The 72,089-nt window shown below is 44.3% G+C and overlaps 2 protein-coding genes across 3 annotated transcripts; both read right to left on the minus strand.

The window, feature by feature from the left end:
* Positions 1-3,715: 3,715 nt before the first annotated feature.
* On the minus strand, positions 3,716-8,362 carry LOC106575930 (fibulin-1). The gene is given in 14 exon segments (XM_014152679.3): positions 3,716-4,219; positions 4,222-4,409; positions 4,766-4,889; positions 5,378-5,509; positions 5,795-5,820; positions 5,822-5,909; positions 6,185-6,310; positions 6,512-6,578; positions 6,580-6,629; positions 6,852-6,953; positions 6,956-6,991; positions 7,144-7,281; positions 7,396-7,533; positions 8,347-8,362. Coding segments are annotated over 14 exon segments (1,422 nt in total). The 3' UTR covers positions 3,716-4,028.
* Positions 8,363-24,851: 16,489 nt separating this feature from the next.
* Positions 24,852-36,772, minus strand: LOC106575954 (transcription intermediary factor 1-alpha). 2 transcript variants are annotated; one of them, XM_014152725.3, is made up of 17 exons: positions 35,698-36,772; positions 35,392-35,510; positions 33,806-33,953; positions 33,493-33,625; positions 31,629-31,745; positions 31,383-31,497; positions 31,091-31,237; positions 30,802-30,916; positions 30,240-30,679; positions 29,888-30,016; positions 29,631-29,754; positions 29,453-29,501; positions 29,206-29,335; positions 28,616-29,115; positions 28,206-28,413; positions 27,856-28,011; positions 24,852-27,426 (listed from the first exon to the last, which is right to left on the minus strand). In XM_014152725.3, the coding sequence occupies exons 1-17, from the start codon at positions 35,993-35,995 to the stop codon at positions 26,812-26,814; spliced, it is 3,543 nt and encodes a 1,180-aa protein (XP_014008200.2). In that variant the 5' UTR covers positions 35,996-36,772; the 3' UTR covers positions 24,852-26,811. The 2 variants fall into 2 exon arrangements, with proteins under 2 accessions (XP_014008200.2, XP_014008201.2); XM_014152726.3 differs by having other exon boundaries at positions 35,707-36,770.
* Between the last annotated feature and the right edge of the window lie 35,317 nt (positions 36,773-72,089).

Raw genomic sequence — 72,089 nt, forward strand, 5'->3', positions numbered from 1 at the left:
GGATATTAAACATTTAGGTACATACAACTGTCTTATATCAGTTGAAAGCTTAAATTCTTGTTAATCTAACTGCACTGTCCGATTTACAGTAGGGTTTACAGCGAAGGCATGCCATGCGATTGTTTGAGGACGGCGCCCCACATCAAAATATTTTTCCACCGGCACAGGTTTCATAAATTCACAAATAGTGATTAAATATTCACTTACTTTTTGAAAATCTTTCTCTGATTTGTCATCTAAAGGGTCCCAGCTATAACATGTAGTGTTGTTTTGTTATATAAAATCCTTCTTTATATCCCAAAACATCTGTTTAGTTGGCACCATCGATTTGAGTAATCCACTCGTTCAAAATGCCAAGATAGGAATCCGAAAATCTACCCCTAAACTTTGTTTCAACAAGTCAAAATACATTTCTATTTAATCCTCAGATACCCTAAAATGTAATTAAACTATAATATTTCATATGGAAAGATGTGTTCATAGGAAAACGATATTAGCAGGTGCGTGTCCTCTTCACCGCGCGCATACACGAATTTCCAAGTCTGTGTCCCTGTAGTAAAACTCATTATTCTTACTCGTTTCGGAAGAAACAAGCCTGAAACCTTGAAAATTGAGTGCTGACACCCAGTGGAAGCCATCGGAATTACATACTGGGAGCTAGATTTAATTATTTCCCTATACTTTCCAATGTAAGAGCATGGGCTCTCAAAAAAAAGAATTCCGTTTGGTTTTTCTTTGGATTTTCTCCTACCATATCTATTGTGTTATAGTCTCCTACATTATTTTTACTTTTTTACAAACTTCAAAGTGTCTTCTTTCCAATGGTACCAATTATATGCATATCCTGGCTTCAGGGCCTGAGGAACAGGCAGTTTACTTTGGGCACGTCAGTCAGGCGGAAATTGAGAAAAAAGGACACTAGCCTGAAGAAGTTTTAAGAGGAGAGGCCAAACAAGTCATTGGACCCATCAAGGGTCTCCTGAGGTGAAGAAAATAAGCCTCTTCATGGAAGTCAAGCCTCCAAAGGGGAAGGGGGCTTGAAATTAGGCTCTAGCACTACTGGCAGGTGGGTCCATGTGTCTTCAGGTCTGTGGACCAAAGCCACAAAATGATTGTGAGGGCATTGGAATCCAAGATGGTGGTAACAGTGAGAGACAGAATAAAAATATCCAGAAAAACGCATGTCAAAAATGTTATAAATTGATTTGCATTTTAATGAGGGAAATAAGTATTTGACCCCCTCTCAATCAGAAAGATTTCTGGCTCCCAGGAGTCTTTTATACAGGTAACGAGCTGAGATTAGGAGCACACTCTTAAAGGGAGTGCTTCTAACCGCAGCTTGTTACCTGTAAAAAAGACTCCTGTCCACAGAAGCAATCAATCAATCAGATTCCAAACTCTCCGCCATGGCCAAGACCAAAGAGCTCTCCAAGGATGTCAAGGACAAGATAGTAGACCTACGCAAGGCTGGACTGGGCTATAAGACCATCGCCAAGCAGCTTGGTGAGAAGGTGACAACATTTGGTGCGATTATTCGCAAATGGAAGAAACACAAAAGAACTGTCAATATCCCTCGGCCTGGGGCTCCATGCAAGATCTCACCTCGTGGGGTTGCAATGATCATGAGAACGGTGAGGAATCAGCCCAGAACTACACGGGAGGGTCTTGTCAATGATCTCAAGGCAGCTGGGACCATAGTCACCAAGAAAACAATTGGTAACACACTACGCCGTGAAGGACTGAAATCCTGCAGCGCCCGCAAGGTCCCCCTGCTCAAGAATACATATACATGCCTGTCTGAAGTTTGCCAATGAACATCTGAATGATTCAGAGGACAACTGGTGAAAGTGTTGTGGTCAGATGAGACCAAAATAGACCTCTTTGGCATCAACTCAACTCGCCGTGTTTGGAGGAGGACGAATGCTGCCTATGACCCCAAGAACACCATCTCCACCGTCAAACATGGAGGTGGAAACATTATGCTTTGGGGGTGTTTTTCTGCTAAGGGGACAGGACAACTTCACCGCATCAAAGGGACGATGGACTGGGCCATGTACCGTCAAATCTTGGGTGAGAACCTCCTTCCCTCAGCCAGGGCATTGAAAATGGGTCATGGATGGGTATTCCAGCATGACAATGACCCAAAACACACAGCCATGGCAACAAAGGAGTGGCTCAAGAAGAAGCACATTAAGGTCCTGGAGTGGCCTAGTCAGTCTCCAGACCTTAATCTCATAGAAAATCTGTGGAGGGAGCTGAAGGTTCGAGTTGCCAAACGTCAGCCTCGAAACCTTAATGACTTGGAGAAGATCTGCAAAGAGGAGTGGGACAAAATCCCTCCTGAGATGTGTGCAAACCTGGTGGCCAACTACAAGAAACGTCTGACTTCTGTGATTGCCAACAAGGGTTTTGCCACCAAGTACTAAGTCATGTTTTGCAGAGGGGTCAAATACTTATTTCCCTCATTAAAATACAAATGATTTTATAACATTTTTGACATGCATTTTTCTGGATTTTTTTGTTGCTATTCTGTCTCTCACTGTTCAAATAAACCTACCATTAAAATTATAGACTGATCATTTCTTTGTATGTGGGCAAACGTACAAATTCACCTCATCCTTATACTGTATTTATTTATTTATTCTGCTCCTTTTGCACCCCAGTATCTCTACTTGCACATCCATCTTTTGCACATCTACCATTCCAGTGTTTAATTGCCATATTGTAATTACTTTGCCACCATGGCCTATTTATTGCCTTAATTTCCTTATTTTACCTAAGTTGAATTCACTGTATATAGACTTTTTTTTTTTTTTCTACCGTATTATTGACTGTATGTTTTGTTCATTCTATGTGTAACTCTGTGTTGTATGTGTCTAACTGCTATGCTTTATCTTGGCCAGGTCGCAGTTGCAAATGAGAACTTGTTCACAACTAGCCTACCTGGTTAAATAAAGATAAAATAAAATAAAAATTGCCACAGAGGGTAACTGAGGTAACTATAGCCGCCCTTCAGCAATTCAGACACAAAATGTAAACTAAGGTGACTGGATGGGAAGGTAATGAGACAGAATAGAAGTGAGCCACAGCTGGTTGTTAATACATCAAAAGCAAGAGAGACCGGAATTGGAATCCCAAATTTCTTAAATATTCCATAGACTCTCAATAGGAAATATCCATCCATACATTTCAAAACAGCTTCTGTATTCAACGGATGCCAAACCACAAATCCATGGGGAGTAGTAGTCCACAATCCAGACTAAACTATAAAAGAAAACCTGATCACTGGAAAGTAAAAGTTGCCTGGCTCAAGTCGATCACAGCTCCTTGTGTTTTCGTATAATTTACCAGCAGTACTCATTGATAACCACCCAACACTAACACTAAGAGCATCATCCATCTTCTTGGCTGTAACGCCAGGAGACCACTAATTGAGCTCCCGCCAGGGACCGGGTAACCATAAATAAGTGGCATGTTTTATTTTTCATTGCTCCACTAAAGTGTGACATCCTTGATCCTCTGTTAAGGCAGTTTGGCAGAGGTAGGTATGGCATCGGGAAATATGAATTCCCCAACCGTCATTAATAATCACCACAGGACAGGATAGAATACTATGAATGGATATTGCTGCAGCAGCTATTGTTAGTGAAAGCAATACGTATTGTATTAGTATCTGGTTAGGGGGTAGAAGGGAAATTAGAAAGAGAAACAAAAATCACTGTGTGACAAATTCATTTTAATTGCAAAAAAATTCAATAAAAAGCAACAAAAGCTCAAAATCCAAAGCAAAGCTGCCATGCAAATCATGAGGTAGATTGGTGAGATTAGATTCTTATACTGCCTATGATCCCCACCTAGTGAACATTACACATCACAACACACATTGCCACAACACTTGAATATCACCATGTAACTTCCCCAGAACACAGAAGGTTCAGGAATGCTCCTAAATAAATAAGATGATTCTTCATCATGATGGTCAAATATGAGATCAGCCATATTATGACAGCAGGGCTAGATAATGGTATTTAGAATGGAAGTCTTGGTGGGATGGGCTGCTCGTAGGTGATAAACACCGCAATCTTAGCCATATAAAAATGAACAGTCCCGTAACGTATGAGCCTCATCTCCACTGTGAGCAAGAAATCCTGGGGTTCTGTCACGATGCTTTGCAGTGAGATCCCTCTGCTGTGGGCCAGTCTCTGGGCACTAAAAAGCCACCTTGGTCTCTGGTGACGATGTCTAGCTGGATGTCGTCCCCTGAGACTGAGTTGGAGGGCCCCATGCGGAAGACATCAGCCAGCACGGAGATGTTGGTGGGGAAAGTGATGTTGTCGAAAGAGATTTTTAAGGGGAGGGATAAACACGAGGGGTCCCGTACGTACTCGCAGGCTATGCGTTCGCAATGGCTGGAAGGAGAAGGAAAAATCAGAAGGGGTTCGAGGCACAAGGGACAAAGAGTCAGAAATTGTGAAATTAAAAAGAAGAGTTGTGTGACTGTCACAAGGTACAAAGTGACAATTCTGGTCAGACAAAATTGTCACCAAAGATTGCCCCCATCCGCTGCAGCCCATATGCAAACCTGCAGTGTGATACAGTATCTCAGATGCCAGCCACCTTTTAAGAAAAGGATGCGTTTTAAAGAGCAATGATAATTGATCAGAGAAAGAACGTGTAAAACAGAAATGACTAATTTCACACAGACACAGCAGGCCAGACAGTAAAGGAAAGTAAACACTGTTCTCAGTTCAGTTCTAGTTCTCACCCCTCTGCTGCCCAACGGAAGTTGGGTGGACACCTGAAGGACAGGCATCTGAACCCTCCCTGTACGTTGAAGCAGCTCTCTGTCACAGCACAGCTGTGGGATCCGGCCACACACTCATTCATATCTGAACAGAAGCTCTCTGTCACAGCACAGCTGTGGGATCCGGCCACACTCATTCATATCTGAACAGAGAGAGAACTAAAAATGTTAGCAGTGTGTTTCACACACACAATACTGCACATACACAGTCATGCACATCTAAATGCATCTGTATTAAATTACATGTAAACACACTGCACATACTTGCACATAATGGACACATTCACAAAAACACAAAATACATTATTTCCAATGTTTTTATCTAAACAATAGTGTTTAGATAGCACCTATTTTTCTAAGAGTGTGTTTACCTAAAACCTAAGGAGAGCCCTTTGAATAACCCTTTTTGGTTCCAGTTAGAACACAGATTGTTCTACATGGAACCAAAAAGGATTCTACCTTTAATCAAAAAGGGTCCTCCTATGGGGACAGCAGAATAACCCTTTTTTCTAAGAGTGAGGGAGAATGAGGGACAAGGGAGGTTTGGAGGGATGGTGACATTTTTTCACTGACCTTGGCAGGTGCGTCCGTTGGGGGCGAGAGTGTAGCCCATGGGAGGGCAGGCACAGCGGAAGCTGCCTGCGGTGTTGGAACAGTGGTAGGAACACATGTGATCCCCAGTTGGCAGGGCACACTCATCAATATCTGACAATAGTGAGAGTGAGAGAAAGAGAGAGAGAGAGAGAGAGAGAGGAGATTGTACCCAAACAACTGAAAAAGCGTGGCTGCCTCGAATAGGAAGGCAACTTAATGCAGATTGGAAGGTGTGACATTTCCTCCATCTCAGCCTAATACCATGCTTGCTGTCCTAAAAGCATGCTGTCCTAAAAATCCAGTTACTTTAAATACTTACGTCCTATATAGTGGTATCTTAGTAAATTCTTCCAATACTGCCAATATTTGCTCCTACCTTCACATTAATTGACCTACCTTCACAAGTGATCTCATCAATGTCACTGGTAACCAAAGCGACAGTAGCACTGGTAGGAGCCATAAACATTAGCACACTCCTGACTGCAGGGGTTCATCTCACTCTCATTCACATCTAGAACAGGTCAAAGGTCACAGGTCAACTGAGTCAGACACTTTATAAAACATGATTTGTATCAGTGTGAATTGCAAATGTTGGTTGGATTTGTAACTAAAATATGTGAGACTACTGTAATTCCTGAATTCCTGAATAGAACAAATGGGAAAAATACTCCAGCTTTTCTCTCCCAGCACCAATAGCACACTGCAGGGTTGGAGTAGCACCCCCAAGCAGACTGAAAGATGGATTCAGAGAGAATGAACTTCTCTGGTGGAGTCATAGCTTCTTACCTACACAGTTTCTGCTGTCGCTGGCCAGTTTGAAGCCTGTGGTACAGGAATACTGGTAGGACCCCGGGGTGTTCTCACACTTGTGGGCACAGAGGCGTCCTGAGTACTGCCTGCACTCGTTAATGCCTAACACATAATAACAAGAGAGATGTGTGAAAAGAGGCTTCAGTTGAGTTCACAATACTGAATCTGCCTCCCAGAAACAGCTGATTCAGAGGGGAGGGATGACAGTATTAGTCTTATTTGACAAGTATTATTTGACACATATTTTGAGACCCCTTCAGTGTTGCTTCAGAGGGGAGGGATGGCAGCATACAGTAACTTCACAGAGTCTGATGATGGTGTTGAAGATGAAGCCAGGTCTGCACTCGCAGAGGAAGGAACCCAGGACGTTCGACACAACCATGGCCCTGACACACCCCTTCTACCAGACACTCATCCACATCTAGAGGGCAAGCAAGTGGAGAGAGTAAATAAGAAGATTAACTTGATAAACATGAGACACTAATAACATTTATACAATAACATGGTTTGCAGTTACAGTATATAGCAACTGTCATTTAATTTCAAAAAGCTTTACATTGTACGAGGGATCTCACCCAATCCACAACCAATGTGTAATACCCAGCCATTTCCCCAATAATACATAAAAAACAATGGACCTTACCCACACAGTGACTACTGTCCTCACTGAGGTGATGTCCTCGTCCACAGGTGACAGAGTATCTTCTACAGGTGTACGACCCCACAGTGTTACTACAGGTCATGACTTGCACGGGCTGGACTGGGTCACACAGTCATTGATATCTGGCAGACTGGAGAGAGACACATATGTATCAATGTAATCACATATTGGTGTGTGATTATCAGTAGTGGGGTAGATAACACACTCTCATGCTGATTCAATCACCCACTCTCATACATTGTGTGTGGTTGTATTGGTAGTGGAAGCATTTCACCAATACAGTTTCCCACTGCGTCCTGGATATATCCCTCTCCACACTGCTCCCGTGGGTGACAGCAGAACGACCCTGCCGTATTCCTACACTCAAAGTCTAGGCCACAGTTGTGGGATCCAAAAGCACACTCATCAACATCTGGTGGAGAATGAGAACAGAGTATTAATGTTCTTGAAGACAGTCAAACTTAATAGGGTGATTGATGGGTAAAGATAAATCATCCACACATTCCAGGCAGTACAGAACACTCACCTTGGCAGGTGTTGGTGTCAGTGAGTTTGTAGCCTGTACCACAGTTTGTGTCACGCTGACAGCAAAAAGAGCCCTCTGTGTTGATGCAAGTCTGCCCGGTGACACAGTTTTGAGTCTCTTTCAAACACTCATTAATGTCTGGGGAAAGTGAGAGTAGTCAATAGGAAAAGATGAGTGGCACTGGGTTGATGCTTATGTCAATACACTGCAGTCAATGGGAAAAGAGAAACGTCAATCAATTGATGCTTATGTCAATACATTGCATTCAATGGTATTGACCTTCTCTTTATCCCCCCTCCTCTTCACCACCCCTTTTTTTCACCCCCTCCACCCTCTCCCCCTTATCTCCATCTCCCCTCTCTCCTCTCTCCCTGCTCCTGCCTTCACCCTCTCCCTTGCTCTCTCCCTTCCCCTCTTCTCCCTCTCTCTTCCCTCCCTCCTCTCTCCCTCCTCCCTCTTTCACCCTCTCCCTTTCTCTCTCCACTCTCCCCCTCCCACACTCTCCCCCTTCTCTTTCTCCCTCTGCTCTCTCCCGTCTCCCCCCTCCTTTCCCTCCCTCCTCCTCTTCCCATCTCTCTCTCCCTCCCTCCTCTCTCCAACCTCCACAGAGAAGATATAAACGCATAAATATGCATCAAGGGCATTGACACATAAGTCAATACATTGCATTGAAGGCAAAAAAAAGTTGGTGATACAGCTGAAATTAGTACATTTGTGAAAAACAGACAGGCAGGCAGAGAGACAGATACAGGAAGACAGACATGCAGACAGACAGACAGACGCAGGCAGACAGGCAGATAGACAATTGTGTCCAATGGAAGGAAACAAATATTTTGGAGCAATTGACTTTCATATACCGGGTCATGACGGTCCTGCGATCTAAACAAAATGTACAATTTGGGAAGATTAAACCTTTTTAACCCTTCGAAACCACCCCCATGACCCCCATACCCCAACCAGAAGCCATGAATTACAGGCAACATTCACACTGAGCTAAAGGGTAGAGCAGCCGCTTTCAAGGAGCGGGACTCTAACCCGGAAGCTTACAGGACTAAGATCGTTTCGTACTACAGCAGAGCCGAGAGCTGCCCAGTGACACAAGCCTACCAGACAAGCCAAATAACTTCTATGCTCGATTCGAGGCAAGTAACACTGAAACATGCATGAGAGCATCAGCTGTTCCGGACGACTGTGTGATTACGCTCTCTGCAGCCGATGTGAGTAAGACCTTTAAACAGGTCAACATTCACAAGGCAGCAGGGCAGACGGATTACCAGGAAGTGTAATCCGAGCTTGTGCTGACCAACTGGCAAGTGTCTTCACTGACATTTTCAACCTCTCCCTGTCTGAGTCTGTAATACCAACATGTTTCAAGCAAACCACCATAGTCCCTGTGCCCAAGAACACTAAGGTAATCTGCCTAAATGACTACTGACCCGTAGCACTCATGTCTGTAGCCATGAAATGCTTTGAAAGGCTGGTCATGGCTCACATCAACACCATTATCCCAGAAACCCTAGACCCACTCCAATTTGCATACCGCACCAACAGATCCACAGATGACGCAATCTCTATTGCACTCCACACTGCCCTTTCACACCTGGACAAAAGGAATACCTATGTGAGAATGCTATTCATTGATTGGGGCTCAGCTCATCACTAAGCTAAGGACCCTGGGACTAAACACCTCCCTCTGCAACTGGATCCTGGACTTCCTGACGGGCTGCCCCCAGGTGGTAAGGGTAGGTAACAACACATCCACCACGCTGTTCCTCAGCACAGGGGCCCCTCAGGGGTGTGTGCTCAGTCCCCCCCTGTACTCCCTGTTCACTCATGACTGCACATCTGTAGCCATGGTGCTCATCAGCAAACTCATTAAGTTTGCTGATAACACAACATTGGTAGACCTGATCACTGACAATGATGAGACAGCCTATAGGGAGGATGTCAGAGACCTGACCGTGTGGTGCAAGGACAACAACCTCTCCCTCAGTGTGATCAAGACAAAGGTGATGATTGTGTTCTACAGGAAAAGGAGGACCGAGCACACCAGCATTCTCATCGATGGGGCTGTATTGGAGCAGGTTGAGAGCTTCAAGTTCCTTGGGGTCCACATCACCAACAAACTAACATGGTGCAAGCACACCAAGACAGTCATGAAGAGGGCACAACAAAACCTATTCCCCCTCAGGAGACTGAAAATATTTGGTATGGGTCCTCAGATCCTCAAAAGGTTCTACAGCTGCACCATCAAGAGCATCCTAACGGGTTGCATCACTGCCTGGTATGGCAACTGCTCGGCCTCCAACTGCAAGGCACTACAGAGGGTAGTGCGTACGGCCTAGTACATCACTGGGGCCAAGCTTCCTGCCATCCAGGACCTCAGGCGCTGTCAGAGGAATGCCCTAAAAATTGTCAATGACTGCAGCCACCCTAGTCATAGACTGTTCTCTCTGCTACTGCATGACAAGCGGTACCGGAGTGCCAAGTCTAGGTCCAACAGCTAATCAAATGGCTACCCAGACTATTTGCATTGTAAGTAAGCATATCACTGTAAGCGATCACTGCAACACCTGTTGTATTCAGCGCATGTGACAAATAACATTTGGTTTGATTTGATAATTAAGTCACTTCCTGTAATCGCAGGACACTGTACTTCAATGTACTGCCTCTTGGGGACACTCTTTAACAATGCACTGTCTTTACGTACATAATTGACCTTTCTATAGAGGATGAAAGACAGTGTTTTTGTGTAACTGCAGGGAGAGAATGAAGTACCATGTTAAGGATGAATTAAGCCATTTCCTGTTGCCACAGGAAGCTGAACCTCAACACAGGGCATCCCAGTAAGGTCACAATGAGTTGTGTGGAAGGACGGTTAGCTAGAAGGTAATGCTTTTCTACTGAAGAAAGGCCTTGTTCTCTGTGGGACCAAGTTTTCACTGTCAAAAGTACATTTTACATACTCAGTTGTAGGCATGTGTTCATCGGAGGCGTCTGTTGAACAATCCCATACCTGCATTTTGTTTCTAGCCTCAACCGTTCTGCTGACGTCGCTCAAAAGCACATTTAACTCTATGTCAGGCTTCAAGTGAGGCCTTTCTGCAATGTAGTTGGGAGGTGAGGTGAATTAATTCATTGATAATTAGTGTTATGTCTAAGGTTAGTGGACAAGTAGTTTGGGTTATGGCTAGGGTTGAGCCAAGATGTAGAGATGAAGCGAAGGGTAAGGGTTAGGGTTGAGGCTAGGATCAGGGTTGAGTCGGGATGTGGCCATTAATCTGGTTCAGGGTTTGCGTAAGGGTAATCTATTTCATGACAGTTGGTGAGAAATTGACTACTTCTTGTCTAGACTTTATAAGAAACATTTGTGTTGAAAATGCCTAACCACTTGTATCTATTTACATACACTTAAAACAGACGTACATACCCCATCAGACATGCCACTATGGGCTTCTTCACTGTACCCAAACCAAAAACAGATTTAATGCATCACTCAGTTATGAATAGAGCAATGTCATCATGGAACGCTCTGCCACCAGAGGTTACTCAGGCAAAAAGCTAGTTTTAAAAAACAGATAAAAAACATATTGTATCACAGCACCTCTCCTCCTTCTGAAGATATAATCTAACTGTATATACAAAAATAATATATAAATGTATATTCTGCCTTCGGAAACTATTCAGACCCATTGACTTCTTCCACATTTTGTTATGTTATATTTAGCTTTATTCTAAAATGGATTAAATAAAAAATAAATCCTCAGCAATCTACACACAATACCCTGTCATGACGTTGCCCTCTGGGCTTTCTATGCACCATTCCCCGACCTCTATACTTCTGACACAAGGCTGTGTGAAGGGGTCATAAAATTCCAAAGAAGAATGTCCTGCCTCATGGCCCCAGTATAAAGAGACAGAGTGTTTTCATGGAGAGAACAAAGGATTCTTCCACCTCACAGAATTGGAGAACCGAACGACATTTATGTTCTGGAGAAGGTATAAAAGATCGGTGAAGAATCCAGCTACGAACTGGTCCGCTTGGTACAATTTTGTGAGGCTCATTAGAGACAATATGGCGATATTACATGGCCATATTACCTCAGCGATGAGACTTATCTCTAATGGTTGTATAAAATGATTTAATAAGATTAAAGCTATTTGGAATATGTTGAGATGCTATGTACTGATGTTAACAAGCTGCCATGCCGGTTTAGCCCACTAGGGCACATTAGTCTACCATTTCTTTGTAACGATAACTGCTGTTTGTATGCTTTCTGTGAATGACTTAGTTTAGTAAATAAATGATTTTAAGACAATTGATGTATGGATGACTTAGTGAAGACTGGGTTCGTGCAGATAACAACAATTTACGACATTTGGAATGAGACTGACGAGGTAAAGAATACACCATTTAAACCAGAAGATAATCGGTCAGATACTATAATATAATATAATATATAATGTTATAATATAGGAAAGTTATATTAGGAAAATTATAATTTTGTAATCTGAATATTTTCCTTGGTGCCCCGATCTCCTAGTTAATTACAGTTAAACGATTAATCAGTTTAATCGCGTAATAATAATTACAGGGAGTTATTTGATAAAAATGTCTTCAGTTTAACTTCTTGGGGCTATGTGGGACGCTAGCGTGCCACCCGTGGTGCACCCTATCAACAGCAGGTGCATTTCAAGAGCGGCAAATTTGAAACCAAATAAATGTCAAAATTCAAATTTTTCAAACATACAACTATCTAACACCCTTTGAAAGATAAACATCTCCTTAATCTAACCACGTTGTCCGATTTCAAAAAGGTTTTACGGCGAAAGCATAAAGTTAGATTATGTTAGGAGAGTACATTGACAATAGCTGTGTGTAATGTTTTGTCAATTCAAAGACAGGGTCACCAAAACCATAAAACCAGCTAAAATGATGCACTAACCTTTTACAATCTCCATCAGATGACACTCCTAGGACATTATGTTAGACAATGCATGCATTTTTAGTTCTATCAAGTTCATATTTATATCCAAAAACAACGTTTTACTATGGCATTGATGTTGAGGAAATCGTTTCCCTCCAATAACCGGCAGTCAAGTCAGCACCACAAATTAAATAATTAAAATTAGAAAACATTGGTAAAATATTATATTGTCATTTAAAGAATTATAGATTTACATCTCTTGAACGCAATCAACTTGCCAGATTTAAAAATAACCTTACTGGGAAATCACACTTTGCAATAATCTGAGCACTGCGCCCAGAAAAATACGCGTTGCGATACAGACAAACGTCCATGTTGGAGAGATCTAAAATCGAAAATACTATGTAAATAATCCATTACCTTTGATTCTCTTCATCAGATGTCACTTCCAGGAATCCCAGGTCCATAACGAATGTAGTTTTGTTCAAAAAAGCTCATCATTTATATCCAAAAAGATCCGTGTTGTTAGCACATGATCTAAGCCAGCCGGACTTCTCGTCATGAACGAGGGGAAAAAATATATTTACGTTCGTTCAAACATGTCAAACGTTGTATAGCATAAATCATTAGTGCTTTTTTTAACCAGAACATGAATAATATTCAAGGTGGACGAATGCATTCTCTTTTATAACGTATTGGAACGAGGGTACCCAACATGAACTCGCGCGCCAGAGTCTAATCGGCCATCACCGTTCCATGGCTCTTGTTCGGTCAGATCTCACAGTAAAAGACTCAAAACACTTTGTAACGGCTGGTGACATCTACTGGAAGCAATAGGAAGTGCCAAAACATTAATCAACCCCTGTGTGTTTCAATGGCATAGGCTTAAAGGTAATTCAACACATCAGGTATCCACTTCCTGTCAGAAAATGTCTCAGGGTTTTGCCTGCCAAATGAGTTCTGTTATACTCACAGACACCATTCAAACAGTTTTAGAAACTTTAGGGTGTTTTCTATCCATATATAATAAGTATATGCATATTCTAGTTACTGGGTAGGATTAGTAACCAGATTAAATCGGGTACGTTTTTTTATCCAGCCGTGAAAATACTGCCCCCTAGCCCCTCTTGGGGCTAGGTGGGACGCTAGCGTGCCACCTGTGGTGCACTCCATCAACAGCAGGTGCATTTCAAGAGCGGCAAATTTGAATCCAAATAAATGTCAAAATTCAAATTTTTCAAAAATACAACTATGTTACACCATTTGAAAGATAAACATCTCCTTAATCTAACCACGTTTTACGATTTCAAAAAGGTTTTACGGCGAAAGCATAAATTTAGAGTATGTTAGGACAGTACATTTACAAGAGTTGTGTGTAATGTTTTGTCAAGTCAAAGACAGGGTCACCAAAACCATAAAACCAGCTAAAATGATGCACTAACCTTTTACAATCTCCATCAGATGACACTCCTAGGACATTATGTTAGACAATGCATGCATTTTTAGTTCTATCAAGTTCATATTTATATCCAAAAACAGCGTTTTACTATGGCATTGATGTTGAGGAAATCGTTTCCCTCCAATAACCGGCAGTCAAGTCAGCGTCAGAAATTAAATAATTAAAATTAGAAAACATTGGTAAAATATTATATTGTCATTTAAAGAATTATAGATTTACATCTCTTGAACGCAATCAACTTGCCAGATTTAAAAATAACCTTACTGGGAAATCACACTTTGCAATAATCTGAGCACTGCGCCCAGAAAAATACGCGTTGCGATACAGACTAGACGTCATGTTGGGGAGATCTAAAATCGAAAATACTATGTAAATAATCCATTACCTTTGATTCTCTTCATCAGATGTCACTTCCAGGTATCACAGGTCCATAACGAATGTAGTTTTGTTCAAAAAAGCTCATCATTTATGTCCAAAAATCTCCGTCTCGTTAGCACATGATGTAAGCCAGCCGGACTTCTCGTCATGAACGAGGGGAAAAAATATATTTCCGTTCGTTCAAACATGTCAAACGTTGTATAGCATAAATCATTAGGGCCTTTTTTAACCAGAACATGAATAATATTCAAGGTGGACGAATGCATACTCTTTTATAACGTATTGGAACGAGGGTACCCAACATGAACTAGCGCGCCAGGTGTCTAATGGGACATCACCGTTCCATGGCTCTTGTTCGGTCAGATCTCCCTCCAGAAGACTCAAAACACTTTGTAAAGGCTGGTGACATCTAGTGGAAGCAATAGGAAGTGCCAAAATATTCCTAAACCCCTGTGTTTTTCAATGGGATAGGTTTAAAGTCAATACAACACATCAGGTATCCACTTCCTGTCAGAAAATGTCTCAGGGTTTTGCCTGCCAAATGAGTTCTGTTATACTCACAGACACCATTCAAACAGTTTTGGAAACTTTAGAGTGTTTTCTATCCATATATAATACGTATATGCATATTCTAGTTACTGGGTAGGATTAGTAACCAGATTAAATCGGGTACATTTTTTTTATCCAGACGTGCAAATGCTGCCCCCTAGACCCAACAGGTTAAACCTATCCCATTGAAAAACACAGGGGTTTAGGAATATTTTGGCACTTCCTATTGCTTCCACTAGATGTCACCAGCCTTTACAAAGTGTTTTGAGTCTTCTGGAGGGAGATCTGACCGAACAAGAGCCATGGAACGTTGATGTCCCATTAGACACCTGGCGCGCTAGTTCATGTTGGGTACCCTCGTTCCAATACGTTATAAAAGAGTATGCATTCGTCCACCTTGAATATTATTCATGTTCTGGTTAAAAAAGGCCCTAATGATTTATGCTATACAACGTTTGACATGTTTGAACGAACGGAAATATATTTTTTCCCCTCGTTCATGACGAGAAGTCCGGCTGGCTTACATAATGTGCTAACGAGACGGAGATTTTTGGACATAAATGATGAGCTTTTTTGAACAAAACTACATTCGTTATGGACCTGTGATACCTGGAAGTGACATCTGATGAAGAGAATCAAAGGTAATGGATTATTTACATAGTATTTTCGATTTTAGATCTCCCCAACATGACGTCTAGTCTGTATCGCAACGCGTATTTTTCTGGGCGCAGTGCTCAGATTATTGCAAAGTGTGATTTCCCAGTAAGGTTATTTTTAAATCTGGCAAGTTGATTGCGTTCAAAAGATGTAAATCTATAATTCTTTAAATGACAATATAATATTTTACCAATGTTTTCTAATTTTAATTATTTTATTTGTGACGCTGACTTGACTGCCGGTTATTGGAGGGAAACGATTTCCTCAACATCAATGCCATAGTAAAACGCTGTTTTTGGATATAAATATGAACTTGATAGAACTAAAAATGCATGCATTGTCTAACATAATGTCCTAGGAGTGTCATCTGATGGAGATTGTAAAAGGTTAGTGCATCATTTTAGCTGGTTTTATGGTTTTGGTGACCCTGTCTTTGACTTGACAAAACATTACACACAACTCTTGTAAATGTACTGTCCTAACATACTCTAAATTTATGCTTTCGCCGTAAAACCTTTTTGAAATCGTAAAACGTGGTTAGATTAAGGAGATGTTTATCTTTCAAATGGTGTAACATAGTTGTATTTTTGAAAAATTTGAATTTTGACATTTATTTGGATTCAAATTTGCCGCTCTTGAAATGCACCTGCTGTTGATGGAGTGCACCACGGGTGGCACGCTAGCGTCCCACCTAGCCCCAAGAGGTTAACACACATGTCACTAATAAATAGAATCCTCCATTCAGGAGGAAAATTATTAGAAGTCATTAACCATGATCACACCACGTACGACTGGTCTAATACTTAGAGTACTTCCGTCGTGAGGTTAGCTCCTCCGTGGATAACATAGCTATGAAATAGATTTCATACCTATCGCCACTACAATAGTGGAAGACACAGTGACTTGTAGAAAAACTACTACAGACTCCCTTGACACCAATTCTGACTGACCTCCAGGCATTGACCTGAAAATTACCTGACTACGTCAGACTCATTCTGAACAAGTTGTAATCCGCCAGGATACTTGGTTTTCTTCCCTTGACAAATGCCCGATTGTGTAAGCATAAACGCACATGCACAACGGAACATCCAATTAGGATTTATGCTAGGACCACTTAAGGGCCCAAGCAATATACCAGCCTTAGTAAAGTTGAACATTTACTTCTAGGCCTTTGACTCTACAGCACTCACCAGTTTTCTTCCCAGAAGTCCATAGGTCATCCCTGAAGACTGCCCAAAACTAGTGCATTACGGCTGTAGACTTATCATATAGTTGTCAACTTAGGATAGTGCCTAAGCAACACACCAAGTAGGAAAACCCTAGATATGGCATTAGAGACAATGCCATGAGAATCATTTTGCCAGAACATTGGACATATATAGAATACATCCAATTAGATGATTTTTGTGTGAGAACTATATTTTCTATATCTTTTGTTTATGCTTTCATTCCTTTTCGGTTCAGTTCCTTTGACACTTAGGAAGTGATAGAGCCATAAACAAAGTCCCCATACAACCATCACTTAGTGCCACAATGCCACTCATTGGGGAATGAATGTAGTTATATATATTTCATGAGTGTGTGTGCGTTGTTAACATCTGCCTAAGTTACTGCCCAGATCTTCCAGTCTGGACGACGGGTCCGGAACGGCGACCCCAAATCCGGACACCCATGGCCTATCCTTGTGGCGGCATGCCCGCTGTCAGAGAGCCTACCAAGCTAAACCACCAGAGGGGGGGACCGCAACGGCGATCACCAACCAGGACATTCCCTGGTCCTTCCTGGGCTACTTTGCAGCTTCCAGGGAACCTACCAAGGTACACCACTAGCGGGGACCGCAACAGCGACCACCAACCGGACATTACTGCCCATCCTTGTGGTGGACTGCTCCGCTTTCAGAGAGCATACCAAGTTCAACCACCAGAGGGGACTGCAACGATGATCTACAAACGGGACATCACATGGTCATGATTTTATGTTGATTTGTAACTTGCAGGATAAACAAGATCCAAACCACCAGGGGGGCTATGTCATGATGTTGCCCTCTGGGTTTTCTATGCACCATCCCCCGACCTCTATACTTCTAACACAAGGCTATGTGAAGGGGTCGTAAAATTCCAAAGGAGAATGTCCTGCCTCATGGCTGCAGTATAAAGAGACAGAGTGTTTTCATGGAGAGAACAAAGGATTCTTCCACCTCACAGAATTGGAGAACCGAACGACATTTATGTTCTGGAGAAGGTATAAAAGATCGGTGAAGAATCCAGCTACGAACTGGTCCGCTTGGTACAATTTTGTGAGGCTCATTAGAGACAATATGGCCATATTACCATACTAAGGTTTATATACTAGCCTCAGCGATGAGACTTACATCTAATGGTTGTATAAAATGATTTAATAAGATTAAAGCTATTTGGAATATGTTGAGATGCTATGTACTGATGTTAACCTCTATGGGCAAGCGTCCCACCTACTCAACAGCCAGTGTAATCCCGTGGCGCGTTATTGAAATACCTTAGAAATGCAAAACCTTCAATTTTTCAAAAATATGACTATTTTACACCATTTTAAAGATAAGACTCTCGTTAATCTAACCACACTGTCCGATTTCAAAAAGGCTTTACAACGAAAGCAAAACATTAGATTATGTCAGCAGAGTACCCAGCCAGAAATAATCAGACACCCATTTTTCAAGCTAGCATATAATGTCACATAAACCCAAACCACAGCTAAATGTAGCACTAACCTTTGATGATCTTCATCAGATGACAACCCTAGGACATTATGTTATACAATACATGCATGTTTTGTTCAATCAAGTTCATATTTATATCAAAAACCAGCTTTTTACATTAGCATGTGACGTTCAGAACTAGCAAACTTCCGGGGAATTCGCTAACATTTTACTAAATTACTCACGATAAACGTTCACAAAAAGCATAACAATTATTTTAAGAATTATAGATACAGACCTCCTCTATGCACTCGATATGTCCGATTTTAAAATAGCTTTTTGGTGAAAGCACATTTTGCAATATTCTAAGTACATAGCCCAGGCATCACGGGCTCGCTATTTAGACACCCGGCAAGTTTAGCACTCACCATAATCATATTTACTATTATAAAAGTTTGATTACCTTTAGTTGTCTTCGTCAGAATGCACACCCAGGACTGCTACTTCAATAACAAATGTTGGTTTGGTCCAAAATAATCCATCGTTATATCCGAATAGCGGCGTTTTGTTCGTGCGTTCCAGACACTATCCGAAATAGTAAAGAAGTGTCGCGCGCATGGCGCAATTCGTGACAATAAAATTCTAAATATTCCATTACCGTACTTCGAAGCATGTCAACCGCTGTTTAAAATCAATTTTTACGCCATTTTTCTCGTAGAAAAGCGATAATATTCCGACAGGGAATCTCCTTTTCGGCAAACAGAGGAAAAAATCCCAAAGGCGGGGGCGGTCGGGTCACGCGCCTAAGCCCAGTGTCCCTTGATCGGCCACTTGAGAAAGGCGATAATGTGTTTCAGCCTGGGGCTGGAATGACGACATTCTGTTTTTTCCCGGGCTCTGAGCGCCTATGGACGACGTGGGAAGTGTCACGTTAGAGCAGAGATCCTTAGTAAATGATAGAGATGGAAAAGAAGTTCAACAAATGGTCAGACAGGCCACTTCCTGTAAAGGAATCTCTCAGGTTTTGACCTGCCATTTGAGTTCTGTTATACTCACAGACACCATTCAAACAGTTTTAGAAAATGTAGGGTGTTTTCTATCCATATGTAATAAGTATATGCATATTCTAGTTACTGGGTAGGAGTGGTAACCAGATTAAATCGGGTATGTTTTTTATCCAGCCGTGTCAATACTGCCCCCTATCCTAAACAGGTTAACCATACCACGTGATTAAACTTTGAGATTATCGATACCGACAGAATAATAACAAGTCTTTGATATGAATTACTAGTCTGCAGCTAGAAATTCGGTATCATTGAACGTGAAGACCGACAAAACATTCATTCTATAATGACATGAACGAATGTCGCTTTGAACGATCCATTCTAACCGAGAGAGAGAGAGAACGCGGACAAAAACTCTCCAACAGGACAAAAACTCTCCAACAAGGATCCCGACGACACACTGAGCGTAAATATATATTGATTGCAATTGTTCCCGAATGAGTGAGCGTTCATGTGCAAAGAGTAAGCATATCAATTGTTAATATTTATCAACTCTGTTGTGCCTTCTCCGCTGCCCCCAACCCCCTTGTTTGTTTAACAAGCCGCCATGCCGGTTTAGCCCACTAGGGTACATTAGTCTACCATTTCTTTGTAACGATAACTACTGTTTGTATGCTTTCTGTGAATTACTTAGTTTAGTAAATAATGGATTTTAAGACAATTGATGTATGGATGACTTAGTGAAGACTGGGTTTGTGCAGATAATAACAATTTACGACGGTTGGAATGAGACTGACGAGGTAAATAAATTATTTTAAGACAATTGATGTATGGATAACTTAGTGAAGACTGGGTTCGTTCAGATAATAACAATTTACAACGTTTGGAATGAGACTGACGAGGTAAAGAATACACCATTTAAACCAGAAGATAATCGGTCAGATACTATAATATAATATATAATGTTATAATATAGGAAAGTTATATTAGGAAAATTATAACTTTGTAATCTGAATATTTTCCTTGGTGCCCCGATCTCCTAGTTAATTACAGTTAAACGATTAATCAGTTTAATCGTGTAATAATAATTACAGGGAGTTATTTGTTAAACATGTCTTCAGTTTAATGGTGCCCAAAGACACGACAACCCCATAATGACAAAGCGAAAGCCTTCGGAAACTACTCAGACCCATTGACTTTTTCCACATTTTGTTATGTTATATTTAGCTTTATTCTAAAATGGATTAAATAAACAATTAATCCTCAGCAATCTATAAACAATACCCCATAATGACAAAGCAAAAACAGGTTTTTAAAAGAGTTTACACATTTAAAATACAGAAGTACTTTATTTACTTAAGTACCCTTTGCTATGAGACTCAAAATTGACCTCAGGTGCATCCTATTTCCATTGATCATCCTTGAGATGTTTCTACAACTTGATTGGAGTCCACCTGTGATAAATTCAATTGATTGGACAATATTTGGAAAGGCACATACCTGTCTACATAAGGTCCCACAGTTGACAGTGCATGTCAGAGCAAACAACCAAGCCATAAGGTCGAAGGAATTCTCTGTAGAGCTCCGAGACAAGATTGTGTCGAGGCACAGATCTGGGGAAGGGTACCAAAACATTTCTGCAGCATTGAAGGTCCCCAAGAACACAGTGGCCCCCATCATTCTTAAATGGAAGAAGTTTGGAACCACCAAGACTCTTCCTAGAGCTGGCTGCCCGGCCAAACTGAACAGCAATCATGGGGGAAAGGCCTTGGTCAGGGAGGTGACCGAGAACCCGATGGCCACTCAGACAGAGCTTCAGAGTTCACAGAGAACAAGGCCTTTCTTTCATAGAAAAAAGCATTACCTATAGCCCTCACATAACCATGACAGGGCTGCCCTGTGTTGAGGTTCAGCTTACTGTGGCAACAGGAAATGGCTTAATTCATCCTCAACATGGTACTTCATTCTCTCCCTGCAGTTACACAAAAACATTGTATTCCATCCTCTGTAGAACGGTCAATTCTTTACGTAAAGTGCATTGTTAAATAGTGTCCCCGAGAGGCACTACATTGAAGTACAGCTTCCTGCGATTACAGGAAGTGACTTAATTGAGGGTCCCAGGGGTGGTTTCAAAAGGTTAAAAAGGTTGATCCTTCCCAGATTTTACATATTTGTGACCAGGGACCGTCATGACTCGACATATGATATTTGAAGTCAATCGACTCAAAGTATTTTTTGATCTCCATTGGACACAATAATCTTGCAGTTCTAGAAGCTTAAAGCCTTGTTAGAATGAATTCTGAAGAGGGTATGGGTCTTTTTTTTTTTAGATGGATTGTCTGTGTCTGTCTGTCTGTCTTTCTGTCTGCCTACCTGCCTGTGTCTGTCTGTCTGCATCTGTCTCTCTGTTTTCCTGCTTGCCGGTCTGTCTGCCTGTCTGTCAGTCTGTCTGCCTGTCTGAGTTTTTCACCAATTTACCCATTGCAGCTGTATCACCAACTTTTTTGCCTTGAATGCAATGCATTGACTTACGCGTCAATGTCCTTGACACATATTTATGAGTGAATATCCTGTCTGTGGAGGTTGGAGAGAGAGATGGGAAGAGGGGGAGGGAGAGAAAGAGAAAGAATGAGGGAGAGATAATGGAGGGAGGAGAGCGAGAAGAGGGAGAGAGAAGGGGAAGAGTGAGGGAGGGGGAGAGAGAAAGGGAGAGGGTGAAGGAGGGAGGGGGAGAGAGAGGAGGGAGGGGAGAGAGTCTGCATGTCTGTCTGCCTGCCGGTCTGTCTGTCTGTGTTTCTGCCTGTCTGCCTGTGTTTCTACCTGTCTGCCTGTGTTTCTGTCTGTGTGTGTTGTCTGTCTGCCTACCTGTCTGTGTGTCTGTCTTTCTGCCTCTCTGTCTAGGAGGAGGAAGTGAGAGAAGAGGGAGAAAGAGAAGGGGGAGAGTGAGTAAAGGGGATAGAGAAAGGGAGAGAGAAAGGGAGAGGGTGAAGGAGGGAGGGGGAGAGAGAGGAAAGAGGGGAGATAGAGGAGGGAGACAAAGAAAGAGATAGAAAAGAGGGTGGAGGGAGAGAGAGGGGGAGAGGTTGGAGGTGGTAAAAGAAGGGGGTGGGAGAGAGAAGAGAAGAGAAAGGGGGATAAATATGAGGTTGAGAGAAAGAAACAGTGGGGGGTGAGGAGAAGGAGGTGGGAGAGAAGAGAGACGGGGAGAAGGGGGATTAGAGGAAAGAGAGAGAGATGTCTGTCGGTTTGTGAGTCTCAACTTTTCATATTTTCCCATCGACTGGAATGTATTGGCATAAGCTTCAATTGGTTGTCACTCATCTTTTCCCCACTGACTGCTATGTATTGACATAAGTGTAAAAGTTATCCTGGTACATGTGGATTAGTGATGTGTGGGTTGACTCATAACCAACAGTCCCTGTGGTTATATCTGTGGGGCGGGTGGGTTTAGGGTCATGAAATATTGTGTGGATGAAGGGCGGTGAGTGGCAGGCGGGTTGAACAATACCTTAAAAAATCCATACATTTATCATTATTGTGCAATTTATAGCTATAGGATACATTGAGGTTTTTCTTTCATTATTTTAGGTAATCTGGCATTAGTGCGTTAGGGCTTATAACTGTATTTAGGACCTATAACTGTAGCCTACACGCCAATCATCAAATGCTTTTGGGACACAGACACCTCACTGATTTTAGTCTTCTAACGAGATAATGGTTTTTCATGTCAATTGCACATTAACTAAACCACGCCCCTAATGAGGTCAGAAGAGCGTGTCAGTGTGATGGAACCACCTTTCCGACCAGAGTGCTTAAAATGACTTACTAAGAATTAACATATCAGGCCAAAAGACGTTGAGACCGTGGTTCACACGTTGAAATGGTTGAAACTACCAGACCAGCCGACGTGAAGCAGGAGCTGAACGTTACGAAATGGTTGGAAACTCTGAACCTACCAACAGGAAGTGAGAAGATAATCTACACTACGAGACCAGTCTGCAGCTGTGCATGTCAAAGTGGTCCTAGAACTTTGACTAAAGACACAACATGGGAAGGAGAATCCCATCTCAGACAATCGTTAGTGCGTCTCAGGTGTCTGTTCTAACAAACACTTCACTACCAGAGAAGCGATACAAAGAAGGATATTGTGACCTCTGTTGGACAACCAGAGCCTTACACCCATCCAGCCCCTTCTTCGTAGAAGGACTGTTTGGTTTCAACAGAGAGACGACAACGACATCTACATGTAAATACATTGCATTCCTTACCCAAACAAGCAGTGGTTCGTGAGCAAAGTAGTATTATTACTTTGAGGGTAGTTTTCAAATGTACGATAAGTTTGACTCTCTTTGTCTCTCCCTCTCTTTCTCTACCCCTCCCTCTCCATGTCTAACAAGCTGTCATATCTTGTCAGTCCACTAGGAACTTTTGTCTCATGTAAGTGTGTATGTGTATTCTGTGTTGTTAGTAAATAAACAATTAAATCAATTTGTGTAGAACTGAATAATCAGAAAGGCTGGGGTTCTTGTGGATTCAAGAGGTCTACGACATTCAGAGGTAATGATTAATAAGTGACTGTTATTGATGTAAGAGATATCTATATATTTTTAGAGTTTAATTCAGGAGATGGTAACTCGTTAAACAACTTTTCCCGTGGTGCCCCAAATTCCTAATTAGTTAATTGTTACATGATTAATTTAATTGAGTAACAATTAAACATAGTTATTTGATTTGATAAATAACAGTCATCAGATTAATAGTAGTCACGTCACGACACACTTCAGCACTCTGCAATCCCGTTCTGTGAGCTTGTGTGACCTACCACTTCGCGGCTAAGCCGTTGTTGCTTCTAGACATTCCCACTTCACAATAACAGCACTTACAGTTGACCGGGGAGCTCGAACTGTTGGAAAGGTGGCATCCTATTACGGTGCCATGTTGAAAGTCACTGAGCTCTTGAGTAAGGCCATTCTACTGCCAATGTTTGTCTATGGGGATTGCATGGCTGTGTGCTCAATTTTATACACCTGTCAGCATCGGGTGTGGCTGAAATAGCCGAATCCACTAATTTGAAGTGGTGTCCACATACTTTTGTATATATAGTGTACAAAAGTAGCTCGAAAGGGCAGCTCGAACGTAGGCAAACTTTTGGGTGGAGAAATATGATTGATTTATTTCAACATCTTGAGAGAATGTGAATGCACAGTTAGCACCTCTACAGAAGGTATCTATCTTTATCATCATTATAAAAGCTGATAGTATTTCAACCACATAAAATATGCATCCAATTCGAACTGAAATCCTATCAGAAACATGTTGAGTAGTTTTCACAGCTTTCTATTTCCTTACAACTGGTAAAACTGATTTAAGGACATTTTTAACAGCCATTTTTTGTTATTACATTTTCTTGCCAGGTCCCTGAATGTCTTTGCTCTGCGAAAAAAACAGAGAAACTTAACCAATGTCAACTAGATTCGAAACATTCTATCGGTCTATGACATTATTCTCGTGAGCAATGGTTTATATAGTCTTCTATGGCAACATATAATGGCAGAAGAGAAGTTGAATGTATCTTATTATAGACAAGTTGACAAAGAAATAGCCAACCAACTGGCCTACCTGGTTAAATAAAGGTGAAATACAATTAAAAAATAAAAACACTTTGACTAACACCACTGATTTCTCTATACTAGCTACCACAATTAATAGCCCAGTGTTTATTTTCTTAAATCACCGAACACAACAGGCATCTACTTGAGACAGGCTTCAATGTGAGCCAGGCATCTATTTTCCTTAATCCACACAACTTTTGCTCATTTGCATATTTAATTGTTTAATTCCAGCATTCACTTCCAGCATTTTAATACATTTCTTCATTTCCTACACTGTGTTATCATGTACACATTGTGTCAAGTTTCTTTTGTCCTAGTATGCCTCTGTTAAAAAAAATATTTAAACTTTTCATTGACAGAATCATTATTCTCCTTGACTGCATTTTCGGCAGTTCTTACTTTCGCCACTAGAAGGCGATCGGGCGATTTTTGGGGGTCTGTACTCCGGAAGTTGTTGACTGTTTTTGGTCATTGATGGAACCTCTGTAAACAATTAATTTAGACCCTGCGTTTCTTTGAAAGGGGCGTTTATTTGCTGAAATGTGTGCCATTGCCTGGCTATTAAAAGGGACAGGCGGCTATTTGAGATTCAGCGTTTCATTCAAGTTTTACTGTATGCTACCAGCTTATACCAACAGGAGTTAGCATTTAGCATTCACTTCTAAACCTGAAAAGGGACTACTTCTAAATGTTATGCAGCCAAATAAATCCAAATCAGACTTTAGTAACCAGTGGGCCTGTTACAATACATCAATCACGACGGATTTGACGAATATGCACTTTGTTAGATCAGATTTGTTGACTGTGCACCAATCTGGCATCCTTCTTCTATCCCCCAAAGTCTACTTTCCAGTGACCTCTTTACAGCATCTATTGAAGCCTTGTGGTGGCGATGAGGGGCGTTGTTCAAAACAAAGTCCTCATCGATTGGATAATCTCTAACCAATCAGTCTCAAAGTCAATTACACATCTTCTAACTGGATGCTTTATCCACGTGTGTTCTGGCTCTGGCCCAACCCATCGGTTTCTGGATCAATCAGACGGCCCCGAATGTGTTCGCATTCGGTGAAGGGTTGAGCAGGTACTCAGATCCAGACTGATAGTGGAGAAGAAATAACGTCTGTGGCCGTAGCGTTTGGCCAGACCATGTCTGGGTAGCCAGGCAACAAGAAAACATGCAACAAGGAAAAGTGAGGGCTACAGTTTGGTTCTCTTTACATGCCAAAAATCAAGCAGCACCATTCGAGAACACTGCACTTTCATTTTACATCCCTGTAATCTAGTGAACACAGTCTTAAAGGTAGACTCAGAAAAATGACATTGCCACCATCAGCACAGCAGATATTGAGATGAGCGGATGCAACACTTCGCTCTCACACAGTATCTGCTCACGTACACAGTTCTCTTCACAGTAGCCAGGGCATCAAAACAGCGGAGAAGTTGAGCCGCACGCTCTTAGTTGTCGCTGAAATTGACCCACTATGCTGTTTGCCTTTTGCATCTATGTTATATCGCTGAGTCCACCTTTCAGAATACCTCCTTAACAATGCTCTGTACAAGAGGAGCCTATAATTTAACTAAATTATAACAAACACAACTATACATACAAGTTACAAACATTATTGACCTTTATCAAAAACTTTGAGTTAAGATGTGATGTAGGGCTATGGTTTTCATGGAGTTCTGTCTTTGCAGTTATTTTTCTTAAGAGTTGGATAAATAATATCACTTACATTATTTTAAATATACAGTATTATATGGCATTCATCTTTACAAAAGCCAACATGGAAAATTGCAGACAACTTATCAATAATAATGGACATTATTTGTGTGTTATGATTGTTATTGTAGAAAGTTCATCAGTTACAGCATGATTGTAACTTCTCAATCTCAGCAGACAGAACAGTCTGTGCATTATTAGTTCATACATGAAGCTACATTGCTTTGTAACAAGACAAACATTTGTGCATTCATTGTCCATCTCTGTACCCTGTTAAACATCCCAGCTTTCTGTTTTTTTTTTATTTATTATTGAAAATCATATAAAAAAGTGTATGACGCAGCAAAGAGGTCTCCCTGTATTTTCAGACAACAGATCCTGTAGATAATTCTAAAAGCTTTATTGTCTGTCCAATTTACAGTGGAAGAACAAGAATCATTCCTCTTCTGCTTCGTCTCGCACTTCTTCAGTCGTCCCCTCATTTTCTGTGGTGAAGCCTGCAGCAGGGCTGGTGTCCTGGGAGTCAGCAGGGCTGGTGTCAGGAGGGTTGTCTGGGGTATCTGAGAGGGGTTGGGGGGCCTCCTCGGAAGGAGGGTTGTCTGGGGTATCTGAGAGGGGTTGAGGAGCATCCTTGCTGGGAAGGTTGGGTGATGATGCACCCCTTGTTGATGGATCTACTAGTTCAGTAGCATCAGAAGGTGGTGAGTCTCCTTTCACTGGAGAAGTCTCTTCCCCTTCCATGCTCTCTTCTAAAGGAGGTATCCCTTCTTCCTCCATCCCTCCTTCCACAGGAGCCTCTTCCGTTCCTTCTTTCTCCATAGAAGGCATCCCTTCTTCAACAGGTGTTAGATCGTCCTCGACCGGGGGCATATCCCCTTCGTTAGGAGCCATCCCGTCGTCTTCCATCCCTTCTTCCATCTCATCCTCCACAGGGGGTATCATGCCCTCCTCTCTGCCCCCAGAGAAGCTCCTGTCTTGGTAGAGGAGCTTCAGCTGCTCTTCAAAGTACTCCTCCAGGCTCAGTCCTGCAGCTCCCACCTCAGTGTCTGCCTGTCAATCAAACAAATGTATTTTATAAAGCCCTTTTTACATCAGTAGTTGTCACAAAGTGCTTTATGGCTACCCAGGCTCAAAGAGCAAGCAAAGCAGAAGCAAAAGCACAGACAGCACTGTCATAGGGAATAAAACAGGAAAACAAGCACGTCAATGTATGCTATGTATATCTCTAATTAAACAAACAAGTGGTGTGTGTCACAATTTTGTTAACACATTTAGGGCTGGTTTCTGAAATAAGCCTTCTACTGGACTTTGAGCATACTTTTAGTCCGTTCTAAATAGGCTTAACCTGGGTCTGGGAAACTGGGGCATTTTCAGTTTTGTGGTTCAATACAAAACCAAAATGTGAATCTTAGCGTTGTAAGCAAGCACCATAATCCAAACCAAGTGCGTCATATTGTGTGTCGTGTAGTCTTGCCGTACCTGGTAATACTTTGCACAGTTCCTGAATATGAGCCTGACATCCTTGACAAACTCCTCAGCACTGCAGTAACATGGGCTCTCCTTCGACTCCAGCCTGCTCTTCACTATAGACAGGTCCATTGGAGTCTCAATCAGCTCCTTATACTCTGGGATTGACTGGACATAGATGGGGGAAGCATCATTACCTAACTGTGATAAATTATCCAAAATGAATGGTGTGGTGTCGGGGGATTGGGAGACCATTTTGGGGATTGGGAGACCATTTTCTGACCCGATAGACAAAGTCGTATCGTATTGATTGAATTAAAACCATAGAGCAAAAATGTTCTATGGGGTAGTTGCAGTCTTACCGAGGGTGAAGCAGGCTCCTGGAAATCTGTACTGAACTCGTTGCAGTAGATGCAGAGTAACAGTCTCTCACATTTCCTTTTATCAACTGGAGGGAATCTCTCTGATCCTGGCTCTTCCTTCATGGCTGGTGATTCTCCCTGGCTATCTGGGTTATACTCCATCTCAGGACTGGCCAGGTCACGACAGAACGAACAGAACCACTCACCACTGGAAACACAGACAGGTTAGTGAATTCACAATATTGCAGTCTCTTGTCTCACTTTGGGGGTAAACAATTCCCAGTTCATATTACAAGGTACTGCACACTTATCACCCTTCAGAGACAGCTGTATTAACTATAACAGGCAGAGCAGGCAGGACGGTGCAGCTGTGAGTGGTGCATAGAAATGTTAAAGTAGGTGTTAATTACCTGGGAGACTCTCTAAGTGAAGGTATATGACAGTTCAGATGGAAGACTTTGGGACATCTGTCACAGCAGAGCAGTTCTCCCCCATTCTGACACACGGCGCACCAGTCTTCATTCGGGTCGTCTTCAGGGAGACCTGGGGCATTTTCTCGGTCTGGTTGGGAGTCTGCCTCTAGCTCTACCTGGGTCTCTGGCTGGGCCTCTGGCTCTAGCTGGGCCTCTGGCTGGGGCTGGGCCTCTGGCTGGGGCTGGGCCTCTGGCTGGGGCTGGGCCTCTGGCTGGGGCTGGGCCTCTGGCTGGGGCTCTGGTTCTAGCTGGGGCTCTAGCTGGGGCTCTGGCTCTAGCTGGGGCTCTGGCTCTAGCTGGGGCTCTGGCTCTAGCTGGGGCTCTGGCTCTAGCTGGAGCTCCACCATGGGTGCTGGGAAAGACTGCTGCTGGGGCTTGGGCTGGATGCCTGTACTGCTGTCTGGCAGGCTGGCTGAGGCTCCAACACTAGACTGCACCTGGAAGATGGAAGAGACACTAGGGAGATATATGATTGTATAGAATATACATATTTCAAAGGCACACAGATTACATGCACTCATACTTACAAAGCTGACTTCGTCATCGTCCTCTGGTTCGTCCTTGATGACGATGATTGGTCCGGGGGACGACCTTCGCCTCCGCTTAGCTGAGGGGGGAGCCGCAGCATGAGGCTCTGTGCGCTTCCAGGAAGCAGACCTTCAACACAGAACCACAGATATTACAACGAGGAACACGTCAACCATACAGTATATAACCATAGATATTACAACCAGGAACACACCAACCACACGGTACATACTAGGGTTCACCTACCCTATGTTGGCTTCAGATTTGGACATGGGGGAATTCTGTCTTCCTTGTGCTGAGGGGAGAAAGAGAAATGGGTTAAATTGAGATAAATGTATGATTGGGCATGAATAGCTGATTTAATTATATTTCAAGTTTGTTTTGCATCTAACAAATGAGGGAAGTGTGAGGGTGAAACGCCTACCATGTCGGTCTGGGAAGGCAGTGGCTAGGCTCGGAGCATAACTAGCTCTGGGGTTGGGTATGGATAATGATGAAGATCCACTGGGGTCACTCCTCCTCAGTTGTGCGGCTTCCATCATGTTACGCTGAGAACAACCACCAAAGACTTACTCTATTTCTCGTTTGTTTGTTTGTTTGTGTGTGGTAAATACACAACCAGAGAAATAAAATATATTAAATAATGAGGTTCAGCTTCAGTTTATAGGAAACCGCATATACCTGGTGTATAGAGGCTTGAGTGCTGATGGGTCCTGTGTTAGGAGGTGCATGAGAGTAGCGGGAGGTACCCTGTAGCACATCCATTGGTTTGGGAGGGAAGCTGGAGTTGTGAATGAGATCCCTTAAAGACTAGAATGAGATTCGGCAAACGTCAGAGGCAAGCATTTTTCACAAGTCTTGCAATTACGACAAAAAAAAAAAAAGACAATAACACAAATCATAATTGGTTCCTTTGCATCAGCTTGTCTCTATTTTATCATAACTGAAATAGCATGGTCTCAGTGACTCAGCAAAGAGCAAATCTACATCAAAAAGGGATTAGAAAAAAAAAGAAAAAAAATCACACACATACCTGAGGAGGGAAGCCTGTGTTTTGCAGCATAGAGGTGGGGCTCCTGGGGTTGGGATGGGTTTGGGGCCCGGGGGGTCCATAACTCCGGCCTGGCTGCTGGATCTGGACCAAGTTGGGGGGACCCTGTGATGGAGAACCCCCCTGGTGGGGCCTCTGTGGAGGTGGGCCCCCTGGACCTGGCCCCGGTAGTTTCAGACCCTGCTGGTACCAGGACCAATGGTTGGGAGGGGGCTGTCCAGCCCTGTTGGGGTGCTGGGCAAGCTTCTCTACCTGCAGCTGGAGCTGGGCCAGGGTGCTCCCACGCTGATGGGCGGAGGAGCCTGGAGGGAAGGCCCCGGGAGGGCCCTCTCCTCTAGGGCCGGGGCCAGGCTGGCCAGGAGGGAAGCCCTGCTGCATGGAACTGGGCTGACGACCAGGGATTCTCTCTACTGCCAAAGACCCTTAGGAAATGCACAGAAACATGAACAAACATTAGTTCAACAAGGTCTGAATTTAACATCATGGGGATTATTTGGGATTAGGCCGACAGTATCCGTCAGAACTGAAGTTTTAGCGTTCTTACCAAGGTCGACATTTGAGGCCCAGAAACCGGAGCGGCACTGGAAGCGGACTGAGCTCTGAGGGACGATGGATGCGTTACAGTTGGCCCTCATTAGGTAATGGATTTGGCAAAGAATCTGAAAGAAAAGGTTTCTGAATCACTCAAATGCTTTTGAACATCACAAATTCAGTTTTTAATGTGTATTTCCACACAGAGCTGTCTGAACAATTTAGGTCAACATTTTCCCTTGTGGGATTAAAAGGTAGGCCAAAAATAAATCCAACTCCCCAGTGAAAGTTATGGTTCCTACCAGTCTCTTGCAGTACAGCAGAGCTGTGCCACTGTGACTGGCTGTGGCCCACTTGGTGAAGTTGATGACGTGATCTAGATGTCTGGTGAGGTGGCTGACATCTTCTTGTTGTTTCTTCAGTCCGACCTCATGGTCCTTCGTCAGTGTCTGACACAACCACCATGATTAGCACAAAGCTACTTACAAATATGCTCACATAGTGTAATTAGAGCCATGTCTGCAGAAGTGTACATTATTTAATTATGTGGTGGAATGACAACATGATTGCTCATGTCCTATTTAACAAGCATACCTCAAGTTGATTGACCAAGATTTTTCCCTTTCTGTTGATCTCCATGATCAAGTTGCAAATTGACTTCTTTATCTCATTGGTGACAGACTTGCGGTTTTCATCAACTTGCTGGAGTCTGAAAGAATAAAGATAGAAGTGGAAAAGGAAATTATGAGTTTGCCTGTAGTCAATCATGCTATTGAACTTGTCTATGTACATAACATAAAATGTGAGTTGTTTGCATGTTTAGTGTATGTAATAAATTACCCATTGTTGATGCAATTGGACACTTCTTCTATGGCTTTCCTCTTCTCCTGTAGCTGATGTGTCATGTTTTCCAGGTGTTGCCTGTGGTTTCTGTAGGCATCTTCAAGGAACTGGTAACTGGAGAGACAAGGTATGCAGAGTAATGGGAAATTTAGTAATTATTTTCCTGTATTTGATTTACTGGTGATATGGATTGATATGTAAAAAACATGACTATGTGCAGGGAGACGCAGACAGATGCGTTCCCTTGGGGAAGGGAAACAGGAGGTAATCACGTATGTTTAAGGACCATATTTAATTAAGTAATTTTGTGTCTGTTAATTATAGACTATCTGCTGTAACAATTTTACTGCGTTACAGCTCATAAAGAAATCAGTCAATTAAAATAAATGATTAGGCCCTAATCTATGGATTTCACATGACTGAGCAGGGGGCTCAGCCATGGGTGGGTACTTGGGAGCCAGGCCCACCCACTGGGGAGCCAGGCACAACCAATCAGAATGTGTTTTCACCCACAAGACATTTATTACAGACAGAAATACTACTCAGTTTCAGGAAGCCGGATATGGAGGTCCTGGGCTGGCGTGGTTACACATGGTCTGCAGTTGTGAGGCAGGTTTGTCATACTGCCAAATCCTCTAAATGACGTTGGAGGTGGCTTATGGTAGAGAAATTAACATTCAATTCTCTGGCAACAACTCTGGTAGACATTCCTGCAGTCAGCATGCTAATTGCATGCTCCCTCAAAACTTGAGACATCTGTAACATTGTGTTGTGTGACACAACTGCACATTTTAGAGTGGCCTTTTATTGTCCCCAGCACAAGGTGCACCTGTGTAATGATCATGCTGTTTAATCAACTTCTTGATACACCACACCTGTCAGGTGGATGGATTATCTTCACAAAGGAGAAATGGTCACTAACAGGGATGTAAACAAATGTACACAAAATTTGAGAGAAATAAGCTTTTTGTGCATATGGAAAATTCATGGTATCTTTTATTTCAGCTCATGAAACGTGGGACCAACACCCAACACTTTACATGTTGAACTTATATTTTTGTTGAGTATAAGTTGATGTTCCGACCTTTGACCTGTTTAACTGTCAGTATCAAATGTCTGCCAGTGCTGAATGTTATGGTTAAAGTTTGACTGAGTCTAGGGCACACTGATAATGTAATGTATCTGTGACACAGATTCTGTAGCAGACTGATGTGGTACAAAAATAATACTTAAAAATATAGAACCAGTTTGAGCATAATATTGACTGTTGTAGGTTTCAACTCAGGCCTCTAATAGGTAGGTCTCTTGTTACATTTAAGTCATTTAGCAGATGTGCTTATCCAGAGCGACTTAGTTAGTGCTAGCAGATACAGCATGCTAGCAAATGCCTATAGACTTCGTCATTGAGCTAACACTAGTTAGCATTGGCTTGCGAAATGAACTTCCTTCATACTGGACACAGAGACATAAGAATGGTATCCACTAGTTCACCTGACTCTGGGGAAGTAGATAAGGGGCCTCATTGTCAAAATCCCAAAGTATCCCTTTATGGTAGCTAAGCACGACAAAAGAGATTCTCTGACACTAACCTGGAAACATATTTTTTTATTTATTTAACTAGGCAAGTTAATTAAGAACAAATTCTTATTTACAATGACGGCCTACACCGGCCAAACCCTAACCAGTATGACGCTGGGCCAATTGTGCACCGCCCTATGGGACTCCCGATCACGGCTGGTTGTGATACAGCCTGGGATTGAACCAGGGTCTGTAGTGATGCCTCTAGCACTGTGATGCAGTGCCTTAGACCGCTGCGCCACTCCAAAATAAATAAAGGGTGAATAAATAAATGTGGTCATACTTGTGGTCTTTGTGCTTGAGCAGCTGACAGTCTCTGCATGTGAGACGGTCGCAGGTCTCACAGAACAGCTTGAGGGGCTCCTGCTTGTGGATGTCACAAAACACTGGCTTCTGTGTGGATGCACCAACAGCCTCTGGAATAAGACAAGAATTTAGCCTAGAAGAAAATAAATCACTACGCATTTACCTATCGACATATTTGTGATTCGGTTTCATAGGATTTAGTTGTGCAGCTCCTACCTACCACCTTCCTTGGCATTCTATTTTCTTACAGTATACAATTCAGAAAGCCACATTTTCATAGAGTAGGCTACCTGGGGACATCTCCTCCTTCTGCCGTATGGTATGATCCCTGGTAAATTTGACTCGCTGGTGGGCCTCAATACACGTCACACACAGGAACTCCACACACTCCACACAGAACCCCGTGGCCTCTGTGTTGTCATCACAACTCATACACACCTGGAAATAGGGAAGGTAGAACATATGAGCAAGAACTTGCCTTTACTTGAATCCATGATTTTAGTCCTACGCAAGGGAACGCTTCAGTGGTGACACATGGTATACAGTGCCTTCAGAAAGTATTCACAGTCCTTGACTTATTCCACATTTTGTTGTGTTACAGCCTGAATTTAATTAAATAGAGATTTGTTGTCACTCGCCTAAATAAGTTCAAGAGTAAAAATTTGATTAACAAGTCACATAAGTTGTATGGACTCACTGTTTAACATGATTTTTGAATGAATTCCTCATCTCTGTACCCCACAATTATCTGTAAGGTCCCTCAGTTGAGCAGTGAATTTCAAACACAGATAAAATCACAAAAGACCAGGGAGGTTTTCCAATGCCTCGCAAAGTAGGGCACCTCTATTAGTAGATGGGTCAAAATAAAAAAGCAGACATTGAATATCCCTTTGATCACGGTGAAGTTAATATTTACATATATTTTGATTATCTATCAATACACACCGTCACTACAAAGATACAGGCATCTTTCCTAACTCAGTTGCCGGAGAGGAAGGAAACCTCTCAGGGATTTCACCATGAGGCCGAAAGTGACTAACAGTTAGAGTTTAATGGCTGTGAAAGGGGTGAACTAAGTAAGGATGGAACAACATCGTAGTTACTCCACAAAACTAACCTAATTGACAGAGTGAAAAGGAAACCTGTAGAGAACAAAAATATTCCAAAATATGCATCCTGTTTACAACAAGGCACTAAAGTAATACTGCAAAAAATGTGCCAAAGCAATTAACATTTTTCCCTGAATTCAAAGTGTTATATTTGGGGCAAATTCAAAACACATTACGAGTACCACCATCCATATTTTCAAGCGTAGTGGTGGCTTCACCATGATATGGGTATGATTGGAATTGTTAAGGACTAGGAAGTTTTTCAGGACAAAAAAATAAACTGAGCTAAGCACAGGCAAAATCCTAGAGGAAAACCTGGTTCAGTCTGCTTTCCAACAGACACTGGGAGATGAATTCACAAATGTTGCACAATCCAGGTGTGGAAAGTTCTTAAAGTCATACTCAGAAAGACTCACAAATGTAATCGCTGTTTCTACAAAGTATTGACTCAAGGGTGTGAATACTTATGTAAATGAAATAGTTCTGTATTTAATTTTCAAGTTTTTACTTTGTCATTATGGGGTAATGTGGGAAGATGGGTGAGAAAAAATATATTAAATCCATTTTGAATAAAAGCTGTAACACGACAAAATGTGGAATAAGTCAAGGGGTATGAATACTTTCTAAAGGCCCTGTAGGTATCCTGGGTCTCGGTCAATGAGCACTTACTACCTGACCTTACCAGACAAGGATTCACCATCTGAAAAATGTTTTCCCCATTTGAGCGTACCATTTGTGACCCTTCCTGGTAACCAATATTAACACACCTGACTGGTCTTCTCCACTGTGCTGCTGGGAACTTCCACAGAGTCCTTCACAAAGAAGTTATCGAGCACCTCCACCTCCCAGCACTCTTGTCGACACACTGGGCAGCGGATCACATTGACTGGAACCAGTGGAATAACATACACAGAAATTAGTAAGGCATCTATTAATATTACAACCAATCTGACAGTATGGCCAAGTTAAGAAATAAATCTGCGTTTTAATGAAAAGTTGCAATGATTATCCTGCACTTCAGTGACTAGTAGTCTGACTACAGTAGTTATCAACTTTCCGATAAAGAAACTGACGGAGCTCACGTGGTTTCGAGTTGTCCGCTTGAAGTTGCGGGTCGCGCCGTTGTTCAGTGTTGACTAAGTTCCTTGAAGGAGGTGGAAGACACTTATTGCAGAAAGAGTGGAGGCATGGCAGAAGTTTCGGCTCTCTGTTGTGGAAATTCAACTTGCAGACAGGGCAAGTGTCCATGAGACCGAGGCTACCTCCTAGTTGTTTCGCCCTCTCCTCTTCAGCTGGCAAGCTCTCTGCCTCGTTTTCCACAATAATAACAAGGTCATCGTTATCCACAGCAGCTTCTGGGCTCTCATCCATTGTCTCTGTTGTAGCTGTGTGCCTATTCAAGATGGACTTGGGTGCTTGGAAACCAATCACTATTAGCTAGCTAGCGGATACTAGCTAATGTTAGCTAGTCTCTCTACAGTCTGTTAACGTCGAAATCAGTTGGGCATATGTCTTGCACGAGCAAAGTTCATGGTTCATACATAATACTACCTTCCGAAATGACCCCCAGTAATGGCAGGTTTAGCCAACATTAGTATAAAAACATTAATTTCAAAGGTTTAACTCTGCGGTTGGGAAGTTAGCTGGCTAACGTTAGCTAGATAACACATTTGCTATTACGAAGGATGACGCAACTTAGCTATTAAATAGCTGCCTAGTGTCAATGAAACTGAACAATAGAGGACACATAATAGTAATTGTGTACAATAAACGTGCAATACAAACTTCTATCAATGGAAATTGCTTGCTACCATTTGTGGAAACAACATTATCTCCGCCCGGAAAAAAAAACCACTCACGCAGGCCCAGCATACACTTCGATTTTATATGGTACGGCGCCCAGTGCAGGACAAAATAGCTTGTTAAATTCGAAAGGCGTTTTTTAATTGTTCAAGGAAATCAACATAAGCAAATAACAGTCAGACGGCAACACCACCATCCTTACGGTGGTGGACAGGTTCACCAAAACTGCCCATGTCGTGTCGTCGGCCAGCCTGTCCTCCGGGTTTCATCCCCAATCCAACGGCCAGTCGGAGCGAGCCAATCAAGACATGGAAATGACACTTCGTTGTCTCATCTCTACTAACCCCACCAACTGGAGCCAGCAACTGGTGTGGGTGGAGTATGCTAGGAACACTCTTCCCTGCTCGGCCATTGGACTCCCCCTTCGGGTACTCCATGGGGTATCAGCCCCCACTCTTCCCGGAGCAAGAAGTAGAAGTCACACAACAAACTATCACCCTCAGGCACTTAAGGAAATCATGAATATCATGGCTATATTGGAATTAGTGGATTTATGGAGATTTAAATACCCTGACCTAGTGAGATATACACGGCGGAGGCATTGTCAAGCTAGTCGTCTTGACTACTTTCTTATGTCATTCTCTCTGGCACCAAAAGTTACAAAAGTGTTGATAGGGGACAGAATGCGGTCGGGTCATCACATAATTGGCATATATATTACTCTTACAGAATTTCCACACGGGCGAGGATATTGGAAATTTAATCAAAGCCTACTAGATGATAAATTGTTTAGAATTAGGACAGAAGAATTTATAACTGACTTTTTCAGACATAACATAGGTACAGCAGATCCCATTATTGTATGGGACACTTTTAAATGTGCCTTTAGAGGCTATGCAATTCAGTACTCATCTATAAAACAAAAGCGATTTAAATCGAAGAGGCCATATTAACAAAGGAAATTGAAGAACTACATTTTTTTTTTTTTTACATTAACGTCATTTAGCAGACGCTCTTATCCAGAGCGACTTACAAATTGGTGCATTCACCTTATGATATCCAGTGGAACAACCACTTTACAATAGTGCATCTATATCTTTTTTTGGCGGGAGGGGATAGAAGGATTACTTAATCCTATCCCAGGTATTCCTTAAAGAGGTGGGGTTTCAGGTGTCTCCGGAAGGTGGTGATTGACTCCGCTGTCCTGGCGTCGTGAGGGAGCTTGTTCCGCCATTGGGGTGCCAGAGCAGCGAACAGTTTTGACTGGGCTGAGCGGGAACTGTGCTTCCGCAGAGGTAGGGAAGCGAGCAGGCCAGAGGTGGATGAACGCAGTGCCCTTCTTTGGGTGTAGGGACTGATCAGAGCCTGAAGGTATGGAGGTGCCGTTCCCCTCACAGCTCTGTAGGCAAGCACCATGGTCTTGTAGCAGATGCAAGCTTCAACTGGAAGCCAGTGGAGTGTGCGGAGGAGCGGGGTGACGTGAGAGAACTTGGGAAGGTTGAACATCAGACGGGCTGCGGCGTTCTGGATGAGTTGTAGGAGTCATGATCACATGAGGGCTCACCTCCTGGACCACTCTGGCCAACAGTTAGTACAGTTAGATAGCAATAGAAACTGTAACATAGAGGCACAGAATAAGCTAGAGGAAAAACAAAAAGAAATGGAGGAACTTATTCAAGACAGATCCAGTGTAATATATTATAAAAATAAAGCGAACTGGATGGAATATGGGGAAAAATGCACCAAATTCTTTTTCAATCTTCAATATAGAAATGCTACCAAATTTTTTTTACAAATGATGGAGTCACGCATGATTCACCGAATTATATTTTGAAAGAGGAAGTAAAGTACTTTAACAATATGTTTTCATTTCAGTCTCCTCCATCTTGACTAACTGAAACTAATTGTATGGATTATTTTCCTAATAATAATGTAAAATTAACATCTGTACAGAAAGACTCATGTGAAATCCAAATTACAGAGGAGGAACTTCTTGATGCAATTAAAGCCTTTAAGGCTGGGAAAACTCCAGGGCTGGATGGCATACCAGTGGAAGTATACAAAACTTTTTTTATATACTCAGAGTACCATTATTAGCATGTTTTAACCACTCCTGTATAAATGGTAGATTATCAGACATGCAACAAGAAGGTCTGATATCATTATTACTGAAACAGGAACCAAGCTTTATATGTAAAGATCCAGTCCGTTAAAAAAATTGGAGACCTCTTAAACTTCAGTGTTGTGATGCAAAAATCCTAGCAAAATGCTTGGCTCATAGAATTAAAAAAGTATTGTCAGATATTATTCATCCTAATCAGACAGGTTTTTTACATGGACGATACATTGGAGATAATATAAGACAAATACTGGAAACAATAGAATACTATGGAATATCGGGGACACCAGGCCTGGTTTTCATAGCTGATTTTGAAAAGGCTTTTGATAAAGTACGACTGGAGTTTATATATAAATGCCTAGAATATTTCAATTTTGGTGAATCTCTTATAAAATGGGTTAAAGTTACGCATAGGTGAAAAATAGTAAATAATGGCTACATCTCAGAAAGTTTTAAACTATCTAGAGGAGTCAAACAAGGTTGTCCACTATCGGCATATCTATTTATTATTGCCATCGAAATGTGACCTGTTAAAATTAGATCAAACAATAATATTACGGGATTAGTAATACATGGCTTAAAAACTAAAGTGTCATTGTACGCTGATGATTAATGTTTTCTTTTAAAACCACAATTAGAATCTCTTCACAGCCTCATAGAGTATCTAGATAATTTTGCTATCCTCTCTGGATTAAAACCAAATTATAATAAGCGTACTACATTATGTATTGGATCACAAAGAAAATGCAAATTTTACATTATCGTGTAGTTTGCCAATTAAATGGTCTGACAGATGTGGACATAATTGGTATACAAATCCCAAAAGAAATAAATTATCTCACTCCAATACATTTTTATAGAAAGTTAACAAAAATAGATAAGATCTTTCTACCATGGAAAGGATAATACCTATTTGTGGAAAAATCACCCTGATTAACTCTTTAGTCGTATCACAGTTTACCTATTTACTTATGGTTTAGCCTAGACCTAGTGACCTGCTTTTTAAATTATATGAACAAAAAATATTCTATTTTATTTGGAATGGCAAGCCAGACAAGATTAAAAGGGCTTATTTATATAATGAATATGAATTCCACAAATAATGTGGTTAAACTCAAATATACTAATTGATTTAAAAAAACGTATTTTTTAAGAAATGTAAAAAAAAAGGAATTAGTGAATGACATCATAAATAGGACTGGTGGAGTTATGTCACACATGCAGTTAACACAGACATATGTAAATGTCTGCTCTACCCAAAATTACAACCAACTAATTGCAGCATTACCACAAAAATGGAAGAGGCAAGTAGAAGGGGAAAAAAGTAAGGAACTTGTATGTCGGCCCTGTATTAAAGAACATCAATGGTTAAAGAAAAGTGTGATTGTAACGGATTGGCAGTCGTGGTGAAGGAATGAGGCACAGGAAGCAGCGAGCACAGGGTAGTGGCGTATTTAATTTACACTCACTCATCAAACAAAATACTCCCAAACACAGGGGAGAAAATACACACGGCGTAAAATAGCGCCGACACGAACATGAGCCGTCACAATAGAAATAATCCCGCACAACACGGAAGCGGACCAGCTAACATAAATAGCCCCGCTAATTAACCAAACTAAACACAGGTGCACAAAACCAGAAAGAAGGGAAAACCAAAAAGGGAATCAGTGGTAGCTAATAGGCCGGTGACGACGACCGCCGAGTGCCACCCGAGCAGTGCGGCTCCCACAGCGCGCCGACACCGGCCTCGAGGACGACCTGGAGGGCGAGGCGCAGGGCGATCCGGACGGAGGCGATGGAAATCCTTCAACATGGATGGGTCCAAGACGTCCTCCGCCGGCACCCAGCACCTCTCCTCCGGGCCGTACCCCTCCCAGTCCACAATGTACTGCAGGCCCCTCGCCCGGCGTCTCGAGTCCAGAATGGCCCGTATGCTGTATGCCGGGGACCCCCCGATGTCCAGAGGGGGTGGAGGGACCTCCGGCACCTCACCTTCCTGCAAGGGACCAGCTACCACCGGCCTGAGGAGAGACACATGAAACGAGGGGTTAATACGGTAATAGGAAGGGAGTTGTAACCGATAACACACCTCATTTATCCTCCTCAGGACTTTAAAGGGCCCCACACACTGCGGCCCCAGCTTCCGGCAGGGCACGCGGAGGGGCAGGTTCTGGGTCGAGAGCCAGACCCTGTCTCCCGGTACGAACACGGGTGCCTCACTATGGTGGCGGTCAGCACTCCTCTTCTGCAGTCCACTGGCCTCCTTCAGGGAGTCCTGGACAGCTCTCCAGGTCTCCTTGGAGTGCTGTACCCAGTCCTCCACCGCAGGAGCCTCGGTCTGGCTCCGGTGCCATGGTGCCAGGACCGGCTGGTAACCCAAAACACACTGAAAGGGTGACATGTTAGTAGAGGAGTGGCGAAGTAAGTTCTGGGCTAACTCAGCCCAGGGAATGTACCTCGCCCACTTCCCTGGCCGGTCCTGGCAATACGACCTCAGAAACCTGCCCACCTCCTGGTTCACCCTCTCCGCCTGCCCATTGCTCTCGGGGTGAAAACCGGAGGTCAAACTGACCGAGATCCCCAGCCGCTCCATAAACGCCCTCCAGACCTTGGATGTGAACTGGGAACCTCGATCAGAGACAATGTCCTCCGGCACCCCGGTGGTGCCGGAAGACGTGGGTAAATAGGGCCTCCGCAGTCTGCAGGGCCGTAGGGAGACCGGGCAATGGGAGGAGACGGCAGGACTTAGAGAACCGATCCACAACCACCAGAATCGCAGTGTTCCCCTTAGAGGGGGGAAGATCTGTCAAGAAATCTATAGACAGGTGCGACCATGGCCGTTGTGGAACGGGGAGGGGCTGTAACTTCCCTCTCGGTAGATGCCTAGGAGCCTTACTCTGAGCGCACACCGAACAGGAAGAGACATAGGACCTCACGTCCTTAGCCAAGGTGGGCCACCAGTACTTCCCCCTGAGACTCCGCACTGTCCTCGCCACACCAGGATGACCCGCAGTAGGTAGCGTGTGCGCCCATCGAATCAAACGATCACGAACACCGAGCGGCACATACATGCGACCCACGGGAACCTCCGCAGGCGCAGGTTCCAACACTAATGCCCGCTCGATGTCCGCGTCCACCTCCCATACCACCGGTGCCACTAGCCTAGACGCTGGAATGATGGGAGTTGGATCGATGGGCCGGTCCTCCGTGTCATAGAGACGGGACAGCGCGTCGGCTCTAGTGTTAAGGGAACCCGGTCTATAGGAGATAGTGAACCTAAACCGGGCGAAGAACATGGCCCACCTTGCCTGACGTGGATTCAGTCTCCTCGCTGCCCGGATGTACTCCAGGTTTCGGTGGTCGGTCCAGATGAGAAAGGGGTGTTTAGCCCCCTCAAGCCAGTGCCGCCACACCCTCAAAGCTTTTACCACCGCTAGCAACTCCCTGTCCCCCACATCATAGTTACGCTCCGCCGAACTGAGCTTCTTCGAAAAGAAAGCGCAGGGGCGGAGTTTCGATGGCGTACCCGAGCGCTGTGATAGCACGGCACCCACCCCAGCCTCGGATGCGTCCACCTCCACTATGAATGCTAAAGACGGGTCCGGGTGCGCCAACACGGGTGCGTCGGTGAACAGCGTCTTCAACTTCTTGAAGGCTCCGTCCACCTCCGTCGACCATCGCAAACGCACCGGCCCCCCCTTCAGCAGTGAGGTAATGGGAGCCGCTACCTGGCCAAAACCCTGGATAAACCTCCGGTAGTAATTGGCAAAGCCTAAGAACCACTGCACTTCCTTCACCGTGGTTGGAGTCGGCCAATTACGCACGGCCTTAACGCAGTCACACTCCATCACCACCCCCGTGGTGGAAATGCGATAACCCAGAAAGGAAACGGCTCGTTTGGAAAACACACATTTCTCAGCCTTAACGTATAGGTCATGCTCCAGCAGTCTACCAAGCACCTTGCGCACCAGGGACACATGCATGGAGCGGCTGGCGGAATATATCAGAATGTCATCGATATATACAATCACGCCCTGCCCGTGCAGGTCCCTGAGAATCTCGTCAACAAAGGATTGAAAGACTGTTGGAGCATTTTTCAACCCATACGGCATGACGAGGTACTCATAATGGCCCGATGTGGTACTAAAGGCGGTTTTCCACTCGTCTCCCTTCTTGATACGCACCAGGTTATACGCGCTCCTGAGATACAGTTTCGTGAAGAACTTTGCTCCGTGAAATGATTCCACCGCCGTAGCGATGAGAGGTAGTGGGTAACTAAACCCCACCGTGATAGCGTTTAGACCTCTGTAATCAATGCACGGACGCAGACCTCCCTCCTTTTTCTTCACAAAATAAGAAACTTGAGGAGGCGGGTGAGATGGAGGGCCGAATGTACCCCTGTCCCAGGGATTCAGTGACATATGTCTCCATAGCCGCTGTCTCCTCCTGTGACAAGGGGTACACGTGACTCTTGGGAAGCGCAGCGTTAACCTGGAGGTCTATCGCATAATCCCCCTGTCGATGGGGTGGTAATTTAGTCACCCTCTTTTTACAGAAGGCGATCGCCAAATCGGCGTACTCAGGGGGAATGCGCACGGGGGACACCTGGTCTGGACTCTCCACCGACGTGGCACCTATGGAAACTCCTAGACACCTCCCTGAACACTCCTCTGACCACCCCTGGAGAACCCCCTGTTTTCACGAAATACGGGGATTGTGACCATCCAGCCAGGGGACCCCCAGCACCACCGGAAACGCAGGCGAATCAATAAGAAAAAAACTAATGCGTTCCTTATGATTCCCCTGCGTTACCATGTCCAGTGGCACCGTAGACTCCCTGACTAGCCCTGACCCTAATGGTCGGCTATCTAGGGAGTGCACGGGGAAGGGGGATCTATCGGCACCCGCGGAATGCCCAGCTTAATGGCAAGTCCACGATCCATAAAGTTCCCAGCTGCGCCTGAATCGACTAGCGCCCTATGCTGGGAAGAGGGAAAAAATTTAGAAAACAAAACAGGTAAGAACACGTGACCAACAGGGGGTTCTGGGTGAATCTGGTGCTGACTCACCTGGGGTGACCGAGAAGTGCCTGCCCTCTCGACTCCCAGACTGGCTCCTCCAGCACCGGTCGGCCGTGTGTCCTCTCCGACCACAGCTAGTGCAGGAGGAGCCAGCTCCTCCGGTGCCCCTTGGCACGGCCCCCCCTACCTCCATAGGGGTAGGGGCGGGGGTGCACGGAGGTGGAACGGGCAGGACCCTCTAAGAACGCCCGCGGGCAGCCAGCAGATTGTCCAAACGAATGGACATGTCAATGAGCTCGTCCAGGGATAGAGCGGCATCTCGACAGGCCAGATCCCTGCAGACGTCCGCCCGGAGACTGCATCTATAGTGGTCTATGAGGGCCCTGTCATTCAACCCCGCCCCAGCAGCCAAGGTCCTGAACTCCAACGCGAAGTCCTGAGCGCTCCTCGTCTCCTGCCTGAGGTGGAACAGCCGTTCACCCGCCGCTCTTCCTTCCGGAGGGTGGTCGAACACGGCCCGAAAGAACGAAGCGCGCCTGAGCCAGACGTAGTGGGAGGAGGAGGTGGCTGCATCGGAGGAGCCAGAGGTGGAGAGAGGAGACCACTTCTCTCCCATCGGTCCATCCTCTCCATCATCTGGTCCATCGCGGATCCTATGTGGTGGAGGACCGTAGTGTGGTGGAGGACGCGTTCCTCCATCGAGGGGACAGGGTTGGCCGCTGCTCCTGCTGATTCCATGCCTTTTCGTGGTGCGGGATTCTGTAACGGATTGGCAGTCGTGGTGAAGGAATGAGGCACAGGAAGCAGCGAGCACAGGGTAGTGGCGTATTTAATTTACACTCACTCATCAAACAAAATACTCCCAAACACAGGGGAGAAAATACACACGGCGTAAAATAGCGCCGACACGAACATGAGCCGTCACAATAGAAATAATCCCGCACAACATGGAAGCGGACCAGCTAACATAAATAGCCCCGCTAATTAACCAAACTAAACACAGGTGCACAAAACCAAAAAGAAGGGAAAACCAAAAAGGGAATCAGTGGTAGCTAATAGGCCGGTGACGACGACCGCCGAGCGCCACCCGAGCAGGAGGGGGCGCCACCGTCAGTGGGAATCGTGACAGTGATAAATAAAAACATGTACCAATTTCATTTAAGGACCAAAAAATTGACAGCTGTGCCATATAAATTGCAAAATAGTTGGGAAGAGATTTTCAATGTACCCATTCCATGGCACATGATTTATGAATTGATACGCAAAATCAACGCCAGATTCAAAACTTCAAAATGTTCAATTTAAATTACTATACAAAATTCTTGTAACCAATAGAATGTTATATATATGGGGGATACAATCTTCCAAGCTCTGCAGATTTTGCTGTGAGGAGGCAGAGTCATTAGATCATTTATTTTGGTATTGCCCATATATGTAGCTCGTTTTTGGTCACAGGTCCAGGAATGGCTGAAGAATTGCAACATTTGCCTAGAACTAACGCTGCAGATAGCAATATGGTGATTTGAAAAGCCATGGTCAATCAATCAATAATATAATAATTATTTTAGCAAACATGTTTATTTTTAATTTACAATCTGTAGAAGCTATGAGAATAGAAAGGTTCAGTACTTTTGTGAAGCATCACAGCACAGTGAAATTAAACTTTTTTTAATTTGTATTTATTTATTTAACAGCAGGGCCCATCTAGCCTGCCTGGAATTGAGGCGCTTGGCGGTGTGGAGATTCTCCAGGTTTTTGTGGTCGGTCCACACAATGAACGGATGTTCCGCCCCTTCGAGCCAGTGCCTCCAATGCCATCTTCACTTTGAGATGCTCCCGATTCCCCACATCGTAATTTCTCTCTGTGGCATTGAGGCAGTGGGAGAAGAAGGCACAGGGATGCAGCTTAAGGTCCAGGGCAGAATTTTGGGACAAGATAGCCCCCACTCCGTCACCCGTGCATCGGCCTCCATCACAAACTGACGAGATGGGTCCGGATGAACCAGGATCGGAGCCGTGGTGAAGTGATGTTTAAGGTCCCGGAACACCCAGTCAGCGGCCATGGACCACGTGAACAGAACCTGGGTTGAGGTGAGGGCAGACAGGGGGGAGGCCAGGGTGCTGTAACCCAGGATAAAGCGGCAATAAGTTGGCGAACCCCAGGAAGCATTGCAGCTGCACCCTGGACGTAGTCTGAGGCCAATCCACCATTGCTTTCACCTTCTCGGGATCCATCTGGACACTCCCAGCAGAGATGATGTAGCCCAGAAAGGGAATGGTGTAGCGATGGAACTTGCACTTTTCCCGCCTTAACGAACAACTGGTTCTCCAGAAGGCGCTGGAGAACCTGCCGGTAATGGAGCACGTGTTCTTGGGGGGAGCGGGCGAAGATGAGGATGTCATCATGGTAGACAAAGACAAACCGGTTCAGCATGTCACGGAGAACGTCATTCACCAGAGCCTTGTGGCTCTGGTGAATGGCTCAAGCCAAAGGGCATGACCAGATATTCGTAGTGACTGCTGGCCGTGCTGAAGGGAGTCTTCCACTCATCCCCCTCATATCCGCACCAGGTTGTAGGCGTTTTGTAGATCCAGCTTGGAGAAGATCGTGGCCCCCTGGAGCGGCTTGATGGCCGAGGAAATGAGTGGTAGCGGATAACGGTTCTTCACAGTGATGTCATTGAGTCCACAGTAGTCAATGCATGGGCGCAGGGTCTTGTCCTTCTTCTCCACAAAGAAGAACCCTGCGCCAGCGGTAGAGGAGGAGGGACGGATAAATCCTGTAGCTAGGGAGTCCCCATCGTAGAACTCCAAAGCCTTGGTCTCTGGTCCTCACTGCAAGTACAGATGTCCCAGGAGCGCCGTGAGCGAAGGTCAATCCCACAGTCATAGGGGCGGTGCGGCGGAAGGGAAGTGGCCCGGGCCTTGCTGAACAACTGGAAGCCAGTGTGGCATCCAAAAAGCTCTCATCGGCCCCAGAGTCAATGAGGACCCGGAGAGATTTGGACTGGTTTCCCCACAGGAAAATGACATGAAAAGGGGTGCGAGTAAGGGAAGCAGAAATGTTCTCCATATGGCCCACCAGAGTACTCGCTCCCTAGTGAGCCTAATCCTTAACCGGGCATGAGGACACAAAATGACCAGAAGTCTCGCAATACAGACAGCTCCTTGTGCTGATCCTGTGTTGCCGTTCCGCTGGTGACAGCCCAGCTCTGCCTAGTTGCATGGGCTCGGGAAACAGTACTCGGCCCTCTTCGGTGACTCTTGAGGAAGGTTAGGAAACCTTGGGTGCTCACAGCTCTCGGCAAGATCCCTGGATGTGCGAGTAACGTCGATTTCCCTCTCCATCCGTCGTTCCCGCAATCGCCCATCGATGCGGATGGTAAAAGCAATGAGGGAGTCAAGATCCATGGGCAACTCCCGAGCCGCAAGCTTGTCCTTAACCTCCTCCGAGACGCTGTGCAGGAACATGTCGAACAATGCTTCCGGGTTCCACGCACTCTCCGCTGCCAACGTGCTGAAATCCACCGCATAGTCAGCCACTGTGAGAGGCATCCTGCTGGAGCTGGATTAGCTTCCGGGCAGCTTCTCTCACGGAGAGCAGGGCATCGAAAACCTTCCTCACCTCTCCCACGAACCCAAGCATATGGTTGGCTGCTGTTCCCATACGGCGGTAGCCTAGGTGAGAGCCCTTCCAGACATAAGCGTGATGAGGTAGGCTATTCTGGAGCGATCCGAGGGGAAGGAGGAGGGCGGAAGCTCGAAAATGAGGGCACACTGAGCTAAAAATGCCCGACAGGTGCTCGGATCTCCATTAAAGTGCTCCGGGGGAGGTAACCGGGGCTCCCGGGAAGGAGGAGTGGCCGGTGGGGCGGCGCTGCTAACCGCCAAGTTACTGAGGGGCGGTGGGGTTACCACCGTGACAGGCTGCCCCCCAGCCAACCTGCGGAATTGCTCCTGCAGCATGTCTAACGCCCGGTCATGGCGCTCCGCCAACGTTTGGACCCTCTCGTTTGGACCACCAATGGAGTGTTTAGACCACCAATGGAGGCTCCTTGGGAGGAGATGGCGTTGTGCAGCTGGCCCGGGTCTGCTGGGTCAGTCATGGCCCGTTCGTACTATCAGGTAGGATTGTGTCTCGAAATTGCGAGACACAATGCAAATAGTCCGGATAGCCATTTGATTACCTGTTCAGGAGTCTAATGGCTTGGGGGTAAAAGCTGTTGAGAAGCCTTTTGGTCCTAGACTTGGCGCTCCGTCACCGCTTCACATGCGGTAGCAGAGAGAACAGTCTATGACTGGGGTGGCTGGGGTCTTTGACAATTTTTAGGGCCTTCCTCTGACACCGCCTGGTTATATACAGGTCCTGGATGGCAGGCAGCTTAGCCCTAGTTATGTACTGGGCCGTACGCACTACCCTCTGTAGTGCCTAGCAGTCGGAGGCCGAGCAGTTGCCGTACCAGGCAGTGCTGCAACCAGTCAGGATGCTTTCAATGTTGCAGCTGTAGAACCTTTTGAGGATCTGTGGACCCATGTCAAATCTTTTCAGTCTCCTGAGGGGGAATAGGTTTTGTCGTGCCCTCTTCACGACAGTCTTGGTGTGCTTGGACCATTCTAGTGTATTGGTGATGTGGACACCAACCTGCTCCACTACAGCCCCGTCGTCCTTTTCCTGTAGTCCACAATCATCTCCTTTGTCTTGATTACGTTGAGGGATAGGTTGTTATTCTGGCACCACCCGGCCAGGTCTCTGACCTTCTCCCTGTAGGCTGTCTCTTCGTTGTCGGTGATCAGGCCTACCACTGTTGTGTCATCTGCAAACTCAATTATGGATGATTTAGGCATGCCAGCAACAAACCCTGACACTACACATCCAAGTATAGCTGACCAATTTATGAAAGACAAGCATTGTAATTTTGCATTCTGTAAAGTGAGTGTGGAAGAGGTGAGAAAAGTATTGGTGTCTATCAACAATGACAAGCCACCAGGGTTTGCCAACTTGGATGTAAAATTACTAAGGATAATAGCGGACTAGATTGCCACTCCTATTTGCCATATTTTCAATTTATGCCTACTAGAATGTGTGTGCCCCCAGGCTTGGAGGGCAGCAAAAGTAATTCCGCTACCCAAGAATAGTAAAGCCCCCTTAATTGGCTCAAATAGCCGACCAATCACCCTGTTACCAACCCTTAGTAAACTTTTGGAATAAGCATTCCAGGTGAAGCTGGTTGACCAGATACAATGCTATTTTACAGTAAACAAATTGACAACAAACGTTCAGCATGCTTATAGGGAAGGACATTCAACAAGCACAGCACTTACACAAATGACTGATGATTGGCTGAGAGAAATTGATGATAAAAAAATTGTGGGGACTGTTTTGTTCGACTTCAGTGCGGCTTTTGACATTATTGATCATAGTCTGCTGCTGGAAAAACGTATGTGTTATGGCTTTACACCCCCTGCTATATTGTGGATAAAGAGTTACCTGTCTAACAGAACACAGAGGGTGTTCTTTAACTTCTTAGGTCTAGGGGTCCCGCTAACTGAACAACTTCCGGTGAAACTGAAGGGCGCGCAATTCACATAAATAATCATAACAATTATGGATTTTAAAAATGTATGTACATATAAGTGTCTTATTTCGACTGAAAGCTTAAATTCCTGTTAATCTAACTGCACTGTCCGATTTACAGTAGCTATTACAGCGAAAACATGCCATGCGATTGTTTGAGGACGGTGCCCCACATAAAAATATTTTTCCACCGGCACAGAAACATACATTCCCAAATAACGATTAAATATTCACTTACTTTTTGAAATCTTACTCTGATTTGTCATCCAAAGGTTTCCAGCTATAACATGTAGGGTCGTTTTGTTAGATAAAATCCTTCTTTATATCCCAAAAAGTCAGTTTAGTTGGCGCCATCGATTTGAGTAATCCACTCGTTCAATTTGCAGAGAAAGGAATCCGAAAATCCAGCCCTAAACTTTGTTTCAACAAGCCAAAATATGTTCCTATTTACTCCTCAGATACCCTGAAATGTAATCAAACTATAATATTTCTTACGGAAAGAAGTGTGTTCAATAGGAAACCAATTTTAGCAGGTGCGTAATTTCTTCATGTCGTGCGCAAACACTAATTTCCAAGACTGTGTCCTTCTGCTAAAACTGATATTTCTTATTCGTTTTGAAGTTACATAGACTGAAACCGTGAACATAGAAGCCATAGGAATTGCATTCAGGGAGCTAATTTTCAATATGACCTTTCTCTTGAATTTCTAAGAGGATGATCTCTCGAAAAATAAATTCTGGTTGGTTTTTCTTTGGATTTTCTCCTACCATATCTATTGTGTTATATTCTCCTACATTTTTTTACATTTCTACAAAGTTCAAAGTGTTTTCTTTCCAATGGTACCAATTATATGCATATCCTGGCTTCAGGGCCTGAGCTACAGGCAGTTTACTTTGGGTACATCATTCAGACAGGAAGTGGAGAAAAAAGGGGCCTAGCCCAGCCTTTCCAACATAATCCAGGTAGAATCAGGAATTCCCCAGGGCAATTTTTTTCAATCTTTACTAATGATATGCCACTGGCTTTGAGTAAAGCCAGAGTTTCTATGCATGCTGATGACTCAACTTTATACACGTCAGCTACTACAGCGACTGAAATGACTGTAACACTTAACAAAGAGTTGCAGTTAGTTTCAGAGTGGGTGGCAAGGAATACGTTACAACTAAATATTTCTAAAACTAAAAGCAGTGTATTTGGGACAAATCATTCACTAAAACCTCAACTAAATAATGTGGAAATTGAGCAAGTTGAGGTGACTAAACTGCTTGGAGTTACCCTGGATTGTAAACTGTCATGGTCAAAACATATTGATACTACTAGGGATGCACCGATATGACATTTTTGGCCGATACCGATATCCAATATTTTCCTTGTCCCCCAAAAATTATACCTATACCGATATTACATTTTTTGCAGCCTTTTAAGCATTCTAGTACAGTTATTGAAACACACACTGACCAAAAAGTAATTTTGTTGGCATTTATGTATGTCCCCATTACCAGTAAAACATAATCAAAACCTATTTATTTCACTTACTTGCTGTGCTGATTCGTTGTTCATTTGTTCAGTCTCTGCCAGGATTTCATCATACATGTCAGGCAGTGAAGTTTCAGCTCTGTCTGTCCGTGGCCTCTCGTCCTCGGTGCGCACTGTCACTGTGTCTGTTTCCATCTTGTCCAGCTGCGTCTGTAACATTTCACGTAAGCCCTGTTTGTCTGCATCGAAGTAGCAGTCCTTGTACCTAACATCAAGCATGGTGGCGAAACAGTCGAGGCTCAGAGAGAATGCCACCGCATTGCTTGTTAACAGTCTCTGGTAGAGTACTTTTCCAAGTTAACCCGATGGTTTGTGTTGGCATTCTCGTTGAGCAGGCGTTTCAATGCCATGACAGAGGGTATCACGTCTGCTGCTGATGAGCTTATTTCTCCAGTCAGTTGCTCGAATAGAGCTAGGAGTGTTCAAATGCCATTGAAATGGCAGCAGCGGTAAGAGAACCAGCACATTCTTGAGCATGCAATATGGCTTTCCTCAGTACGAAATCCTCATCGACTCACTGTGCTGTTAGACTCATAATGCTCATGGGGCTGACATCGCTGGTCCAAATGTCAGTCATGAAGCTAATAGCAGTGACGCTCATGGATGTGAGTTAAAACAATACTGTGTAACTCCGGTAGGGCAACATCTGAAAAATAGCGCCTACTTGGTAGTATGTACCGGTGCTCGACCAGCTGGCAAATGCCAACATTATCCACAACAGAGAACGGTTGATTGTCAAGGGCAATGAATTCCATTATCTTGGCGTTAATGGATTTCACCTTTGAGTTGTCTCGCCGAAATGTCCTTACTCTTTCAAATGACCGCTCGACTTGTTGACTGCTCGATCCACACAGCAGACATTGTGGGCTAGGTTAGGAATGATGTATTGCACGTGTAGCGCTATATTTTTCGTGGCGTCGTTACGTAATCTACCTACGTTATGTAGGTATGCACGTCAGCTTTGACATCGGTTTTGCACATCGGCATTAAACTAGACGTTGGGCCGATGCCGATGTTGGCATTTGCAGCTAATATCGGTCGATTCCGATATGCTCACCGATATATTGTGCATCCCAGACACCGTCTGTGATTTATTTAGAATTTAAAGCACACATAACCAGCATGGCTAACAGCATTCTGCAGCGATACGCCATCCCATCTGGTTTGAGTTTAGTGGGACTATCATTTGTTTTTCAACAGGTCAATGACCCAACACACCTCCAGGCTGTATAAGGGCTATTTGACCAAGAAGGAGGGTGATAGAGTGCTGCATCAGATGACCTGGTCTCCACAATAACCCGACCTCAACCTCAACCCAATTGAGATGGTTTGGGATGAGTTGGACCGCAGAGTGAAGGAAAAGCAGCCAACAAGTTCTCAGCATATGTGGGAACTCCTTCAAGATAGTTGGAAAAGCATTCCAGGTGAAGCTGGTTGAGAGCATGCCAAGAGTGTGCAAAGCTGTCATCAAGGCAAAGGGTGGCTACTTTGAAGAATCTCAAAGATAAAATATATTTTGATTTGTTTAACACTTTCTGGGTACTAAATGATTCCATGAGTTATTTCATAGTTTTGATGTCTTCACTATTATTCTACAATGAAGAAAATAGTAAATATAAAGAAAAAGCCTTGAATGAGTAGATGTCTCCAAACTTGTGACTGGTACTGTAAACTGCAAAAACATATAATCAGCAGTCAGATGTTAACAGAATGTGTAATGTACCTCATAAAGTATTCACACCCCTTGACTTTTTACACATTCTGCTGTATTACAACCTGAATATAACTGACATTTTTGTCACTGGTCTACACACAATACCCCATAATGTCAAAGTGGAATTAGGTTTTAAAAATGAACAGCTTAAAAATGTCTTGAGTCAATAAGTATTCGCCCCCTTTGTTATGGCAAGCCTAAATAAGTTCCAGAGGAAAAAATGTGCTTAAGAAGTCACATAATACATTTCATCGACTCAATCTGTTTGCAGAAAAAGTGTTTAACATGATTTTTGATTGACGACCTCATCTCTGTACCCCACACATACAATTATCTATAAGGTTAATCAGTTGAGCAGTGAATTTCAAACACAGATTCAACCAGACCAGGGAGGTTTTCTAATGCTTCGCAAAGAAGGGCACCTATTGTTAGATGGGTAAAAAAAGCAGACATTGAATATCTGTTTGAGCATGGTGAAGTTATTAATTACTCTTTGGATAGTGTATCAATATACTCATTCACTACAAAGATACATGTGTCCTTCCTAGCTCAGTTGCTGGAGAAGAAGGAAACCGCTCATGGATTTCACCATGAGGCTGATGGTTACTTTAAAACAGTTACAGAGTTTAATGGCTGTGGTAGGAGAAAACTGAGGATGGATCAACAACATTGTTGTTACTCCACAATACTAACCTAATTGACAGATGAAAAGAAGGAAGCCTGTACAAAATACACATATTCCAAAAAATGTAATCTTGTTTGCAAAACGGCACTAAAGTAATACTGCAAAAAATGTGGCAAAGCAATTAACTATTTGTCCTGAATATAAAGTGTTATGTTTGGGGCAAATCCAATACAACATATTACTGAGTACCACTCTCCATAGCTTCAAGCATAATGGTGGCTGCATCATGTTATGGGTATGCTTGTAATCGTTAAGGACTGGAGGGTTTTCAGGATAAAAAGAAACGGAATAGAGCTAAGCACAGGCAAAATCCTAGAGGGAAACATGGTTCAGTCCACTTTCCAACAGACAGTGGGAGATGAATTCACCTTTCATCAGGAGAATAACCTACACTGGAGTTGCTTACCAAGAAGACAGTGAGTGGCCGAGTTACATTTTTGACTTAAATCTTCTTGAAAATCTATGGCAAAACCTGAAAATGGTTGTCTTGCAATGATCAACAAACAATTTGACAGAGCTTGAAGAATTTTGAAAAGAATAATGGAAAATGTTGCACAATCCAGGTGTGGAAAGCTCTTAGAAACATACCCAGAAAGACTCACAGCTGTAATCGCTGCCATAGGTGATTCTAAAATGTATTGACTCAGTGGTTTGAGGTCTTATCTAATCAAGATATATTAGTGTTTTATTTTTAATATTTTATTTTACAAATGTTAACATTTTTCTTCCACTTTGACAGAGTATTTTGTGTGGATCGTTGACAAAAAATACAATTAAATCCATTTGAACAACAAAATGTGGAAAAAGTCAAGTATTGTGAATATTTTCTGAAGGCACCGTATCCCCAAAAACTGTTTCAAGTGGGAACTAGGCAGGTCTGGTGCTGAAAAAAAATGAAATTCTCCCCTACAACCATATTTCCTTTTCTTTTTGCAAAAAAGTAGTGTGTAGTTCCAGGAATTAGCACCGCTACATGGCAAAAACCGAATGAAGTACTGAAAACACTACCACCAAGCTACTGCAACATGAAGTTTAATTCCTAGTTTAACTAGGGTGAATTCAGAAAAAGTTAGACACTGTTTGCATTTCCGACTTCTGTAACCTCTTTCGACATACTTCCAACATATTGATACACTCTATTTACAAAAGTATGTGGACACCCCTTCAAGTTAGTGGATTTGGCGATTTCAGCCACACCCGTGGCTAACAGGTGTATAAAATCGAGCACACAATCTCCATCGACAAACATTGGCAATAGGATGCCACCTTTCCAACAAGTCAGTCCGTCAAATTTCTGCCCTGTTAGAGCTGCCCTGGTCAACTGTAAGTGCTGTTATTGTGAAGTGGAAACGTCTCGGAGCAACAACGGCTCAGCCGCAAAGTGGTAGGCCACACAAGCTTACAGAACGTGACCGCCAAGTGCTGAAGTGTGTAACGCGTAAAAATCGTCTGTCCTCGGTTGCAACACTCACTACTGAGTTCCAAACTGCCTCTGGAAGCAATGTCAGCACAGTAACTGTACGTCGAGAGCTTCATGAAATAGCTTTCCATGGCCGAGCAGCTGCACACAAACCTAAGATCACCATGCTCAATGCCAACTGTCGGCTGGAGTGGTGTATTGGACTCCGGAGCAGTGTAAACGCGTTCTCTGGAGTGATGAGTCACTCTTCACCTTCTGGCAGTCCGGCGGACGAATCTGGGTTTGGCGGATGCCAGGAGAACGCTACCTGCAGGAATGCATAGTGCCAATTGTAAGGTTTAGTAAATTAAGAATAATGGTTTGGGGCTGTTATTCTTGCTTCAGGCTAGACCCCTTAGTTCTGTGAAGGGAAATCTTAACGCTACAGCATACCATTTTTTTATTTTACCTTTACTTAACTAGGCAAGTCATTAAGAACAAATTCTTATTTACAATGATGGCCTAGGAACAGTGGATTAACTGCCTTGTTCAGGGGCAGAACGACAGATTTTGACCTTGGCAGCTCGGGAATTCAATCCACCAACCTTTCGGTTACTGGCCCAATGCTCTAACCACTAGGCTACCTGCCGACCCAATGACATTGGAAGATGACAAAAACAATGACATTCTAGTCGGTTCTGTGCTTCCAACTTTGTGGCAACAGTTTGGGGAAGACCCTTTCCTGTTTCAGCATGAAAATGCCCTTGTGCACAAAGTGAAGTCCATACAAAATGGTTGGTCGAGATCGATGTGGAAGAACCCCATCGAGCCAGGCCTAATCGACCAAGATAAGTGCCTGATCTCACTAATGCTCGTGGCTGAATAGAAGCAAGTCCCCGCAGCAATGTTCCAACATCGAGTCGAAAGCCTTCTCAGAAGAGTCGAGGCTGTTGTAGCAGCAAAGGGGAACCAACTCCATATTAATGCCCATGATTGTGGCTTGTTTACAAAAGACAGATGGAAGATAGAGGGATAACCTGTCAGCTATCTAGCATGCTCAGAACACCTGTGTGTAACGGAAGAAAACCGTGGATGTTTTGAAAATGTGCTATCCTGAAAAATACTGTCGGCTGCAACTGTGATAAAGCCGGTTAAAACAGTGTACAGTAAGTATATATTTTTGCGTTTGTGAAATGATGTTGATGTTTCTAGAACCACATCACAATTGACAATCGGTTCCCATTTAGATGGAGTATTTGGTTGTTTTGGCTGCCAGAGCCAGTCTACCTCTGAAAATAACATAAGATCCTGGACCTTAAGGAGTGATGGTAGGCTCCTTAAGAGTACATCTTGGTTTAAGCCCTGACTAACCTAAGTACAGGGGATTGCTAATGTAAACTGGATCTCGTTCCTCTATTGGAAAAGCCTATAAGACTGTGCCACTTTAGCTACTCCATGCTGTCCTTCTTTAGCTAGCTATGGTTGATAAAGCGGGACAACAACAATTACTGAATTACATAATTGTGACAAAATATTGTCAACTTTTTTATTCATTTGAACGCACCAGTACATAGTATGTACATTTACGTACATCACAATTTGGCACAGTATATTATTTATGACAGTTTTATAACAAACAAAAACTGTCACTAATCTTACCATGTGCTTCGTTGGGTGATCTTCCTGTTTGAGTCTTGCTTTGCCAACCTCTATGATGTCACACCAATGAAGTGATGTGATTTTGATAATGTGGTTAGTAACAATAGTTTTGATTTTCACTTGTCAGACCAAGAAAAAAAACATGCCAGGATTAAGCTGTCCCAGTTTATATGATCTCCCACTTTTTTCTGAATTCACCCTACATGTAATTCATTACTCCCCAACACTGGATAATCTCCATCAGCTATGTCACTTTTTGTGAATGTTGAAGCATTTATGAAACAAAACAAACACAAATGCTTCACAATAATAATTCATAATTCATAAATGTCATGTTAATTGACTGATATTATCTCATAGAACAAAACGTATAAGATCTCCAAAGCCTGTGTTAACCTCGAACCTTATTTTCAGCGTTTACCCAAAACCCCATTCTTTCCCAATTCATTTCACCCATAGGAATGTCTGAACGGTCCGTGCTATCCGGGATCCTTGGGACATCCATACCCCATGGAAGTTGAAATGTAAAATGGTTAAGGTTAGGATTAGGAAAGGGTTAGGTAGGGGTTAAGGTTAAGGGTGGGGACATCCCAAGGATCCCAGATAGCACTGGCCATGGCGGAACGAACCAGATGTAACTCATTTTCGTTTTTTTAGGACTACAACCACTGAGGTATAATAAGAACTGGACACTGCGTCCAAGATGTCCGCCCGTTGTTTTCAACCACACCTTTGTTTCATCACAAAACCGGAGAGCAACATCTGTCCGGTGCATTCCACAAAGCATTTTGCATGTAACAAATAGTTACACTACCTACTACAGCAAATGAATGCTTCTGACATTTTTCGGACTACTAAACAACCATTGATTTAGAACCATGGAGAGTTACTGCAAGTCGAAAAGAAAACAGGAGGTGCCTCCACTATTCCAGCACCATTTCAACTTCATCAAATCACGTATGCTTAGTTTAATACAGTGACAACTAAAAGATATCAAAAACAATGTAGTCCAATCAGCGTAAGCTAAATATGGTAAGGCTGGTATTGGTACTGATTTCTTTGTGTGTGTGTGTGTGTGTGTGTGTGTGTGCGTGCGTCCGTGAAAGTAGAAAAACACCCACTTGTAAAGAAACGCTAATGACATCCTCCTTTCTTTCATGTTGATGAAACGGTCTATGACCGTCATACAGTACACGCTTTTAGTTTTTGTTGTTATAGGCTACTTGGATAAAATGCTTGTTCGCTAGCCTAACCTCCTTTCATGGCCAACGATGCGCAAGGACAGATAGTTAACATTAGCCTTCTACATCTAGCTACATATTGAACTTCCATCCTCTCAGGCCAGTGGCACAATGTATGAATTTATGGTTGGCTCAGAATTGCCCTTATAATCATTGGCCAGTATGGAGAATTAATAAAACCACAAGTCCAAATCCCTATCTCCATCCATGGCTAATTTAGGAAAATGATTATTTTAGCTAGCTAACTAGCCACCGGAGGACAACGACACAATGAGATGCAACAATAAAATAAATGTCTGTAAATGATGTTCTGCTTTTGATGTGATTGGTGTGAAGTAAAATCCAAACTGGCTTCCTTAGACACTTTTGGTGCACCAGGACCATTCACAGTTGAGCTCACTCAGTTTAGCTCAACGCTGATCGTCAATTTTTGTATGATTTAAAAAAAATCAAGTGTGGCCAAATGCTCGCTGGCTTTCCTTGCATTTAATGCTACGGGCGGCAACAATGTCATATACTTTTTGACCAGACTGTCACGTCCTGACCAGTAAAGGGGTTATTTGTTATTATAGTTTGGTCAGGACGTGGCAGGGGGTATTTGTTTAGAGTGTTTCGGGGTTTGTTGGGCTATGTGTTTTGTAGCGGGGTGTTTGATTAGAGTGTTCTGGGGTTTTGGTTTATGTTCTATGTTAGTATATTTCTATGTTCTAGTCTAGTCTTTCTAGTTCTATGTTTAGTTTATTGATTTGGCCTTCAATTGGAGGCAGTTGTTCCTCGTTGCCTCTGATTGAAAGTCCTATGTATAGGGGTGTTTTGGTAATGGGAATTGTGGGTAGTTGTCTCCTGTTTAGTGTCTATGTACCTGATAGGACTGTTAGTGTCGGTCGTTGTGTATACATGTTTTGTTTGTTTTTCCTTCTTTTCACAATTAAAGAAGATGAGTATACATTTTCCCGCTGCACCTTGGTCCACTCATTACGACACCCGTTACACAGACAGCATCAGATATATGGGCTACACATACTGATAAAAAGAGTGGCGCTGTTTCACTCGCTCTGAAAATAATGAAACACAGAGAGACGAAAGATACCAAAAAATGTATGTTTTGTCATTTCTTGTTGGTACATTTTGGGGGGATCTTGCCTTCCCTTGGCATCCATGAGTACTGTTGTGGAAAATCACAAAATTAGACATACTATCCTGTTTTGACTTAGCGAATCCCCTGACGCAGGCTTGTTGTCTTGTGTGACTTAGTTATAAGTCTGGGCGTATAGATAAGAGCTGGGTGCGACCGCAGTATATGACATCCCTCTGTATGGAAACTTGCATGAAAGAACAGACAATGGTGGCAACGTCAGCTATTTATATATATATATATATATATATATATATATATATATATATCATTAAATAGTACCAACAAAACAGTCTCAACGTCAACAGTGAAGACGAGACTCTGGGATGCTGGCCTATAAGGTAGAGTTACAAAGAAAAAGACTGGCCAATAAAAATAAAAGATTAAGATGGGAAAAAGAACACAGACGTTGAGGCAAAAGAATGTTGACATTGAGACTGGAGTTTTGCGGGTACAATTTAATGAAGCTGCCAGTTGAGGACTTGTGAGGCATCTGTTTTTCAAACTAGACACTCTAATGTAGTTGTCCTCTTGCTCAGTTGTGCACCGGGGCCTCCCACTCCTCTTTCTACTCTGGTTAGAGCCAGTTTGCATTGTTCTGGGAAGGGAGTAGTACACAGCATTGTACCAGATCTTCAGTTTTTGGCAATTTCTCACATGAAATAGCCTTCATTTCTCAGAACAAGAATAGACTAACGAGTTTCAGAAGAAAGGTCTGTTTCTGGTCATTTTGAGCCTGTAATCGAACCCACAAATGCTGATGCTCCAGATACTCAACTAGTCTAAAGAAGGCTGTTTTATTGCTTCTTTAATCAGGACAACAGTTTTCAGCTGTGCTAACATAATTGCAAAAATGGTTTTCTAATGATCAATTAGCCTTTTAAATGATAAACTTGGATTAGCAAACACAACGTGCCATTGGAACACAGGAGTGATGGTTGCTGTCACATCCTGACCCTAGTAAGATGTCATTTTCTATAGTAGAGTAGGTCAGGGCATGACAGGGAGTGTTTTGGGTTGTTCTATGTTTTCTATTTCTATGTTTAAGTTCTAGTTTTTCTATTTCTATGTTGGGGTTGTTTGGGTTGATCTCCAATTGGAGGCAGCTGATCCTTGTTGCCTCTGATTGGAGATTATATTTAAGTAGGGGTTTTTCTTCCTGGGTTTTGTGGGTAGTTGTTTTCCGTTTTGTCTGTAGTACCTGACGGAACTGTTTGGTCGTTTTGTTGTTTTCTGTTTTAAGTGTATTCATTAAAGGAAATATGAGCACTTCACACGCGGCGCCTTGGTTCCCTTTATACGACTCACGTTACAGTTGCTGATTATGGGCCTCTACGCCTATGTAGATATTACATAAAAAATCAGACGTTTCCAGCTACAATAGTAATTTACAACATTAACAAGTCTACACTTGTAACGTCCGTTGTTGGAATGAGACCAAGGCGCAGCGTGGGTTGGGTTCATCACGATTTAATATAAACGGTGAACCAGCAAAAAACAAAACAAGAAGCAACACAACGAACGAACAGTTTCGCAGGCTACTCACAGCAATGCAAAAACAACTTCCCACACCAGACAGGTGGAAAAAGGGCTACCCAATCAGCGACAACGAAGTACAGCTGTCCCTGATTGAGAGCCATACCAGGCCAAAACACAGAAATACAAAACATAGATAGGGAACATAGAATGAACATAGAAATAGAAAATATAGAACACACATCAAAACCCCGAAACACACAAAACAAACACCCCCTGCCACGCCCTGACCAAACTACTATAACAAATAACCCCTTTTACTGGTCAAGACGTGACAACACTGTATTTATGATCAACTTCATGTTATTTTAATGGACAAAAAAAATTGCTTTTCTTTCAAAAACAAGGAAATTTCTTAGTGACCCCAAACTTTTGAACAGCAGTGTATACAATTGAAGTCGGAAGTTTACATACACTTAAGTTGGAGTCATTAAAACTTGTTTTTCAACCACTCCACAAATTTCTTGTTAACAAACTATTGTTTTGGTAAGTCGGTTAGGACATCTACTTTGTGCATGACACAAGTAATTTTTCCAACAATTGCTTACAGACAGATTATTTCACTCATCATCCACTGTATCACAATTCCAGTGGGTCAGAAGTTTACATACACTAAATTGAATGTGCCTTTAAACAGCCTGGAAAATTCCAGAAAATTATGTCATGGCTTTAGAAGCTTCTGATAGGCTAATTGACATAATTTGAGTCAACTGGAGGTGTACCTGTGGATGTACACTGCTCAAAAAAATAAAGGGAACACTAAAATAACACATCCTAGATCTGAATGAATGAAATAATCTTATTAAATACTTTTTTCTTTACATAGTTGAATGTGCTGACAACAAAATCACACAAAAATAATCAATGGAAATCCAATTTATCAACCCATGGAGGTCTGGATTTGGAGTCACACTAAAAATTAAAGTGGAAAACCACACTATAGGCTGATCCAACTTTGATGTAATGTCTTTAAAACAAGTCAAAATGAGGCTCAGTAGTGTGTGTGGCCTCCACGTGCCTGTATGACCTCCCTACAATGCCTGGGCATGCTCCTGATGAGGTGGCAGATGGTCTCCTGAGGGATCTCCTCCCAGACCTGGACTAAAGCATCCGCCAATTCCTGGACAGTCTGTGGTGCAACGTGGCGTTGGTGGATGGAGCGAGAAATGATGTCCCAGATGTGCTCAATTGGATTCAGGTCTGGGGAACGGGTGGGCCAGTCCATAGCATCAATGCCTTCCTCTTGCAGGAACTGCTGACACACTCCAGCCACATGAGGTCTAGCATTGTCTTGCATTAGGAGGAACCCAGGGCCAACCGCACCACCATATGGTCTCACAAGGGGTCTGAGGATCTCATCTCGGGAACCTAATGGCAGTCAGGCTACCTCTGGCGAGCACATGGAGGGCTGTGCGGCCCCCAAAGAAATGCCACCCCACACCATGACTGACCCACCGCCAAACCGGTCATGCTGGAAGGATGTTGCAGGCAGCAGAATGTTCTCCACGGCGTCTCCAGACTCTCACGTCTGTCGCATGTGCTCAGTGTGAACCTGCTTTCATCTGTGAAGAGCACAGGGCGCCAGTTGCGAATTTGCCTATCTTGGTGTTCTCTGGCAAATGCCAAACGTCCTGCACGGTGTTGGGCTGTAAGCACAACCCCCACCTGTGGACGTCGGGCCCTCATACCACCCTCATGGAGTCTGTTTCTGACCGTTTGAGCAGACACATGCACATTTGTGGCCTGCTGGAGGTCATTTTGCAGGGCTCTGGCAGTGCTCCTCCTTGCACCAAGGCGGAGGTAGTGGTCCTGCTGCTGGGTTGTTGCCCTCCGATGGCCTCCTCCACATCTCCTGATGTACTGGCCTGTCTCCTGGTAGCGCCTCCATGCTCTGGACACTACGCTGACAGACACAGCAAACCTTCTTGCCACAGCTCGCATTGATGTGCCATCCTGGATGAGCTGCACTACCTGAGCCACTGGTGTGGGTTGTAGACTCCATCTCATGCTACCACTAGAGTGAAAGCACCGCCAGCATTCAAAAGTGACCAAAACATCAGCCAGGAAGCATAGGAACTGAGAAGTGGTCTGTGGTTACCACCTGAAGAACCACTCCTTTATTGGGGGTGTCTTGCTAATTCCCTATAATTTCCACCTGTTGTCTATTCCATTTCCACAACAGCATGTGAAATGTATTGTCAATCAGTGTTGCTTCCTAAGTGGGCAGTTTGATTTCACAGAAGTGTGATTGACTTGGAGTTACATTGTGTTGTTTAAGTGTTCCCTTTATTTTTTTGAGCAGTATATTTCAAGGCCTACCTTCAAACTCAGTGCCTCTTTGCTTGACATCATGGGAAAATCAAAAGAAATCAGTTGGATTATGGATTTTGTCTTGTTGCTTTTTGTGCTATGTTGCTCTGTCTGCATGCTACGTCTTGCTTGTCCTATGTTGCTCGTTGTGTGCTCACTGCTCAATGAATGTCTGTATTGTTATTGTAATTGTTTTTAATAACCTGCCCAAGGACTGCGGTTGAAAATTAGCCGGCTGGCTAAAACCAGCACTTTTACTGAAATTTGATTAATGTGCACTGTCCCTGTAAAAATAAAAATAAACTCAAACTCAAATAACCCAGAAGCTTATAAGAAATACAGCTATGCCCTCCGACGAACCGTCAAACAGGCAAAGTGTCAATACAGGACTAACATCGAACCTTACTACACCGGCTCCGACACTCGTCGGATGTGGCAGGGCTTGCAAACCATTACAGACTACAAAGGGAAGCATAGCCGAGAGCTGCCCAGTGACACGAGCCTACTAGATGAGCTAAACTACTTCTATGCTCGCTTCGAGGCAAATAACACTGAAACATGCATGAGAGCACCAGCTGTTGTGGACGACTGTGTGATCATGCTCTCCGCAGCCGATGTGAGTAAGACTTTTAAACAGGTCAACATTCACAAGGCCGCAGGGCCAGACAGATTACCAGGACGTGTACTGCAAGCATGCGCTGACCAACTGGCAAGTGCTTTCACTGTAATACCAACATGTTTTAAGCAAACCACCATAGTCCCTGTGCCCAAGAACACTAAGGTAATCTGCCTAAATGACTACCGACCCGTAGCACTCATGTCTGTAGCCATGAAATGCTTTGAAAGGCTGGTCATGGCTAACATCAACACCATTATCCCAGAAACCCTAGATCCACTCCAATTTGCATACCGCCCCAACAGATCCACAGATCCACAATCTCTATTGCACTCCACACTGCCCTTTCCCACCTGGACAAAAGGAACACATATGTGAGAATGCTATTCATTGACTACAGCTCAGTGTTCAACACCATAGTGCCCTCAAAGCTTATCACTAAGCTAAGGACTCTGGGACTAAACACCTCTCTCTGCAACTGGATCCTGGACTTCCTGATGGGCCGCCCCCAGGTGGTAAGGGTAGGTAACAACACATCCGCCACGCTGATCCTCAACACAGGGGCCCCTCAGAGGTGCGTGCGCAGTCCCTTCCTGTACTCCCTGTTCACTCATTACTGCATGGCCAGGCACAACTCCAACACTATCATTAAGTTTGCAGATGACACAACAGTGGTAGGCCTGATCACCGACAACGACGAGACAGCTTATAGGGAGGAGATCAGAGACCTGGCCGTGTGGTGCAAGGACAACAACCTCTCCCTCAACATGATCAAGACAAAGGAGATGATTGTGGAATACAGGAAAAGGAGGACCGAGCACGCCCCCATCATTGAGGACAGAGCACGCCCCCTTCATTGAAGGGGCTGTAGTGGAGCAGGTTGAGAGCTTCAAGTTCCTTGGTGTCCATATCACTAACAAACTAACATGGTCCAAACACACCAAGACAGACCTGAAGAGGGCACGACAAAACCTATTCCCCCTCAGGAGACTGAAAAGATTTGGCATGGGTAAAAACATCCTCAAAAGGTTCTACAGCTGCACCATCGAGAGCATCCTGACTGGATGCACCACTGCTTGGTATGGCAACTGCTCGGCCTCCGACTGCAAGGCACTACAGAGGGTAGTGCGTACGGCCCGGTACATCACTGGGGCCAAGCTTCCTGCCATCCAGGACCTCTATACCAGGCAGTGTTAGAGGGAGGCTCTAAAAATTGTCAAAGACTCCAGCCACCCAAGTCATAGACTGTACTCTCTGCTACCACAATGCAAGTGGTACCGGAGCGCCAAGTATAGGTCCAAGAGGCTTCTATAAACAGCTTCTACCCCCAAGCCACAAGACTCCTGAACATCTAATCAAATGGCTACCCAGACTATTTTTATTGCCCCCCCTCTTTTACTCCGCTGCTACACTCTGTTATTATCTATGCATAGTCACTTTTATAACTCTACCTACATGTACATATTACCTCAATTATGTCAACTAACCGGTGCCCCCGCACATTGACTCTGTATCCCCTGTATATAGTCTCGCTATTGTTATTTTACTGCTGCTCTTTAACTACTTGTTACTTTTATTTCTTATTTGTATTTTTTAAACTGCATTGTTGGTTAGGGGCTTGTAAGTAATCATTTCACTATTGTATTCGGCAAATGTGACAAATAAAATTTGATTTGATTCTGAAAGTCGCATAATCCTTGGATCCGCAAGAACCCAGCCTTCCTGATTATTCAGTACTACAGAAATTGATTTAATTATTTATTTACTAACTAACTAAATAATAACACAGAAAACACACATACACAAGATAAAAAGTCCCTAGTGGACTAACAAGATATGACGGCTTGTTACACATGGAGAGGGAGGGGTAGCCCTGGTGTTGGTAGTTTCAGCGAGTCCTTTTAAGCACTCTGGTCGGAAAGGCAGTTTCATCACACTGACACGCTCTTCTGACCTCATTAGGAACGTGATTTAGTTAATGTGCAACGGACATGAAAAACCATTCTCTCAGAAGAGTAAAATCACATTTCTTTCTTTTCAAAAATAGTTTCATTGTTCTTCGTATTGTATTAACATCCTATTGGATGGAAACTTTACAGCTAGAATGTGTTTCCTTCCTAAGCTACAGAATTTACGTTATAGAGTTTTTAATGACATCACAAAATGAAAAGCAATGTGACAGGATTATTCTTTAGATCCCCACGGACCATTCTTAACACATCTTATAAATATTGTTCCCCTGTTCATGTTTTTGGAGAAAAAGGTTTTGGCGGCAAGAGTCTCTCTCTACACTAAGCACATTTCTTTCCCAATACTGCAGGGGAGGAAAGACCCTTTTGCGGGTCTTTATGACCGGGTGTTAAGGTGTCAAAACCGGCCCAAATCCCCCCTCTCCTCTCCAAATCCCCCCTCTCCTCTGTCAGCCATTTGCCAAGCTGATCCAAGGCCTTCAACAAGGAGAGAGTCATGACACAGGGATGATGACAATGACTTTCCACCCCCTTTTATACCCTTTATCCACTGCACTAGAACCAGCCCTGGTTTTCCGACAGCAGCTCGCTCAGCCATCTCCCCCGCCGCAGCTCTAGCCCCAACAAGACCTGATACAACTGCGGGACCAGCAGACCCCTAGGAGGCGGCCCATAAGGAGTGGAAATCCATTCTGTACACCGCCCACATGAACTCTGACTTTTTATCAAGGATGGGGCCAGCAGTGGCAGGCTCAGGGAGCTCCTCCAAACAATGGACAGAAGGGAAGAGGAAGGGGTGGAGGAAGGGGAGAGAGGGTGCCAGTGCTGGCAGACAGGATAGGAACTTTGCTTGTTACAACTGTGGAAAGAAGGGACATTTCGCCAGAGCATGTCGAACCGAACCTACCAAACAGAGTGAGTGTAGGGGCAATAGAGCTCGAAATTGGCTTAAATTATGCAATAAACATATTATATTTAGTGGGTTAACGGGAAAAATCTAAAGACGATTTTGGGGTTGGATAATCTTTGCGAGAATAAAAAACAGTGGATATTAGGTAATCTATTAAAATTGGCAGTATATATGGGCGAGAGCATGAATAATGTTTACAAATAGTCCACCTTTGTATCACGCCACATTTAAACAATCGCTAAAGGGTGTACATTTGAGGGTTCTGTGTTGATACAGTGTGTGAATTTGTTATTGCCGTAAAAAGACAAAAGAAACTCATATGCCAGACATCACCACATTAGTAAACTATTTGATAGAGCAGGGTCACAAGGCATCTGTAATGGTTGTCCAAATGAGTAGACCAAGGTGCAGCATGGTATGTGTTCATCTTGATGTTTATTTTAAATCTGAACACTTAAACAAAAATAACCAATGGAAAACCGACCGTCACGTCTTGCAGGCTTAACAAAGCAGTACAAAAATAAGATCCCACAACTCAAGGAGGGAAAGGGCTGCCTAAGTATGGTTCCCAATCAGAGACAACGATAGGCAGCTGCCTCTGATTGGAAACCATACCTGGCCAAAACATAGAAATAAAAAACAGAATGCCCACCCCACACCCTGACCTAACAACAGAGAAATAAACCGTCTCCCTCAGGTCAGGGCGTGACAGTACCCCCCCAAAGGTGTGGACTCCCGGCCGCAAACCTGAACCTATAGGGGAGGGTCCGGGTGGGCATTTATACTTGGCGGCGGCTCTGGTTCTCTGGGCTGCGGAGCGTCGCTGAAGACTCAGGGCTGCGGAGCGTCGCTGGAGGCTCCGGACTGGGGAGCGTCGCTGGAGGCTCCGGACTGGGGAGCGTCGCTGGAGGCTCCGGACTGGGGAGCGTCGCTGGAGCCTCCTGACTGGGGAGCGTCGCTGGAGCCTCCTGACTGGGGAGCGTCGCTGGAGCCTCCGGACTGGGGTGCGTCGCTGGAGGCTCCGGACTGGGGAGCGTCGTTGAAGGCTCCGGACTGGGGAGCGTCGCTGTAGGTTCCGGACGGGGGAACGTCGCTGCAGGCTCCGTACCATGGATCATCACTACAGGTTCCGTGCCATGGATCATCACTGGAGGCTTCATGCCATGGATCATCCCTACAGGCTCCGGGCCATGGATCATCCCTACAGGCTCCGGGCCATGGATCATCCCTACAGGCTCCGGGCCATGGATCATCACTACAGGCTCTGGGCCATGGATCATCACTACAGGCTCTGGGCCATGGATCATCACAGGAGGCTTCATGCCATGGATCATCATGAGAGGCTTCATGCCATGGATCATCATGAGAGGCTTCATGCCATGGATCATCACTACAGGCTCCGGGCCATGGATCATCACTACAGGCTCTGGGCCATGGATCATCACTACAGGCTCTGGGCCATGGATCATCACTACAGGCTCTGGGCCATGGATCATCACAGGAGGCTTCATGCCATGGATCATCATGAGAGGCTTCATGCCATGGATCATCACTACAGGCTCCGGGCCATGGATCATCACTGGAGGCTTCGTGCCATGGATCATCACTGGAGGCTTCGGACTACAGATCATCACTGGAGGCTTCCTACGTGGAGCTGGAACCAGTCTCACCAGACTGGGGAGACGCACAGGAGACTGGGTGCGCAGAGCAGGCACAGGGTATACTGGGCCGTGGAGGCGCACTGGAGGTCTGGAGCTTAGGCCTGGCACACCCCATCCTGGCTGGATGGTTATTTTAGCCCAGCAAGGGTGGAGCGCTGGCACAGGACGAACTGGGCTGTGCTGGTGAATGCGGGGTACCGTGCGTAGAGCTGGCGCAGGATAACCTGGGCCGAAGAGACGCACTGGAGACCAGGAATGCTGAGCCGGCACAACTCTAGCACGGCAACGGTGAGGAGCTTGCACCGAGCGCACCGGGCTGTGAGTGCGCACTGGCGACACAGTGCGCATCACCGCATAACACGGTGCTTGCTCGGTCACTCGCTCCCCACGGTAAGCATGGGGAGTTGGCTCGGGTCTCAACCCCGACTTCGCCAATCTCCCCATGTGCCCCCCCAAAGAAATGTTTTGCCGCTGCCTCTCGGGCCTCCGTTGTTGCCTTGCCTGTCGATCTCATCGCTGTTCCTCCCTCGCTGCTTCCACCTGTTCCCATGGGAGGCGATCCCTTCCGGCCTGGATCTCCTCCCACGTCCAGGATTCTTTGCCATCCAGGATGTCCTTCCATGTCCAGTCATCCTGCCCACGCTGTTTGGTCCTTTGGTGGTGGGATCTTCTGTAACGGTTGTCCAAATGAGTAGACCAAGGTGCAGCATGGTATGTGTTCATCTTGATGTTTATTTTAAATCTGAACACTTAAACAAAAATAACCAATGGAAAACTGACCGTCACGTATTGCAGGCTTAACAAAGCTGTACAAAAATAAGATCCCACAACTCAAAGAGGGAAAAGGGCTGCCTAAGTATGGTTCCCAATCAGAGACAACGATAGTCAGCTGCCTCTGATTGGAAACCATACCTGGCCAAAACACAGAAATAAAAAACATAGAATGCCCACCCCACACCCTGACCTAACAACATAGAGAAATAAACAGTCTCTCTCAGGTCAGGGCGTGACAGCATCATATGGGAAAGTACAAGCAGTGAAACAAGAACATATTTGGGGGTTTCGATTTCGGAAGTCACAAAGCACATTGCACATGATCGAGTAGGAACAATGCGTTCTTTGGTACGACCAAACACTCCTCGCAGACTCAGGAAAACCCTAGGGGTTTTAATCTCATGATACAATTTCTTTTGTCTTATTCTGAAATAGATTTATAGAATTGATGAAAGGGAGGAGTTGCGAATAATTAGAGTGGAGTTAATATTGTGAGTAATTGTTTGTAGAGTTTTGAAAAAGCAATTGTGTCAGGCTCCAGCATTGGGGTTGCCAAACCTAAAATGACCTTTTAAAATGTGTGTTCATAAACATGAAGGGCAATGTAGTGCAGTGGTTATGGAAAAGCATGGGGAAAAGAGAGAACAGTCAGTCATATACAGGACTAAATCGTTAGACTCGGTGGTGAGATAAATGTTGCCATGTCTAAGGTTAGTACATGCTAAATAAAGGGTACATAAACGTTGGGATGGATTAAAACAAATGATTAATGAGTTTTTGCTTTTGTGCAGATTGCCATGTCTCATTTTCAATTAATTGAAAATGATACTTTTTTCAAAGTATCTATGTTTTTCAAACAAGCATTGCAGAACTGGCTACAATTTCAATTTCATCCCCCTGAAAAGATAGAACAAATATTACAACAAATATTATGGCTGAACTCAAATGTGCTGGTTGATAAAATACCTGTATTTATGGGAAAGATGTTTGAAAAGGGTATTTTGTTCTTAAATGATATTGTAAATTGGAATGGTAGAGTTATGTCCTTAATGGAGTTATCAGAATTGTACGGGAAGGTCTGCTCAATCCAAGAGTACAACCAATTGATTACAGCATTACCCCAAAAATGGAGGAGGCAGGTGGCAGCGGGAGGAGGTAGGGAACTGGTCTGTCTGCCCAATATAAAGGATCAAAACTGGCGGAGGAATAAAAGTAGCATAAATAGGAAAGGGAGGGGGGGGGGGGGGTTAGAAGGATTACCTTATCCTATCCCAGGTATTCCTTAAAGAGGTGGGGTTTCAGGTGTCTCCGGAAGGTGGTGATTGACTCCGCTGTCCTGGCGTCGTGAGGGAGCTTGTTCCACCATTGGGGTGCCAGAGCAGCGAACAGTTTTGACTGGGCTGAGCGGGAACTGTGCTTCCGCAGAGGTAGGGAGGCGAGCAGGCCAGAGGTGGATGAACGCAGTGCCCTTCTTTGGGTGTAGGGACTGATCAGAGCCTGAAGGTACGGAGGTGCCGTTCCCCTCACAGCTCCGTAGGCAAGCACCATGGTCTTGTAGCAGATGCGAGCTTCAACTAGAAGCCAGCGGAGTGTGCGGAGGAGTGGGGTGACGTGAGAGAACTTGGGAAGGTTGAACACCAGATGGGCTGGTGTATTTGAGGCATAAAATCATCGAAGCTCTGCAGATTTTGTTGTGAGGATACAGAATCAATAGATCATTTATTTTGGTTTTGCCCTCGGGTAGCCTGTTTCTGGTCTCAGGTTCAGGAATGGTTGAAAATGCATAGCATTGATCTAAAATTGACCCTAGAAATAGTACTGTTAGGAGATCTGGAGAGACCAGTTCAGTCAATTACTAATACTCTTAGTAAAAGTATTTATCTTCAACACGCAATCTGTGGATTCTATTCGATTAGATAGATTGAAATTGTACGTTAAACATCACAGCATATGTGTTGCGTAGAAACCCGAAGTGGGTGGCTGATGGGATGGGCTGAGGGAAGTTGAGGGTTGGGATGTGGAATTGGAGACAATTGGGAGTGGAGTAGCTGTGCGGAGATAGAATGATGGTCAAAGATAAAAGGTTGACCATCATTCTATGTTGTTTGCTGTTTTCTTCTGACTTTTTCTTTTTTCTCTTTCGTTCATTCTCTTGGTTATTGGTTCTTGGGGGTGGGGAATGGAATTAATTGGATCTTTTATTTTTATTCTTGGGGGGGCACTGTGGGAGGGGTCTCGAATGGTTGAATGGTTCGGTTTCATGTTTTTTGGCCTGGTGGGAGATCTGTCAACGTGCCCTTGAGCAGGGCATTGACATTGGATGACTGGTATGATGTAGTTGTTGAGTGGCTTCACTGCAAGAATATTGTATGTTTCGGATATTCAATAAAAAAAATAAAAAAAATAAAACTAACAATTAGTGGAGGGAGGACAGTGTCCTTCCTGTGAACAGAACTTAACATGTTTGTTTTGACTGTAATTTAAACCTTTTTGTTCACCTGGTGAAGTAACATTAGACAGAAAGACAAAGGTAGAGTATTGTCACGTCCTGACCAATATTTAGGTATTATTTCTATTATATTTGGTCAGGACGTGGCAGAGGTATATTTGTTTTGTATTATTGTGAAAGAACTACCCACCACCAAAGGACCAAGCAGCGGAGAAGAGGACAGAGGCAAGTGAGGGAGGAATGTTGGAGGCAGCCCCAAGAATTTTTTAGGGGGGGGCACAAGGGCTATTTGGCGGGGCGAGATTACAGCCCCAGGCCAGCTCCCCGTACCCTTGTAGGGCAGACTGGACAGGTCCCGTGCTTTGGGGTTGGGGCTGTGGTGAGGCCTGGGATTTTCAGGCCGGTAGGCAAGGTACCAGCGCCCCGCATGTGCCAGGGCGAAGTAGGCATCGAGCCGGAAGGGGTGATGCCAACCCTGCGCTCAAGACCGCCAGTGCGCCCTTTCGGTCCGGTGTTTCCCGCTAGATGCACTAGCATGGAGGTGCGTGTCTCCAGGCCGGCACGTCCAGTACCAGCCCCACGCATCAGGAGTCTAGTGCGTCAGCCCAGCACCGCCAGTCAACAGTCGTCGGAGCTGCCCGCCAGTCAACAGTCGTCGGAGCTGCCCGCCAGTCAACAGTCGTGGGAGCTGCCCGCCAGTCAACAGTCGTGGGAGCTGCCCGCCAGTCAACAGTCGTGGGAGCTGCCCGCCAGTCAACAGTCGTGGGAGCTGCCCGCCAGTCAACAGTCGTGGGAGCTGCCCGCCAGTCAACAGTCGTGGGAGCTGCCCGCCAGTCAACAGTCGTGGGAGCTGCCCGCCAGTCAACAGTCGTGGGAGCTGCCCGCCAGTCAACAGTCGTGGGAGCTGCCCGCCAGTCAACAGTCGTCGGAGCTGCCCGCCAGTCAACAGTCGCCGGAGCGGCCAGACTGCGCTGAACTGCCGGAGCGGCCAGACTGCGCTGAACTGCCGGAGCGGCCAGACTGCGCTGAACTGCCGGAGCGGCCAGACTGTTCCCCGGCCCAGCCCGAGGGGCCCTCCTGTCCCCCGGCCCAGCCCGAGGGGCCCTCCTGTCCCCCGGCCCAGCCCGAGGGGCCCTCCTGTCCCCCGGCCCAGCCCGAGGGGCCCTCCTGTCCCCCGGCCCAGCCCGAGGGGTCCGTCTGCCTGGCGCAGCTATCGGCTCCACCGAAGTGGGCGACGCCGAGGGTGGAGCAGGGTCCACGTCCTGCACCGGAGCCACCTCCAGGATAGGTGGGTTGGGGAGGGAGGGTGTAGCACAGTGCCGTCGTTGACGGCAGCCACCCTCCCTTCC

Source organism: Salmo salar, chromosome 17, assembly GCF_965601325.2.
Source record: "Salmo salar chromosome 17, fSalSal1, whole genome shotgun sequence".
In the NCBI taxonomy this organism is placed as follows: Eukaryota; Metazoa; Chordata; class Actinopteri; order Salmoniformes; family Salmonidae; genus Salmo; species Salmo salar.

Excerpts from the sequence above, each read along its gene's own strand:
- LOC106575954 (XM_014152725.3), bottom strand. The coding sequence starts at position 35,995 with ATGGATGAGAGCCCAGAAGCTGCTGTGGATAACGATGACCTTGTTATT. Across the intron at positions 33,626-33,805 it reads GAAGGAGGAGATGTCCCCAG|AGGCTGTTGGTGCATCCACA; the intron begins GTAGCCTACTCT and ends GTCTTATTCCAG. Across the intron at positions 27,427-27,855 it reads ACTGTGCAAAGTATTACCAG|GCAGACACTGAGGTGGGAGC; the intron begins GTACGGCAAGAC and ends TTTGATTGACAG.